This window comes from Stegostoma tigrinum, chromosome 31, assembly GCF_030684315.1.
Source record: "Stegostoma tigrinum isolate sSteTig4 chromosome 31, sSteTig4.hap1, whole genome shotgun sequence".
In the NCBI taxonomy this organism is placed as follows: Eukaryota; Metazoa; Chordata; class Chondrichthyes; order Orectolobiformes; family Stegostomatidae; genus Stegostoma; species Stegostoma tigrinum.
In genome coordinates, this window is record NC_081384.1 from 34,393,256 (window position 1) to 34,465,344 (window position 72,089).

The window sequence follows — 72,089 nt, forward strand, 5'->3', positions numbered from 1 at the left end:
GTGCATATTTACATGTGGAATATTCTTAAGTCTTACTTTCTGCTCTAATTCTGGCCTCTTGACAATCCCTGACTTCCTTCATCTCACAATTATTGGCCATGCATTTCATTGTCAAGGTTGTCTCTGTGCTGCCTGCATATTAATTTTGTTTAATTATATGCAGGCAATGGGTAATAACTAGAGGTTCACTTTTGCGCCATCATACTGAACAAGCTAAAACTGTGCCTTTTTGGTTAGGAGGTGCTTGCTTATCATGTGTAATGCTGTAAATAAACGTTTGTAAAATTGTGTAAAGTTTGGCTCAACTGTATCCTTCACTGCACTGCTTTCTGAAATATAATACAACATTCTGGAATTCCCCAACTAGACCTTTTGTGTCTTATATGAGAACTTTCCTAAAATCAACCACTTTGACTAAGCTTCTGGTCATTTGTCGTAATAGCCTAGATTTTGCACTAAAAAGTGTTGGTGAGGCTAAACAGTCAGCTGTCTGTGATTTGGACCTATTCTAGCTTCATTTGAATCAGTCCCTGTTTCTGATCCAGATCTCCTCCTGTAACAGATTCACATCTTCTCCTGTTTCTGATTCTGATGTGCTCCTTTTTCTAATCCAGATATTGTTGGCTCTGGATCTGATCCTGTGTCTGATCCCGGTCTACTCTTATGCCTGATCTGGATTTGCTACTATCTCTGATCCTGACCTGTTCCTGTTACTGGTTCACTCCTTTTACCTATCCTGATCTACTCCTAGATCTGATTTGAATTGGTTTGAGCTATGATCAAGAGCCGCTCCACTTATTGATCCAGTTATAGTTGGATCTACCCCAAATTTGATATGATTTTGATCTATTTCAGTTTCTGTTCTGAATCAAGATCTCCTCCAGTTTCCAATCCAGGGGGTTGGATCTGAATCTACTCCAGTTTCTGATGTGGATCCAGATTTGCAGCAGTTTCCAATCTGAATCTGCTCCGGCTTCCAGTGTGGTTCTTAATCTGCTCTGGATTCTGACCTTTATCCAGATCCACTCTGGTTTCTAATCTGCACCTAGATCCACTCCAATTTCTGACTGAGATGCACACTGTTTCGGATCTAGATCCACTCCGGTTTCTGATCTAGATCTGAATTCACACTAGCATCTGATTGGTTTCCACTCCAGTATCTGATCGGGATCTGTTCCTGTGTCTGATCGGGATCCACCCCGGTTTCCCTCTGCCCGGCTCCTCCTCACACGGTATTTGTGGGGGGGTTCCTGAAGCTGTTGTCAGTGTCGGCCCGGCCTCGGGGAACCGGAACCGGCGGTTGAAACATTCGAGAACGGGGCCTCGGGGGGCGGGGAGTAGAGTGTGGGATTGGGCCTAGGCCTGAGCCTGAGGCAGCGGCTGCTGACGTGTCCCTGAGAGAGGCAGAGGGAGGCGGAAGCACAGCGCGCGAGAGGCGGCCACACCGGCCTCCGCGACAGCGACAGGCTCCAGCTCGGGCCCAGGCCTCGGCCCCGACTCCCTGCCGGGATGGAGACGCTCTATCACCAGACCAACAAGTAAGTGGCGGCCGCTGGGGGAGCGGGGACCGGTTTGTGGGGCAGGAGGTCTCTCAGGATTGCCGCTGGGCTCCAGGGTGGGAGCTAGAAGCTGATCCCAGAGTAAATTCCAAATGGGAAACTGGAATTAAAATAAAAATAATAGAAATGAGAGCAACAATGAGATTAACTGGACTTGATCAAGGAGCCAGCATAAACCTGATGGATGGAATGGCCTCTAGAGCTGTCAGATTCTCTGGTGCCTGGTATAATAGTGATGTTAGTTTTAAAAGAGATTTATAGGTAAACTTTCCCTTTCTGTGTTGGTTGACAGTAAGGCTATTATTGCTTTTCCCTGGGCTAACATTCATTGCTCCCCATTGCCCATGTCCTAGGTGATGCTAGGGTATAACTGCAGTCCTGTGTAGTCCCATTTTCCTGTACCCTCCCATTGGAAACAACAAGCACTTAACAAAGATTGCTTGTCTGAATTAATGCATGCGTTCACATTGAACCAGAAATTTGCAGTCACAGTGAGAATTAATTTATTCTTGATGAAAGTACATTTTGGTTTTGAAATTTTGTATCTTTGGGGGAGGTGATGGCCGAGTGGTATAATCACTTGACTGTTAATCCAGACACCCAGATAATGTTCTAAGAACCTGGGTATGAATCCTGCCATAGCAGATGGTGGATTTGAATTTATTTTAAAACATCTGGTATTAAGAGTCGTCTGTTGACCATTATCTCCATTGTCGATTGTTAGGAAAAGCCCATCTGGTTCACTAATGACCTTAGGGAAGGAAACTGACATCCTTGCCTGGTCTGGTCTACATGTGATTCCAGACTCCACTGCAATTATGTTGACTCTTAACTGCCTTCAGAGTAACTAGGAATGGGCAATAAATGTTAGCCATCAACGTCCTCATCCCATGAATGAAGTTAAAAAAAAATTGAAGAATGGTCATGCTGAGAAATGGAATACTTTCGATTTTGGGTATCTGGTTTCAAAATCTGACTCAGATGTATAATATTAAAAGTGAAGATCTAGTCTATCCAAGCTTCAGACATGCCTCATTGTTAACAATATTTTCCCTTTTTAACACATATATCTTGTTGCCTCTTGGAGTAGGACTGCTAATTTTTGGTGCAATTTTGTGTATTTGACTTAAAGAAACTGAAATTGAAACTGCCCAATCCCCTTTCATATCTCATAGCCAGCAGACTGGAGAACTTATTTGAGATAATGGGAACTGCAGATGCTGGAGATTCCAAGATAATAAAATGTGAGGCTGGATGAACACAGCAGGCCAAGCAGCATCTCAGGAGCACAAAAGCTGACGTTTCGGGCCTAGACCCTTCATCAGAGAGGGGGGATGGGGGGAGGGAACTGGAATAAATAGGGAGAGAGGGGGAGGCGGACCGAAGATGGAGAGTAAAGAAGATAGGTGGAGAGGGTGTAGGTGGGGAGGTAGGGAGGGGATAGGTCAGTCCAGGGAAGACGGACAGGTCAAGGAGGTGGGATGAGGTTAGTAGGTAGATGGGGGTGCGGCTTGGGGTGGGAGGAAGGGATGGGTGAGAGGAAGAACCGGTTAGGGAGGCAGAGACAGGTTGGACTGGTTTTGGGATGCAGTGGGTGGGGGGGAAGAGCTGGGCTGGTTGTGTGGTGCAGTGGGGGGAGGGGATGAACTGGGCTGGTTTAGGGATGCAGTGGGGGAAGGGGAGATTTTATTTCATTGGTCTGCTGTATGTAACCCCAGATGCCAGATCCTGGTGCCATGTTGAAACCAGACCTGAATTTCTACAGCCTCTGCATCACCAAGGCTGTATATATCCACTTCCACAACATTTTATACTTCCATTCATTTGCTAACTGAAACATGCTTTTCCCACCTCTGGAGTTGATTTCCATTCTTCATAAGCTCAGTTGCAGCAACCTGTCTCCCATCCTACGCTAATCTCCTTTACAAATTCCTTCCCCTCCTCATGAGCCTTATGTTGACTTTCTCTGATCCAATGCATTTTATATAAAATTCCCCTTTTTTTCAGATTTCTTCTCACCTTTGCTCCACCTACTTCTGCAACTTCCTGTCCGCTTGTAAATCTTTACTGCTCTATATCTGGTATTCAGTACGGTTCTGTCCTTTGCCCCTTCATAAGGAATAGAGCTGCTTTCAAAGTCATATTCAAAACTGAACTGTCTCATTTTAGTTTTGAAACAGCCTTTAACTCTATATCAGTTCACCTGTAATTGTTTCTGGCCTTAGATTATAGTTGAAAAATAAAATGTTCTAAGTTATCAAACACACTACGTTATAGTATGCATTGACATTTGTATGAATTCTCTGACCACACTCCATCCTCCCCAAAGGAAAAAAATGGGTTTTCTCGGTATTAAAATCTTCTCAGCAGTAAATTTGTGCTTTACAAAGGTATTCTGTTCTCTGGAAGAGCAGCTTTACGAAATGCAGTTGTACATTTGTTTGTGGAGCTTTAGTAGCCCTGTTATCCATCTGTGTTGCCTTCAGCTGTACTTTGCACCAATATCTCTCAGGATTTGGTCTCTTGTTTGTATGCATCAAGCTTGCGCTTGCCCCAAAAGCCTGAAAAGTAGTTGATGAATGAGTTGCAGCTGCACTGGAACCAGTGTTAGTTTTGGATCATCCACAGACTGTCGACTGATCCAGACAATTTGGAATATTACACACCTGTAATTCAGCCATCAGCAGCTATTCTGTCATTGTCTGTAATGCATTGTGTTAGTAGCAATGGGCTACAGTAATTTGCTTATTTCTAGAGTGGACCACCAGTGAAATCCATTGCATCATAACTTGAGATCACAGCAAGGCTTCTGTTAGACTATTGAAATGAATCAAGCTGTTTAAAGGAGTAGCAGGCTTTACTTTACACCCATCTACTTTTGCCTTCCTTCAGCTGGAGAGAATGGATGTGCTTTCTGTTTTGTGCTCAGGATGTGGCCACAACAGATAATAGGGCGGCACGCTGGTTGGCATTGCAGCCTTACTGTGCCAGGGCCTGGGTTCGATTCCACCCTTGGGCGACTGTCTGTGTGGAGTTTGCATTGTTCTCCCCGTGTCTGTGTGGGTTTCCTCTGGATGCTCCGGTTTCCTCCCACAGTCCAAAGATGTGCAGGGTAGGTGGATTGGCCATGCTAAATTGTCTGTAGTGTTCAGGGATGTGTAGATTAGGTGGCTCACAGGAGAATGGGTCTGGCTGGGACGTTCTGAGGGTTGGTGTGGACTTGTCGGGCTGAAGGGCCTGTTTCCACATTTTAGGGATTCTATGAAATTGGGATTCAACCAATCTGCCCATTGGAATCCGTGAATTTATACAACATAGGAGGAGATCCATTTTGGCCCATCATGTTGAACCAGTGCTCTGAATGAGTCCTTCATCACGTAGTGCCATTCTTTTGCCTTCTGCCAAAACTCTGGGCATTGTTTCTTTTCAAATAACCGTCGAATTCACCATTTAAATGCATCCGTTGAACCTACCTCCACCAAGCTCACTGGCACTGCATTCTAGAACCACTAGCTGTGTGAAAAGGTTCTATCTCATAGAACTTTCTTGCTTCTTTTATTAATTCTCGAACTATTCACAAGATGGATATTTTCTTCCTATTTACTCTATCCAGCTGTCTCATGATTTTGAATACTTCAGACCTTGTCTCACCTGAACCTTTTTCAAGAAATGCAGTCCCAACTTCTGTAACCTGTCTTCATAACCTCATAACTGAAGCTTCTCATCCCTGGAACCATCCCTTTTTGTGAAGCTGGAATTGCAATATTGATCTGTTGTGCCAGGAAGCAAACTTTGGCAGCAATGCTTTATTTTCTAATGACAACACTGCATGGAGAGAGTACCAATGGCAAACCTTTTTGTGTCTCAGAACTTTAGTGATATATTTCATACCTATTTATATTTCAGTAGCCTGCATCTGTCACACTTGCACAATGTAGTACCATTGTTGCTACTCTGTGAAAATGGCCTGCGCAGTATTTGCCGTATTGTTTGTTGCAAGGGATGAGCTTTGTTTGGGGCAATGGTTGGCATAGACTGGTTGGACTAAAGAGCCTGTTTCTGTGCTGTATGACTATGACTTGGTGCTGCTAGTTTAAAAAATGTATTTGAAAACCAGTATTTTGGGCGTTAGAAAAATATTTTTGTCTCATAGATGATTGCAAGGACATGTTTCAAGGGAATACTTTGGCTTTATTTTCTCAACAGGTCAGTGGCATTTGTCACTGGCTAGACTTTATTGTTAATTCCTAGTAGCCATTATATTGGTGGATTTGTTCTCCGTGCTGTTGGATTCAGTGATTTTGACCGGGATGATGCAAGAGTGGAGGTGTATTTATGAATTTGATAGTCACAGTGCCGTTGTCATGAACCTGATGCTCTGGTCCTAGGTGTTTGTGTTTGATGGTTTTGGAGATGCTTCTGAAGATGGCACAGTGACCTGCCGCAGTGTGGATGGTGCATACTGCAGTCCAAGATATGTCAATGGTGTTAAGGCTAAATGTGATGAGCCTGGATGGTGTGCTGACGAAGGGGACTGCTTTATCCTGGGTGTTGTGGAGCTACTTCAGTGTTGTTGCAGCTGCATACATCCAGGCAATTGGACTGTATTCCATTCTTCTGCCAAGTGTTGTTGATGGTGGAGAAGCTTTCAGGAAATTAGCCATCTGTCCCAAAATACTAAGCCTTGGATCTACCTTAGCTTTTACATTGCTGCCTCAGTTGAGTTTGACAGTGGTAAAGAAAGCAAAGTTGTTGTCTTTTTCATTCAAAGATAGGTCTATAAACAGGGAAGAGAGCTCCCATAACTAATGATTTCCTCAGAGAAGGTTTTCTGTCCATCACTTGGATTTTATGAAAATTTAAATGCTTTTGAGCACACGTTCTTGTGGTGTTGCTGCTGGTCGTCTGGCTCGCAACTTTTGACGACAGGCAACCATTCTGTAAGGGCCGTCAAACCTGATTAACAAGCGACTATCGACAAAATTAAGGCCAAGTCCTGCTGGCCAGCCATGTGTGTTGATGACACACGTTTCCTTGTTGTCTCCGGGTCTTTGATTATGTTGGCGGCTTTCCTGAGGCAGTGGGACGTTTAGACTGGAGTCATTGGAAGGAAGGCTGGTTTTCGTGATGGATTCACAGCTCTCTGTAACTTTTCATGGTCTTGGGCAGAGCAGGTGCCATGCCAAGCTGTGATGCATCTGGATAGAATGCTTTCTATGGCGCATCTATAAACGTTGGCAAGAGTCATTGTGGAAGCGCTGAATTTCCTTAGTCTCCTGAGGAAGTAAAGGCATTGGTGTGCTTTCTTGATGAAAGCATTGTTGTGAATGGGCCAGCATAGATTGTTGGTGATAATTTACTGCTAGAAACTTGAAGCTCCACCTCAGTCCCATTGACACAGACAGGGACCAGTCCTCCACTCTGTTTATTGACATTGATGACCAGCTCCTTTGTTTTGCTGACATTGAGGGAGAGTTTGCTGTCTTTACAACACGCCATTAAGGTGTCCATCTCTATCCCGTACTCTGTCTCGTCATTGTTTGAGATCCGACCCACTATGGCTGTGTCATCATCAGCAAATTTGTAAATGGGAGTTAGAGCTGAATTTGACCACACGGTGTGAATTTATGAGGAGTAAGATAATTGCCACCCTGCAAGGCTGCGTAGTCAGCCAATGTTGAGGATAATCGTCGAGAAAGTGTTAGCACCTATCCTTACTGATTGTGGCCTGTGGGTCAGGAAGTCGTGGATTCAGTTGCAGAAGGGAAGCAGAGTCCTAGGTCATCTGACATTTTTTTAACGTCCAGAATACTGGTTTCTAATTATTTGTAAGGTTCAAGGACTTCTGCATGTAGATTTATATTGTGAACCTCCCAATGAGTGCTGGCCGAGCCTTTGACACCCATGTCCTGTGAATGAATAAATAAAAACAAAAGCTACCTTGAAAATAACTCAAGCATGTCTGAACAGGGCTTTTTGAAAGGACTGCCCCAAGGAATTGGATCATGTTGTTAACTCTTTTTGAGGTTAATTTCTGTCCAATTTCTCCCATTCCTTTAAGATGAGCACTGTTTGGCCTAGCTGGCCACCTTAACATTATTTCACTGTGGATGACCTCATTGTCACCCATTGTCCCACAAGTGAACTCTGCTGGTACATCTGCTATGGAGATGGCATATAACAATTACTTTACTTTTCATTTCAAAAAGAAAAATCTCCCCGTTTCTGCTGAAAGCAGTAACTTTTTGCTGGGTTGGCTCACCAGCACAGTCATTCCTTCTAAGGCACTTTCTGTTTGTGCGCCAAGGTACGGAATGTTGGCAAACTGTTTGACCCTGCACGATGTTACTGCTGAGATCAGCCCTGTTTTCACTCTGAGCACACAAACTCTTCTGCAGTGGGTCCCTGATCACCACTGGGAGACAGTGCCTGATTTATATTTTTCTTGCCACTTCTACTGTAAGACTGAAAGTACTTGCAGCAAACAAACTGCTGACTTGGCACAAACCAGCGGTGGATCCCTCCGATCTGTAGGATTCGGTACTGCACCGGTGTGCTTTTTCTTAAAGATGTTGCAGGCTTCCATTATGTCTCTTCCAAAACAATTTAGTCAATTGTGACTCAAAGATTTAAGCTAAATGTTTGTGCTATAATTCCAGATAGAACAGTATTTTGTTAACCAGAAAATGATGAGATCACTTGTACTATCAATACAAGAGCCGGTCACAAGCTGGGATCCCTGATGCGCGTAACTCACCACCTCCCTCCCCAGCACCTGTCCATCAACACACAGTACAAGTTGGAAGTGTGATGGAATACTCTGTACTTATTTGGGTGAGTACAGCTTTAAGAGCAGGACACAACAGTCCTCTTGATCATTACCGTATCCACTTACTTAAACTTTAACTCTCTCTACCACTTATGCACAGTGGCTGCAATGTGTACTGTATACAGGCTTTGTTGGAGTTACTTACCAAGCCTGTTTAAACATACTAACAATTTATACCACCTGGATGAACAGGAATATGGGGAAGGGCGCCCCTTACAAGGTGCTCTCCTAGCCACATGCAAAACTGACTGGGACCTATATCGCCATTAGTTAACTATTGCTGGGTTAAAATCTCGCAAGGGTCTCCACAGCAGCGCTGTGGGTATACCTGCATCAGGTGAACTGCAGTGATTCATGAAAGTGGATAAGCCCTACCGTCTCTAGTTCAATTAGGAATCGGCAATAAATACTGGCCTTGCCAACATTACCACGTCCCGTGGAAGAATTTGAAAGAAAGCTGTTTCCATGTAGAAAAACCTAGAAATTCCGAATCTTAAAGCCAGTTAACAAGAAGGATGGTGTCAACATTTAGGGAGAAGCCATTCTTGGATGAAGAACTTATTAAAGTTCACTGATCTATTTGGCAGAGTTTTTTCCTCCTTATACAACTATTCAATATTCCTGAAGGCACCGACTCCTGCTGGGTCATTGTTCAATGCATATTTTCTAATAATTGGTTGATTAAGTAGACGGTGACAATTATAAAGTTCTTTGACAAAGGGTAGCTTCTTAGCGTTGTACGATCCAGGCTTCTGGCTCAGGCTCCTCCAATGGGATCACTGGATAGAAATCAGTATTGGGTGTGTCTTTTTATTAAGTCTTTCTCCAATGTTGCCCAAATTAGTGGTCACAAGGTGATTTGCAACAGCTTTATTGGTGTCACAGGTGAAATCAGGCAAGCTCACAAACCAAGGATTAAACATGGAGAAACTTTGGTCAGTTTGCCTTAGTGCTATTAGTTATCCTAATGAATATTATCAGTTAACCTGGAATTTATTTGTTTTAATGTGACACCATGTCTTGTTTAACTTGTTCATCAGCAGAGATTGACTTTAATATTGAGTCAAATATAGTGTAAAGGGGAGTAGCACCAATGGGAATCAGACTATTATGATTCAGGTTTCTTTTTACCTTATTTATGGTCTACAGCTATATTTTAATGTTTAAGTTGCATGGTGATCTCATCAAGAGAATTTCCTGGGATGTGAAAGTGAATGCTGATTTTTTTTTTAATGAGGATCCCTTACCCAGACCGTGAGCTGGTTATTCTCACGTGAGGGTAATGTATGTTTGTTGAACTTAGTTCCTCGACCAGATCTTTCTCGTCAACAGATAATAGAAAATACATAAGAAAGCAACCCAAAACCAATTCGAGATAGCAACAGGAGGTTGCTTCAGGTTTTTTTGAAGTTTAGTTCAGGTCTTCCAACAGCAGTTGAGGTGAAAGCTTAGAGACACACGCACACGCACACTATTTACCTAGGAATCGTAACCTTCTGACAGGTAGAAGTACACGTCCTGGCCCCTTCTGAGAATGTTTTCAACACTGACCTTAACATTGAAGTCTTGAGCTTGATGCCGTATACTTATGTAGAAATTAACCCCAGGGTATTTCCACTGTTAATCACAGGCATGGGACTTGGATTGACAGTGATTGACAGCAGGAACTGTATCAGGAAGGCTTATGCATTCACTTAAAATAAACCTGAACAGTTAATACCCACCCATGCCATCTCCGTAGGAAGCCGCAGCCACGATGGTGATTAAAAAGTATCAGTGTACGTGTCATCACTGTCAGCAGTGACCTGTGTGGCATTACCTCTGGCTCGAAGATTTTGACCAAATTGCATTCCAGCAAATGGCACGAATTTTGAAATTCACAAGAAATTAACTAAATTTCTTATTAAATATTACTTAGATTCAAATCAACATGACCGCTTTTACTTAAGTGTGACTTATAGCCTGAAAAGGATGTATCTTTTATCTGGCAATAAATAACCATTTGGGACATGTCTAATATCTCGTTTGAAATCTGTATACCATCTGATGTAATGATTTTGATAAAATCTCCACACCTGAATGTTGTTCAGAGAGTAGCTGGACTTGGAATTCTGTTTGATCTGCATTTCCAGTAACAGATATGGATAGAAGCAGAACGGGGGGGATTACCTGTTCAGCATTGGCAGATCCAAAAAAGAAGCTCCGAGAGCATCCAGGTTTAATTCACTTGCTAAATGTGATGCATATAACACTTGAGAGAAAAAAGACGCGCTATCCCAGCTTATAAGAGTAATATTCTCTCGTTGTGAAACTAAGTACCACCAGCAAAAGCCAGTATTGTTTTTCAGGACAGAGGGAACAAAGCTAAGTTTGAAGTCAGTGTTTGATATATAAAGCTAAAGCATGAAACCCCTGACTCTCACATAATTGTCTGGAAATCTGAGGCACAGCTTGTATCTCCTCACAAACCGTGTCAGTTTTTCTCAACAAAATTACCCATGCTTTCAGAAATTTAAAAATTTAGGAGTTGTACAAATGGGATAATTTGAGGTGAATGGATAGCAACAATAACTGCTACTTGTATTTGTACAGAACCTGTAACATGATAAAATGGTTGAAGACACGCCATAATTATAAAGAAAATATAAGACTGAACCACATTGAACATAATAGGACAGACAACCAAAGGAAAAAGTTTTGGGAGCATCTTAAAGTGGGAAAAGTGCTGCAAATTTTCTAGTGAATTCCAGATCTTAGGGCTGCGGTGACTAAAGGGGAGCTAGCAATGATGGACCGATTAAAATTGGGGATGCACCAGAGTCTGGAACTGGAGGGATTCACTGCTTATTGTGATTTATGGGGAATTGAAAGACTAACTTACGTCACGTGAAATGCTACTGTTGTCACATAATTTTCCTAATTTTTCCATGTCCAAGTGTATTAGCTGTAATGGTAGCGGTTCACTAGTCATACAAGACTACCTGCTTTCTCAGTGCTCCTAATCTGCCTTGCCTGTTTACATAGGAACACAGGATATAGGAGTAGGCCATTTGGCCCGTCAAGTCTGAACCAGTATTCAGCCTGATCGTGGTTGATCTTCTATCTCAACATTATTTCTTCTTTATTCTGTTTACCTTGATAGCTATAACTGCTGTTCGAAAGTAACAAATAATATTTTTTTGAAAAATTTACAGGAGAAAAGAATTAGCAGCAGTCAGAAATTCACTCTTACGGCTTTGGTATTTGTAGATCCACAAGTTTAGTTTGCATCGCTTATGTCAGGAGGGCTATTTGATTGAATTGTATTAAGCTGTAACTCATTATCACATCTGTAGTCCTCTATGTTGATGTAGATAGATTTAACTTCTAGTTTGTCCTTGAGGCTACATATCCCTTTGGAGTTTAGTTATTCAAAGCAGGTATTTTTATTGCTGGCCTGAGGCTGAAACATCTCTGTTTACCAAGATTTAATTGTTCTCATTTCATCCCAATTGTAAATTGAGCCAGTAAATGAGACAAGTTTTGCAATGACTGTTAAGGAATATAAAGAATCCTAGAAAATACATCTGCTCATAAGCCAGATGCTGGAAACTTATCACAGATCTGACTGGAGAGAAGATACTAGGAGAATTGCAGCATTGACCTCTGTCACAGGAACATTGAGACCACCTACTCTGAATGACATTACTGCTGTACGAATTTGACACAGGTGAGGTGGAAGGGAAAGTGACCTTTAAATGATCCGCTGTAAACCTCCCCCAAGTTTTACTTTTCTGGTTTAGGGAGCTTTAAGGGTCACTATTTTAGGGATTTTCGGAAAAATTACTTTGTTTTTATTTCAATGGCTATTATTTCACTAAGGTCCAGATCTGCAATTGTGTTCGTGCTGTGACATTACTTGGGAATTTTATACAATATTTAAAATTTGGCTGTCCTTAGTAATAAATACCCTGCACTATAAGTGGTACTCATGATGGAGATTCAGCAATGGTAAGACCATTGTTAAAATTCTCTTGTTGGAGATGGTCATTTCCCGGCTCCTGAGACATGTGAAAGTTTTTTGATTTTGTAAGGAAAAAAAATCAGAACATCCCAAAACAATGAAGTATTTTGAATGTCTCTCTATGATGATGTCATCATTGTTGTAATGTTGGAAACGTAGTTTGCACACAGGAAGCTGCCAAAAATTTTACAACAGGTGAAGCAAGCCATTTTATGCTGATTGTCTGGGCAGTCTTCGAGAGTGGCATTTTCCACAATAGCTTAAACTTAATTATGTAAATGATATTAAACACGTAGAATGGACTACACTGGGAGGTCATGGAGGCAGCTGGAGTGAGAAGCGAAAGAAATTGGATAGATAATTCAGGGAGTGGGTGATTGAAAAGTGATGATCTGGACTGTGGTATTCTTTGCTCCCAGTGTTCCTATGGTATATAGAAAAAGGGAAACCTGTTTATGTGGAATCTTTTAATACACCAGGTTATCTGCGGCACTGTTCAGTCAGTGAAATAAATTTCATGTTACGTGGGAAACGTGTCAAGCAATTTTGAACACTGAAGAGGTAATGATTAGATAATCTGTTTTACTGATTTGATTGAAGAATATGTATTGGCCAAGGCAATGAGAGAACTCCCCCAGCTCTTCTTTGAGGTTACGAGCTAGGATCTTTTCCATCTCCCTGAGACAGCAGAAAGTACCTTGGTGTAAAGTCCAATTTTTAAAGGCAACATCTGTGAAAGTACAGAGCCCCCTAAGCACAGCACTGGAGTGTGAAGCCAAGTTACATAATCATGGGGTGGGACTTGAACCTTTGTTCTTCTGATTCAAGTGCTAAGCAGTAATTTGAAATGTGTGGCTATTAAGACTTCTGTTTTAAATATGTTGATGCATTGTTGATACGTCATGAGCGTTGGTAGCAGTAAACTATGGGGATAAAATAATCTTTACAGTGCAAAATACATGATATTCTCTTTCACCTCAAATTGCTCCCAGCTCTGCCATCGCCCCTGAAAAGCCAGTAACACCCAGAACTTCACCCTTGTGTTATACAGCTAAAGTATATTTTGGAGAAGTGATCCAAGTTCAGAACAACTGAACCTATCATTGCACTGCTGGATGTCTTTCACAGTTCAAGTAAACATAATTTGAGTATTTTTATTACTCTTTAATGAACATTGTTATTCTGTCATTGAATTGTAATCCTTTCTTTCCAAAAACACAAGCTATGAAGCACGTGACCTACAACTCTCGTTGTTCTGAGCATTTGACTTTTGATTTCCACTTGATTCAGAACAATTAATTTATTTCAGTGATATGTCTCACAAATAGAAAAAGACAAATAAAGAACTAATGTATTGGAGTTTAAAACTAATTGAATAGCGTTTCCAGAGCATTGGCACAGACACAAGGCTCTTCCTGTGTGATATGACTTTGAAAATTAATCTGATTTGTTTGGACTCTGTTATGTTTCATGAAACGTAAATCTCATGATCATCATTTGTAATATATATGCTGTTAATTATATAAAAATACCTTTGACGCGGAGGTAGCTTGTTTGAATATATTTAAAACCCTGCAATTGGTTGGTAATCTGTCTGTCTGATATTTTCAGCAAATCGTGGAAATACGTACAACAGCTGCTATAGAATACGAAACAAAAACAGAAGTGGCTGGAAGAGCTCAGCAGATCTGGCAGCATTTGTGCAGAGAAATCAGAGTTAACATTTCAGGACTGGTGACCCTTCCACAGACCTGCTGAGCTTTTCCAGCGAATTATTATGTTTTTGTTTCTGATTTACAGCATCTGCAGTTTTTTTTTGCTGTGGAATAATGTCTTGCCAAATGCTGAAGGACATACCAGGAATCTTTAAACGTTTGAACCATGTGGATTAACCACAAGGCCTCAATTATTTTAGCTGGTCATTTTATAAGAAGCCCTAAAATGCTAATTTAAACAAAAAAACCCACCTCTTCTGAATGCAAGCGAGAAGAAGGTGTAGAGCTGGATGAACACAGCAGGCCCAACAGCATCAAAAGAGCAGGAAAGCTGACATTTCGGGTTGGCACCCATTTCTGAAGAAGGGACCAGACCCGTAACATCAGCTTTCCTGCTCCTCTGAAGCTGCCTGGCCTGTTGTGTTCATCCAGCTCCACACCTTGTTATCTTAGACTCCAGCATTAGCAGTTCCTGCTATCACTGGTCTTATAGTGCTGTCCTGCTCCAAGATTCCTACCCCTGCCATGGCAATCGATTCATACAAAAGTATTAAATTGTTATCACAGGAGGCAGAATTTTGACTGTTGTGAAAACAAAACATGCTGGAAATCACAGCGGGTCAGGCGACATTTGTGGAGAGGGAGCAAGCTAAGTCTAGATGAGTTTCAGTGCAGACTGTTGTGTCTGTGTTGTCATTGGTTTTCTGCAGCGAACTGGCAGTTGTCCTATATCCATCTCCATTACACCAATGTGTTCACTTCCATAATCATCCGTAAAGCACCTTACAAATATTTTGTTTCTTTGCCAGACTATGATGTATGGCTAGTCTTGGTAAGCTGATTCTTTTTTGTATTTGAATGCATAATATCCCATTTCTCCATCTGTGGTCAGACCCAATGATAGTCTGCCCAGTGGAAATACAGTTATTATCGCATTGTGATTGAGGTAGGAAAGCTCAGCACATTCAGGAGGTAAGGTACCACTGAAGGTGATGGGGAACATGTCTTACTGAAGGCTTTTAAAGGGAAAAGTTAAATTTCTCTTGAGTCTTTATCATGTGCTGAGTTTAACTTCCCACATTGTTCATTTTCACTCAGGTTTTTTTATGCTAACGTTGATTTCTGTAGACTAACTTCTTCTTAGCTCTTTAATCCACACATATGTCACTCACTTGATTCTGAACTTACTTGTAAGCTGTGATTTTTAACAGAAGTATTTATTGGAACTGTAAATGCCTGTAGTATTCCAGCATTTGATCAGGGATAACTTGCTGAATGCTGCACAAAGAGGAGGTAAAGTAAACAGCAGTTCCTCTGGTCCACCCTCTGTTTTCAGCATATTAACACATTTGTTTCAATGTTTGGCTTCTCATGCACCCACTCTGCCATCATCTGGCTGATTTGTCAATAATAGGAGTCAGTATTTGCTTTGGATCCATCACAAATGACCTAAACTAGTATTTCTGCCTTCGGCTTGTGACACAAAAGCCTGCTGAAATACTCAGGCTGAGATCAGGTTAATGGGGTACTATTAGAATTTAATCTAATTTTCCAATCTAATCTAAGTTCTGAGGTCTTTATAGCCTAGCAGCTCATTCCACAACACTCTTCTGTTGAATTACTTTGACTAGATTCTATGCTGTATGTTCTTCACCCCAACTGATCCATGCCGGTGTTAATGCCCACATGAGTTTCCTTTTGGCTGCAGTGACTTCTGTGTGACATTCAAATGTATAAGTATAAAGTTAGGGTACGTTGGAAATAAGCATTTGGTTTTTTTTTGTAACTAAGATTCTCCTTCCAAGTGGTTTGGAACGCAGTCTAGTTCTAGAAAAAAGCAATGATGTATTCAAGAGAAAGCTGGGTAAGTACAAGGAGATTTATATCTTGAAGAATTTGGATTAAACCGGGTGGGAGATGCTTGTGTTGACTTAAACACCAGCACGATTTCTAGAACTTATCCTGTTTCTGTGATGGGAATACTTTTTAATAATAATTTAAGTAAGTAGGTTCATTTACATGGTGTTTTACCCTGAAAGGATACTGACTATAACCTCTGTCTTGTGACTGCCAGTAGTGCCTACTTGTGATAATGCTTTTTTTCCCCCAGTCTTGTTCTACAGTGACTTGGGATGTGTAGTTACTGATTGATTGTGTACAGGGATATTCCAGCATGTCATCACTGTGCCTCAGATTGTATGCTTGCGTCATTCCAGTTCATGCTTCCAATCTTATTCTATCTTTACCGTCATCTGTGCTGTGAAAATGGAACCACTCCTTGTGCTTTTGTCTTGTTTTCCAAGGCCTGATAGGGAGTCCTCACACAGAATACAGGGGGTGAAAAGTCCTCTTTCCTCTGATGGGCCCTGCCCATGTTTGCAGATAGATGCTAATCCACCCATTTCCTCCTGTCTCTCCTCGCAGGCAGATTCATGAGGTGCAAACTCACATGGGGCAGCTGGAGAAGGCAGACGCACAGTCTGTTCACTGTAAGTATTCATAATTAAGAGATGTAAACAGACCCAGCCTGGTGCCAAGGCAGGGGAGGAACAAATGTGGGCACAAAGCTCTGCCAAAGGAAATAATGACATTGTTTTTATTCCTGGAGGGGTATCTTAGTACATCACCATTGTATTAGGGAATAGATCAAACCTTCTGGATGGACATTATAGCTTTTTATGAAATCATTCAGTACAAAAGTTTATCAATTTCTTCAGATCTCTTCCAGAACTAATCTTTTCTAGCTTTGATCTTATCCCTTCAAATGTATAACTTAAAGTCTATGACTTTCGACATGAAAAGAGGTAGATTTATTCATTTGGAACTCCTACGATTATTTCTGTTATTAATCACTTGATGTGACTGTCTTCAAGTTTTGATGCTGCAACCCAGTTAGATGGGGAGTACGGGTGAGGTGTTAAGAAAGTCAGTAAATTTCACTTAGAATTTATAGTTTAGCGGTAGTATTAATGGATAATAGGAAGCACGTGGGGTGGGGTGTGGTGTATGGTTCTAGTTAGCCTTTAGCAGCCGCCCTTAATTATTTTCCCTTTGTGATCTGATCCAGGCCATGCAGTGCTGGACATGGAGCCAGATCTAATGCTAATCCAATATCAGAAATTTACTGAATCATTGTAGCAGCAGTGGCCCTGGTATTTTAGCACCATATGCTGCAACATTATTTTAGCAGTTGTTGCAGAGTATTGAGCAGGAGTGCGGCTGAATGTTCTTTTCCCCTGTTGTTCACACAGGACATTGAGGCCTATTGGTAGCACTGCCACCCCAGGTTAAGTCAGTCTAACTCAGCAGACTGGAATGGAGCCTCGTGAGCTTTGCATCTCAGCTCTTAGTTACCAACTGAGCCGTCAACGAGGCATCCTGATATTATCTTAATTGGAGTTTGTGCAATTTGGGATTTAAAGTTCATAGAATGCCTGTCTAAGCATTTTTTTTGTGGTTTGAAGAGTCAATCCAGTGTTGCCTCACGACGCTATAGCCGTAGCTCCCAAGGGTGTTAACGGAAAGTAAAGAAATAGTGATGTATTTACACAGCCCCTTTTAGTATCTCGGTACGTCCCAATTGGCTGCAAAGTGTTTTTCAGTACTTTTCTCCCTACTTTTTTGTAATCTAGGAATCGGGACAGCTAGTTTGCACACAGCAACCTCCAAAACAATGTGGTCATGACCAGACCATCTGCTTTTTGAAGTGCTGAGTGAGAGATAAATATTAGCTACAGCCCCACGTTAAGACCCCTGTGCTTCTTTGGAATAGTACTGTGGGACTTGTTGGAGGGGTCTCGTGCACTCTCTGCTGTACGTTATTTTTGTGCTTACGAGTTGCATATTCTATTCTCCCAACTGCAGTGTATAGAATAAGGTACCTTGCCCATAATCCTTCCCCTTTAATACAGAGGCTGGTGGACAGGTACCAAAATTGGTAGCCAAGTTACTATGTGTAAATTTATCATTAGGTGTATTATTCTATAAATTTGTAATTTATAATTGAGTTTAAATGAAAACATTTGTAAGCTCAGTCTTTTGACCCCAATATAACCCTGCCCATGGAACAATGCGTTTGGTGTGTGCCATTGGGAGAGGTAGGCTGTCTGTTTTTTGTCACATTTTTAAAACAGCAGGAATGAAGCTGCACTGTCTTTGGAAGATACCCTTCCTTCATCGGGGGTACTTAGCAGGAGAATAAGAACTTCCATTCTTCATACCTGTATACACAGACACCCTCTCTCTCGCTTACTCTCGCTCACTCGCAAATGCACCCACCTCTCTCTCACATGTGTGCCCCCCTACGTTGTGTTCCCACTCCTGCCCCCAGTCGTCTCGGTACCACTTTTCTCTCTCTCTCTGTCTCTCGCACGCATGCACCCACCCATCTTCTGACTGTGATGCAAGGTGTTACTACTGACCCGTTACTAAAATGTGAATGTGCCGTTTTGGCGTACAGATGAGTTGATGTATAATATGGTTTGACTTGAACAACCTGCATAGTTCATCCATTTTAAACTTTTATTGTTTTAATGATTTGATCATTCTGTTGCTGCTGTAGTGGTGGAAAATGAAATCCAAGCCCGAATAGATCAGATTTTCAGCAATCTGGAGCGCCTCGAAATACTGACCAGCAAAGAGCCTCCAAATAGACGGCAAAATGCTAAACTGTAAGTGTGATTCCCATTTCAATACACATCATTCCATTCCTTTGCAAGCTTATATATTGTGATAAATGTTGAATATTGTACAAAATAGTCCTAGGCTTAAACAAACTGGGTGAAGCAATGAGTTTTATGCAGCTTTATTGTTCAGGAAATTCCAAAGCAGTATCCTGAATCCAGTGTAACAGGATAGCTTTTGCATACTTAAAAATATATACTTTTAATACATAAATCTTAATATGGAACACATTGAGGTTCAAAACAGATGTCTCCATAAGCATTTTAACCTTGTGTTTCTGATTGCTGTCTTGAATTAGAGTTATAAATCACTGGTGATTTTCTTTACATTAAATTATTCACCTTTTGTTAAGTTCTAATCAGTTGGTTATGGTTGGAAGAACCTGTCTGTATCTGCTAACTGCCTTAGAAATTGGCACTGTGTAGTTTTTGTGCCAAGGTTTCTGATCAAAATCTGGGGTTTCGGTGCTTCAGTTGTGTTAGTGTTAGGAGTCGGTCTGTTTCCAAATTCGAATCGATTCCCTAATCCGCGATCATAAGAGTCCCAAAGTGATTGTCAACAGAATAAATTGAACCAACACCTCTCTTGGCTTCAATAAACTGAAAAGTGAAATCTCCTAAGTTTCATGATTCAAAAGGTAGATTAGATTAGATTCCCTACAGTGTGGAAACAGGCCCTTTGGCCCCACAAGTCCACACCGCCCCTTGAAGCATCCCACCCAGACCCATCCCCCTATAACCCACACACCCCTGAACACTATGGGCAATTTAGCACGGCCGATCCACCTAGCCTGCACACCTTCGGACTGTGGGAGGAAACCGGAGCACCCGGAGGAAACCCATGCAGACGGGGAGAATGTGCAAACTCCACACAGACAGTCACCTGAGGCTAGAATCGAACCCGGGTCCCTGGCGCTGTGAGGCTGCAGTGCTAACCACTGAGCCACCGTGCCGCCCGAAGTATGGTGCCTTGACTTTCTTTGTCTGATTGTGCAGCACATTCTGGGTTGGTGTAATTCTGTACCCAACACTTCATCTTCCACCCTCATTCCCCACTGACTGTAGTACTGGTGCAATATAACTCCATGTGAAACAGGAAATCCTCCTGGTGCACCTGGAGATATATCAGATTTATGCCACCAAATTGTTGTATAACTAAGTTGTTTTGCCTCTTTTCCCTGAGCTGCAGTGATGCATGTTTTAAATGGAGCGAGGAATGGGCATTATGCACTTGTAATGACATTTCTCCTCATTGAAAATAAACACTGTCATCAGTAATCTGATCATCATAATGAAATTCTTGTGTTGTGTTTGAAATAAAGACAGAAAGAAAAATGGTTGTGCCAGAAAGTAAAATTCAACCCGTAAATCTAAAGAAGGGATGGTCAAGTGAAGAAGTTAATTTATCTCAGGCCTTGAAGGTTTTCATAAGATATAGTTAAGTGAAGAGTCTTCTAAAAGTATGATTGAGCTGTATTTAAGTTTGCTGTTGGACTGCTGTTGCGTTGCAATGTTTACATCAATGCACAGTAATTTCTAGTGTACCTTATCACAAAAGAGCCTCGAGGTGAATCCAGAGCAGGCCACCGGCCACGTCTGGAGACAAGGCCCAGAGTGGTCTGGAGGCTTGGTGCCAGCACAGACTGGGTTAGAAGGACTTATTCTGAACTTCTTATTTCTTTACTTTTCTAACTTATTGCTATGATTTTGTACTTTTATACCTAATGTGCTGTGAAGGTCTGTAACGCTGGACTATTTATTCCTTTATTTTTCCAAAGAATTTGTACTTAAGAATCTAGGTACAATTTGTGCCTAAGATGGCACTGTAAGTGGTGGTTTGTAGACATTTCACTGTACTCAGGTAAGTACGTGTGACAATAATGTTAATTTTAATTGGACAAAATTCTTGTGGATGGCCTAAGCACATGAAAGGGACAATGTAGCTACATGTTGTTACTTTTCTTATTAGTTTCTTCTTTTTATCCTGCCCATCCTCTACTAATGATGGTAAGGCTGAATGGAACATTGTGCACCTGTATAAGCAAATTTGTATCGAGCACTCGCCTTGCAGGCATGTGCATCAATACACCTATTAGGCTGCATACATTTCAAAAAAATGCTGCAGGTGGCAGCAAGTTTTTTTTACTTGGAAAAGGTTGCTGTATTTGGTTATGGATTGCTATAGGCAAATTGGCTCCTGTGTTTGCTGACAAAGCAGCAGTAATTAATCAAAGTACTTAATTGACTTTTGAAGTGTCTTAGTTGATCCGCAAATTGTGAAAGATGTTATATAAAACAAGTACTTTATCTCAACACCTTCGTGTTTCTTCCTGTGTGCTAAATGGATTCCAAGATCTTTACCATCAACACTCTCCTTAGGCCATGGCCTACTGCATTTAGGCTTTGCACTAAAATATTTTTGATAGTTACTAATTTGCTTATTTTTAAATTTGGTATTTTCCTCCTCCAGCAAAGTGGATCAACTAAAGTATGACTGCCAGCACCTGCAGACAGCTCTGAAGAACTTCCAACACCGTCGATACGCCCGTGAACAACAGGATCGAGAGAGAGAAGAACTGTTGTCACGCACGTTTACAACCAACGTAAGGCATTAGTAACACCGTTTAACCCTACAACTTTATTCTAATTTTGTGAAACCCATTGTCAATGCGTAGTTCAAATAAAGGTGGTGCAGTAGAAGGGAAGTATGTGGTGTAGTGGTAATGTCACTGGATTACTAACCTGGAGGTAATCCTCTGGGAATCTGGGTTCAAATCCCACCATGGCAGCTAGTGGAATTTAAATTCAACGACTAATCTGGAAGGAGAAAAAAAAATCTAATCTTGTTAATAGTTACCATGAAGCTATCATTTAATTTTGAAAAAAACCAATCTGATTATATTATATACATTAGGGACGGAAAACTGGCCTACATATCACTCCAGATCACTCAGTGGGGTTGACTTTTGACTGCAATGGTCTAACAAGTTTCTCCCAGCAACAGCGATTGGGAGAGGGCAACGATAGCTGGTGTTTTGGGGCGATACCCACATCCCATCAAATTATGAAGAGAAAACAATATTGGAGCACCAGCAAAGATGGGATTTAGGACAGTGCCTGTTATGTCTCCATATACTGACATGCAATGAAGTGCGGTGGAGAAGGAGTCCATCCCAAGAGCAAAATATTGCAGATGCTCTAAAGCTGAATTAAATCAGAAAATGCTGGCCACACTCAGAATTCAGGCAATATTTATGGAAAGGAGGTAAAAATTCACGTTTCAGGTCTATGACCTTTCATCAGAACTCAAAAGTTAGAAGCTTATGGAGTTTTGAGCAATCGAAAGCAAGGCAGGTTGGAACAAAAAAAAATCAAATTTGTGATAGGTGAAGGGGAGAGAGATTAAATGACAGTGTTATCAAGTAACATCCAAAGGGAATCATGAATAAAGAAACCACACGAATACCTAGATGAGGTATGAATGACAAGATAGTGACCATCTGAATGCAAAGTAAACAGATTAAGAAAGAAACAAAAGAAGAACAAGCTAGCAAAAAAAACTAAACCAAGTGGAAGTTATGATCTAAAACTGTTGAACTCATTTTTGAGCTCAAGGCTGTAAAGTGTCCAGTCAAGAGATGAGGTGTTGTTCCTCAAGCTTGCATTGAGCTTTATTGGAGCACCAGAGCAGTCCAAGGGCAGAAAAGTCAGAGGAGGGTGAGAATTGATGTAACAGTGACAGGAAACTGCTTTAATTTGGAAGGAATATTTGATGCTAATGACAATAACAAAAGAATGGAAATAGGGAGGGAGGGAGGGGTCTTCCATTTCTTGCTATTATCAGGAAGAGTACCAGATTTGATGCCACCCGAAGGTTGTGGGAACAGCAACTCATATTCCGCCTGGGAACCCTGCAGCCTAATGGTATCAATGTGGACTTCACCAGTTTCAAAATCTCCCCTTCCCCTACTGCATCCCTAAACCAGCCCAGCTCTTCCCCCCCCCACCCACTGCATCCCAAAACCAGTCCAACCTGTCTCTGCCTCCCTAACCGGTTCTTCCTCTCACCCATCCCTTCCTCCCACCCCAAGCCACACCCCCATCTACCTACTAACCTCATCCCACCTCCTTGACCTGTCCGTCTTCCCTGGACTGACCTATCCCCTCCCTACCTCCCCACCTATACTCTCTCCACCTATCTTCTTTACTCTCCATCTTCGGTCCGCCTCCCCCTCTCTCCCTATTTATTCCAGTTCCCTCCCCCCATCCCCCTCTCTGATGAAGGGTCTAGGCCCGAAATGTCAGCTTTTGTGCTCCTGAGATGCTGCTTGGCCTGCTATGTTCATCCAGCCTTACATTTTATTATCTTGGAATTCTCCAGCATCTGCAGTTCCCATTATCTCAGATTTGAGGGACTGTTTGGGGGCGACTAAGCTATAGTCAGTGCTGTTGCAGAGGAAATATTCCCTTCAGAATGATTAAAAAGTGGGACAACTGGGGAAGAGGGCTGAATATTGTACTTCTGCACCACAACAATTCTGCAGTTTGGGAATGTGTTTGGTGATGGCAGAAATGTTGAAGAAGAAATCTCTCATTTCTCTAATGGCTGGTTTCTCCACTAGTGATGGCTTGGAGGCAAATCATTATCTGTCTAGCTGCATTAGGTAATGGTAGGAATTGAGAAGGGGTGAAAGAGAAAGGTAAAGGGTATTTTGCTTTCAATGCAAGGAAAAGAAAACTTCATATCCGCCTTTTGGGTAATTCTGCTTTTCAGCTTAAGAAGGAAAATGCCAACGTTAGCAGATAATTGTTAGTTCTGGTGCTCAAGTTCTGAAATCATTAGAATGTATACATGGTGTAAATCTTTGTATCCCCTATGGCAAGGGATTCAGCTCAGGGTGAGGAGGGGAACAATGGAAGAGGATGATTATATGTTGAATGTTTGCCTTCAGGTAGTAAGTTTTAGTTTACTGTAATGCTGCAGTGATGGTAATAACATACATACTTTCATTTCTACATTATTCTGTAAGGAAGCTAAAAAGTCCTTGTTAAAGTATTTTAGTTCTGGCATATTTCATTTGTGAAGTTATTTCTGTTCAGTGGAGGCTAATGTATGGAATTCACAAATTTTCTGATCCTGTTGCCCTCTGCTTTAGTCCTTCATTCATATTGATCAAAAGCCCAACAGAATTGATGTTAAAATAAAACTGATGTCTGGTTATCCCTCCTATTCAATGACTTTCAGATGATAATGGTCTCAGGGTTGGTGTGGATTGGTTGGGCTGAGGGCCTGTTTCCACACTAGGAATTCTATAGATTCTACAGAAAAATCTATTATAATGTGACACATTGAAAAATTACATTACATTCCCAGGCTGCAAGTTTTTACCCCTTCAAAGATCACTCTACACATTGTAAGTTAAATATTTGGCTAAAAAATTAAATCATAATCCTAAATAATGACCATTTTAGTGTGTATTTAAGATCTGGTCTCCTCTTGGTCTGCTGACTTGGACTGAAGTAAATACAACAGCTGCGTGGATGCTGCCTGACATGCCATGATTTCGAGAATGGGGAGGTAGTTGCATTTAAGATACAAAGGTTTCGATGATAGCTCCAAAGGCTGGCATCTTTTTGCTCCAGTCTTCAGCTGATGGGGATACTGGCACATTGTAACTAGTGAGCAGATAATTGCCAAAGTCTGTGCAGTTGAGAGCACATGCTATGGGAAATAATGCTGAATATCAGCAGTGAGGCTATAAATGGTGGTGCCAGAGTCAGCATTTTGAACTTCGAAGAATATCATTACTGAGTCAGTTTCTGTCATAAAAATCAAAACTTTTCTGAGTCTTTTGGTTGATAAAACACTGAGTACTGCAGCTTTGAGGCGTTTCATGACTTAAAGTTTTAGGTCTTATCGAGAGAGTTTGGTCAATCCTCAGCAGAAAATGTCATGCAGTAGTCAACAGTGTCTGGAGTAAATTTGGAAAGACTTTGTTCCCCTGAATCGCTGCCCCTTGCTGCAAAGTTGTGATGTAGCACTAATGCTTCTGAACAAAGAATGATCCAGAAAATTGCATTTGTGCCGGGTACATGAAAAGGAATGCTTCACTTGTAGAAGCAGGAGAATGGTCGAGGCCAGTCTTAAAATTGCAATTGTTTCTCCTAACTGCACGGGAAATATTCTATACAAGTTATATTTGGTTTGTTTGACCAATACCTCACCTTTTGCTGTGACATCTGTTGTGTTTGTTATAGATGACCTGCAGCTATTTTCTCAAATGGTTCTAGGTGCTTCCTAAGTTTCTGTTTACATATTTTGAAAGAATGAACTGGGCAAAGAGCATGTGCAACTGGGAAGAATGGTGACTGCGGGCTATGTCAGAGGGTGAGATTAAAGAATGTTCTTGTAGGAAGGCAGAATTCTACACAACTGTGAGATTAATGTGGAAACAAAATCTTGAAAAGTTGACTTAGCACTGGAAATTGTTGAACTTGGAGGTGTTGATGTGGATCAAATTTTGGTGGTAGTGGTACTGAAGTAATGGAGAAGGGAGCTAATATTTGCAGAGATTGAAGCAGATGCTCCAAGATACACTTGGATGTCTGGCCACATTGACTACATCACTGAGACTACTTCCATCTTCATAATATTACATGTCTGTACTTCTAGGTTTGATCACCTGCATTGAAAGTCTCATGTCTTTTGTGCCTTTGTTACTTCAGTGCTCACCTGATGGACCTGTCATTTCCTACTTTTCCATAAACCCGATTCATTAGAATCATAACTCATAGCAAGTTCTCTTCACACAATGTTCCAATGCTCACTAATCTACACTAACTTCTAATATGACAATACCTCAATTTTAAAAAAATTACCTGTTTCAAATTCTCTCTGTGAATTAGAATTCTCTGACCTCTGCCATCTTCCAGTTCTGAACTTCTGAGAATTTGTGACTTTTGTAATCTCGTCACTGATAACTGTGCCTTCAGCTGATGAAAACTTAAGCTTGTATTCTCTGGAATTCCCTCCTGAAATCTCTTGCCTCTTTGTCTCTTTGCTACAGGATGGCCTCTTTAACCTCTTTCTCCTTTGACCAAACTTTTAGTCACCTTTTTTCTCTCTCCTATGTGTCTTAATGTTTAATAATACTCCTGAAATGCCTTAGGTTATTTTCCACCATTAAAGATGTTGCATACAATCATGTTGTTGATGGTGTGGGAGTTGAAACTTTGCATCATTAGAGTTCAGGCTAAATGAACAGCTGCGCGTAGGGATGTAGGAGCAAATTACTGCACATGGTGGAATCTGTATTGAAAACAAAAAATGCTGGAAATTGTAGTGGGTCAGGCAGCTCATGCTCTGATGAGTCACCTAGACTCAATGTTAGCTTGCTCACTCTCCATGGATGCCACCTGACCCGTTGTGATTTCGAGAAGGGGGATCTAGTTGTATTTAAGATACAAAGATTTCAATGATAACTCCAAAGGCTGGCATCTTTTGTTCCATTCTTCAGTTGAGGGAGATTCTTGCTTCATTATAACTAGTGAGCAGGTAATAGTCAAAGTCTGTGCAGTTGAGAGAACATGCCATGGGAAATAATGCTGAATATCAGCAGTGAGGTTATAAATGGTGGTGCCGGATTCAACATTTTGAACTTTGAAGAATATACCATTGCATTTGGTTTGATTGCTTGTCTGGACCTATGGAAATAAAACAATAGCAGGACATCCTATTAGAGAAGGTACATGGTCAACCATCAAACAGAATATGCAGTTGCTCATTATCATAATTACAAAGGGTGTCCTTGACTTCTTGGACAATATTGTTCTTCATGGATGGAAATTCCATGACAACAGTACTTGCCAGATGAGGCAGCTTTGACCAGAATTGAGGAATCCAGAATGTTCTTTTTCGGAAGAGGAGAATAATGACATTTGTTTTGAAAGATCTATGAACAGTAGTAGTTCAAGAAGAATTAACTGGATCATTAGCAGCTGAGGACAGGTACAGTTAGGAGAGTGAGTAGCCCCTCTACAGGAAGAGGGAGTTTGGCAACTGGTGGTTTGAGGCTGGGATGCCTTGGACTAGGAGCTGTGGCAAGTGACTGGTCAGGAGCAAAGGAAATGGTCAGAAAGATGGACAACTACTTTAATGGCCTGTCTGAAGACAAGAATTAGTAAGTTCCTCCCCCTCCATCAAAGGTAAGGGTGGAGATGCAAAGAAGGGAGCATAGTGGAGCATAGAAGGATTTAACACCTCAGTGCTGTTGGCACAAATTATGCAATTACTAGCATCTAGTTGTAAAATGGATAGTAGTTTCTGCTTACCTCCAAATTAGCTCTGTTGGATAATCCGGTGTGTATCTGTTTACTGGTTGTCACTAATGAGCAAATATTTAGAGTGAGTGACTAGTGTTTCTCCTTATGTGGTGATGGTTTGAGTCCTGCCTTTCCAGGCACGAGTTCAAACCTGGTAAAATGGAGTGCAATCGATAAGGATGGTTATTTTGACAATCTAGTATATATGCTGTTCTTTGAACATCTCTAACTCATTGGTTTTTGATTTACTTTTGGAACAAAACCAAAGCAGTGAGGAGCACAGACAGGCTGAAGGTTCCACCACACAAGCAGCAGGAGCTTGAATTTCTTGCTATTGAGCCAGTTGTTGAACCTCAATTATTTAACAGCAGATTATCGTTTGTAAGTTTTTTTTCTTAAAATTGATAATTAGAAAATTCAGATCCCTGCTTATTTGCTTAGAATAGAATGCTGTTGGTTGTCCATGTTGGTGGAGGGGTTGCAGCATTAGAAAGGAGACCTCTGAGCAAGTTCTGTGTGGTTACAGTGTAGCAGTTATATCTCTTTACCCCAGTAGTCAGTTTCTGAGATGCAAGGAGTTTATGTGAAAATATAGAACATTGAGAATCTTACATGTGAAATACAGGTCGTCCTGCTAGTTTTCCCAGTGCTGTAGCTTAAGAAAATTTTGTATATCTGTTCTTCTGAATTTAACATGTAGTGATCTGGTAGGAAAATAACTGTACAATTCTGCACTTTTCAAGTTAATGTTGTGTAAATGAGTTAATGAACCTTTTAGATGGGAGGCATCTGAGACACTTCAAGTTTGTATCTTTTCCAATTATCAAAGCTGTAGAGATAATTTACAAAGATGCGGTGTTGAGTTGCACAATATGGTTGCTAAATACGGGGAACTAAAATCCCCAATAGATTTGGATGCAGAAGGTCTTTTAACCTGTAGATTAGCTACTTGACTACATTAACAGGCTGAAGCATACTCACGACACAGTAGACTCAGTGTCATTGTTTGTACTTCAGACTGGTGTGAAGTCACGATCTAAGTCCAGAGTCAGGATTTAACTTGAGAGAAGCAGACAATCTCAATCAAAACAAACACAGGTTCACACAATACTTTAGTTGTTCTGCAAATATAGCCTTAAACATTTATCTCCAGTTTCATATGAACTAATTCATTGAATGATTAGAGATGCATTGTTTGGTCCTGGACAGTACCACGTTGATAGAAGACATTTACTTAAGTTTACAAATGCACTGCAGTTCTCATGTGTTTTCACATTGTTTGACAATTCATTTACATTTCTATTAGTTTATTATTTTCACAGCCTGCCTTACTATTTTAAAAAAGTGATACTTTGACAAAGATTGAGGAATAGCCTGTAATCAAATTTGCCCAAATAATTGAATATTTGTAAATACATACTGAGATGAAACATATAAACATTGTTATTATTTGGTACTAAAAGGAATCTGAGCAGGTAATGAGGACCTCCCATTTTTTATGCAGGATGCTGACACCTCAATAGCAATAGACGAGTCCTTGCAGTTTAACACTTCTTTACACAATGCTCACAAAGGAATGGATGATCTCCTGGGGAGCGGGTCCTCTATTCTGACTGGACTGCGGGATCAGCGGATGACTCTCAAGGTGGGACAAAACAGAACTTGCAGGATCTCTAAAAGGACCCTGTTATGTATAACCTTTATATATTGAATTATCTGTCTTGTACTTTTGACGCATTATTTCATATGACATATCCTTTTTTTAAATTGCCAGATTCTCACCTCCTCCCATTGCTTACTGGTGCCATTAATCTACTAGATCTTAATTTTTATACTGACCTCCCCTTTCCGTTCAATGTTTTCAGTCTAAGGAACAAGGGTAGCTGCATCTAGTGATTCCCAATTATGTAGTGAGGGAATACTGAATGCTAAGTTAATTCTTAGAGCAGCAATATTAGAGCCCTGTTGATTTTGCAGTGTGGCAGTGTATACAGGGCTGTATACAGAGGCTTTACCGGCTGTGTAAGCAAAATGTTAAGATGTCCTCATTGTCATACTCGCAGCTACAAATATTTTTGAGAAAAAGTAATTCAGGACCATTATCATCAAACATCCATGTGGAATCCAACAATTTTTGACTGCAAGGTCCAAATAAGTGTCATATATGTTGCCTCAATAAGGTGAAGTAATTTTTCTTCTGTGGTCATCGAGAAGTCAACATTGTATAAACATGAGGAATAATTTGTAATTTTCACAAATGTGGTTACAAACTGACATAAATGATTTGTTCTTTGAGGAATATTTCCAGATATTTCCTTCCCAAACTGCTGCAGAGAATGAAATAGCAAAATCGAAGCTTACATTCATTTAATGTTGTAACATTGGCAATATGTTTAGTGCCGTTTTTTCCTTGTTAGTTTCAAACTGATACTTTTGTTTCATTTTGTTCTTAAACCTCTAACACTACTTTTGATTATTTTAAACAATTAGTTCATGTTAAGTTTTTGTTTTTGCAACTATATTTATATGTCTGTTCTGTGTCTCGAATTATATAATAGTACCTGAGAAGGGCACTACCTATTGTATTTTTACTTTGTATCCTGTCTGTGTAAAGCCAGTCATTAGCCCTGCTCCATTTGTCTTGGATACCTTTTACTGTTTATACACAAGGAAATCAAGCCATGGAACTTCAGATAAAAAATGCTCAGTAGGCATTTGTTCCTACATTTAACTTGTTTCTGTACAAGCTAGTACTGACATTTCATCTTCTTAATGGAGAGAGTTCTCAGAACGGGTTTTTCACAAAGAAATATTGATCAGCTCAGCAGTTCTTCTTTTGCCATTGGTTGAGTGCATCAAACACCAAAACTATTTTCAGGAAGGAACCGGAGTGACAGATTGAGTGGTTGATTTATTTGTTCCTCAGCTGAACTCAAATCATGGTCCCATTGTTGGCTCATAGAAGAGTTATGAAGAAATCCTCGCAGCTTTGTAGAATCTAATTTTTGAGATTTAATCGATGCCTTTGGCTGATTGGACTGACAACTCTTATGCCTTATCTTGAGAGTTCCCGCCTTCTGAACTTGATGCCACTTTAATTGTGCTTCATTTTGTGTGGAGAATGTAGTTTGAAATAGATGGATTGTCTGCCCATTAGGATAATGTCAAAATGTTATTCATCCTTCACCCGTTTCCATGTAAATAAATGTAACAGAGGAACAGTTTTATTATTGTGGAACTCATTAGTGTTTAATTAGTTTCAGTTTAGTTTCAATCAAAGTTAACTTTCTAAGATGCTGGAGGTGAAGAAGCGATAGATGATATGTGCTTGCTGTATGCATAATAAACATGTATAACCTGTCAGTGGGACTTGGTTCCTACTGTGTGTGGGGAATGTTTATTATTTGACAGAAACTATACACAGCAGGTAATTTATTGTTTCAATTGTTCATACCTCGGTCGTGTTTCTAATTATTTTTCTACCAAATAATTGGTGATCCATCCAAGTTACAGACTGGTCTGTGATGTTTTGCTACCCATTTTTAAATTCTCAATATAGCATCCAGATAGAGGAGAATTTGAATACACATCTTTGCCCCAAAGTGTCTCATGTCTGAAAGCTGGAGAGGGAATGCTCCTGTTTTATTTGCCACTTTTCGAGGTCAACTGCTAGATTTGGCTGTTGGTCTCCTTCATGTCTATTGAGCTGTGGGACATGGTTAGACTTGCGATTTAGTCTTTTCTCTTTTACCTGGTCCTCTCTTTTGGTGGAAACCAGACGACACCAGTCTATACAACACAGATGGAGTTCATAGAACATAGAACAATACAGCGTAGAACAGGCCCTTTGGCCCTCGATGTTGTGCTGGCCTGTGAACTAATCTAAGCCCATCCCCCTACACTATTCCTCTAGTAAGTTACCATTTTAATAGAACTCTACCTTCAAACTTCTGATGCTGCAATTTTTACTATATTCATTCATGGGATGTGGATGTCACCGGTTTGTTGAGCATTTACAGTCCACCCCTAGTTGCCCTTATGGTGGTAGTGAGCTTCCTTCTTGAACCATCGCAGTCTATTTGTTGTAGGTGGACCCACAATGTCAGCTGATGGTTGGGAGGGGGTGCGTGGTGGGCAGCGACACTGAATAAACAGCAATATGTTTTCAAGTTGGGGTGTTGTCTTTTGTGAGAGGAGGTGGAGAAAGTTTTAAAAACTGAATTTGGATCAGGAGAGCTATTTGCATGAAAAGTAGGGGGAAGCAAAGAACTAATGAGTAGAAAACAATTAGTCAAAGAGGATCGAAGAAGAAGCTTTTTATGTATATGTTCAAAGAAGGAAAAGGAAATCAAAAATAAGGATATCTGATCTGATGATAAGTCATCTAGACTTGAACGTTAGCTTGCTCTCTCCATGGATGCTGTCTGACCTGCTGTGATTTCTAGTATTGTTTGTTTTAGTACAGATTCCAGCAACTGCAGTAATATGCTCCTAAAGAAGGAAAAGAGCTCAGTTAGTGTTTCTTCCTCATGTAACTTTTTATACTTGAATTTGTTGAGGAAAGTTGCCTGGCCTCCTGCCATATGCCCTTTTGAGTGCCATTTCTTGCAGCATGCTACAAAGGGTGCACATGACTGGCTCAAGGTGATTGCACACCGCCTTCCTTCCTGTTTGAAGTGCCTTTGATTTGAATGCATAAGCAGGAGGAAGATGATATCTCAAAGTTTCATGATGGCCTGCTCAATATCGTTTCCAGAATTAATGATTGGATTTACACAGTTGAAAGGATTAGATCAACTCTAGTAATTAAATGAAAACTGATTGCAATTTTAGAGAAAGACTACTCCTTGGACCCAGATTTGTTTCTTTTTTCCTTAGTTGTTAAACTTAGAATTTTCAAATGCTGCTTTCTTGTTTGAAACCACATGTCAAGCTTTCTGCCTTTTGAATCTGAGAGGTCTCTTTCACTTTCTAATCCCTCGGGAGTTGATACAGGTCGTTTAGTAATTTTGAAAGGATTCACACTATCTTTAAGTTCTACAAAAAGAAGAAAACAAAATAATTTACTAAATCACCACGAAAACATACTGATGTTTAAATAATTTGCAGTAAAAACAGTGGGCAATTATTATGAACTCAACTGTAAACTATCCAGAAGCAGTCCACTGGGGTAAATTTTCTATTTTATCTAGTTCAGCATGCCTTAGACAATCACTTGGTTTCTTTTTGAGGCTCAGAAGTGTTAGTCCTTGGAAATATTACAGCCTTTATCAGGCAAAATATATTGGATGCCGAAAGGATTTCTGTACCTAAGCAAACACCAAAACACAAGTGGAACTGCAAACCCAAAAAGATCCTGTAGTTTTATGCCCCAATTCCTTTGCAAGTATGCCTGTTACTTTGATTCCTATTAATTACAAGGACTCTTTTGATAAATCATGTTTTCTTTTATGCTTATTTTGTTTTAAAAGTCTGCCCTCAGAAGATTCGATGGAATGTCCCACATTCTGGAACTAAAGTTTATTCTTCATTGTCTTCAGGACACAGTTTCTGGTATTCTGTGGTTGTAACTGACTAAATGGTTCCTCAGCAGTCACCTTAAACTTAAACAGTGAGTGGAATTCACCTTAGATCTCAGATGCCACAGGCTAGAGATTTGACAGTGAATAGTTTAAGTACATTGGTACAATGAGCTCTTTATGTGAGATAACATAAGCTATAACCTCACCATAACACTGGGAAGATTTGGATAGCATGCTGTTGTTAGTTCTTTTGTAGTAAATCAACAAAGATTGTACAGTTTGAAAGCATTGATTAAAGTTTATATTAATGTGACATATCAGTTCCTTTCAAATTTAAAAAGTTGCTCTTTATGTGAGAATCTAGTTTTTCAATAATTAACCAACAATTTAATCATTTCTCCACATATATGATATGACTCCGTCCTGTAGTTGTAATGGAATAAGTCGGGGCTGTCTAGAGTGAATCTTCTATTGAGTGATGTTCCACCTCCTCTGTCTGAAGTTTTCAGAATACAGCTTTCTCACTTACATAAACTTATAATTCTAATGCTGTTTACTCCTCTTCAGTTTACTCTCCTCTTGTGACTGACGTTATAGTTGTTTGGTTCCATAGTTACTGGCACCTCTGCTGTCTTGCTACAAAGGCAGCTGTTCAGACAGGAGTCAAACCACTTGGTGTTCATGAACACTTTTCATTTGAGTCATTGGACAAAATGTGAATCCAGCTCATGCTACCCAAAATCCAGTTATTCCTTCTTTGAAATCAGGTAACTCTACCCAGAGATAGTAGGAACTGCAGATGCTGGAAGATCTGAGATAACAAAGTGTAGAGCTGGATGAACACAGCAAGCAGCATCAGAGGAGCAGGAAAACCGATGTTTCATGTCTAGATCCTCCTTCAGAACAGTCTAGGCCTGAAACGTCGGCTTTCCAGCCCCTCTGATGCTGCTTGACCTGTTGTGTTCGTCCAGCTCTACACCTTGTTAACTCTACACTGACCACTGACTCATCCCTTTCCCCGAGATTCAGTGAGACTGTTTGTAGAATTGGCTTTTATTTGACAGTGATTTTGGATTCTGTTATCCTTGAACACTTAGTACGCCAAGAGGAGGAGGAATACCTCTTGCAAGTGTTCAAGGATAATGGATATCCAAAGAACTGGGTCAGGGTATGCCTACAGGAACAGCATCAGAAAGATTCTACATGCCCCGATACACTCACCACACTACCCTACATCAGGAACATGTCAGAACTCACTACAAGACTTCTACGACCGCTGGGCATCAGAGTGGCACACAAGCCCACATCAACCCTACAACAAGTGCTCACCCGAACTGAAGACCCACTCCCTGCCATGGACAGGACGAATGTCATCTACAAGATCCCCTGCACAGACTGCAAGAAACACTACATCGGACAAACAGGAAGGAAACTAACAACAAGAGTGCATGAACACCAACTGGCTACAAAAAGACATAACCAGTACTCGCTCATCTCAATCCACATGGACAAGGAGAGCCACAGCTTCGACTAGCTCAACACCAAGGTCCTGGGACAGGCTAGGCAGAGACAAGCACGAGAATTCCTGGAAGCATGGCACTCCACAAAGCAGGCTATTAGTAAACACATTGAACGCGATCCCATATACATTCCACTACAGAGGAAACCTGGAAGTGAGGCAATCCATCGCAACGGACCCCAGAGTTTAAAAACCAGGCAGGAAAACACACCGATGCTTCGTCAGAGGCTGCACTGAGGATGTTACCAAGCACGGTAACGAAACGTCTGTGGAACAACAAACCAGCTCGGTGAGCCAACCAACCTTAACACCCACAACTCCGAGCTACAGATCTACTCCAAAACCTTAGAAACAGTAACCCCTCATTCTAGATTCTCTCATTAGCAGCCTGTCAAGACAACCCAGGGTCTTATCTTATGTTTCAAATCAAGTTGCCTGTCTAAACTCCATAATATTTACTTCATTCCCCTTTATTCACAACCTTTTGATTTCCTCAGCAGTTATCTCTTCCTCTGACTTATCCCAAGTTGATTTATTATTGAATTCCATGATTTAGGTCCATCTGTGATTACAGATATCTCCATAATACTCAGTGTTCCTGCAACTACTGCGGTTGCTGTGACCATAAATCTACACTGACGCCATGCTTTATAACACGGGTGCTTGATATCTCTGTTCAGTGTTCAGACTTGTTATTTCAGAGGTGCCCTGCAATTTATTTATTTTCTTCGTTCATCTCATCAAACTCAACAAGATGTTAATACCTGCATACCCAGTTTTTTTTTTGGCCAGAAGTCTTCCCTGCAAAGTGAACACTCTTTCCTGTATTGAGAATTCTTGTTATACCTACTTCCCTCCCCTCCCTCTTACTTCGTTTGGTCCTTTTATTGAGAACTGTCAAGGAATTTGGTCATCTCAGTTGGCTGCACTCAATCATTCTGCTTTACCACCTTCTGAACCTCTCTTGTATCTGATCCTCACATTGCTATCTGCTAACCAAACCACGTTGTTTGGCAATCCACCCTTTACGTTGAAGGCTGATTGGCAGTTCTCGACAGTTCCTCCTTTTCACCTTTGGACCACAGTCCTATTTCGGAGCATCAAATCATCATCTTTCAGACCGTCTGAACATATCCCTCTTCTGACAGGCTTGTTTACACTTCTTCCCACCAAATTCCTGTAAAGGCTTGACAGCGTTCTCCTTTTTTTCTGGCTGTGACAATATTTGCTGTTTGCACCTTCTACACCAGTACATTTGATGTGTCTTTTCCTTTCTTCTGAAACAAAGTGCACCTCTGTGGTGGATGGTAAGGTACCCAACTGAATCCATTGCATTCCCAGGCTTCTGTCTACCACTACCACAACTACGATGCAATTCCTGTTATCCTCAGCTTCCAGCCCATCATGTTCAACAGATCATTTTACAACATAATGCGACTACCAATTTTTCTATTCCTCCTCTAAATTTAGAATGTTCTGAAAGGACTTCTTTCGTGGCAGTATCCTGGTTCATGCTTATTTTTTTTTCCCTTGGCAGCGTTCCATGCAAACATAGGAGAAGCATAAACTGCCTTTTTGGTTCTTCCCTTCAGGACGTCCAGGACCCTGAACCCTCCTTCGAACGAATTAAGAATTACATATTTTGTTTTTAATTGCACTTGGTTGTCATGTTACAGCTTCCTACATGAGGGAAACCAAATGCAATTTGAGTGATTGTTTTGCTAGGAACAGCATCTGGCCTATCAAGTAGGCACTTTACAATATTTTGGTATCAACATTGAAATCAGACTTTTCAAAAAATAACTTCCCTGACAGTGTTGGTGATGTTTCTGTTCTTGCCAATTAAACTTCTGTTAGAGCTGTCTTTAATTTTATCTGACCGATTACCGGCTATGCTTTTGTCTTCCATCATCATTCATTTTTCATTTAATCAATTTTGCATTTGACTCCATAAGCCTTCCGTTTTGTTCTTTTGTCCTCCTTTCTCCTTTTCTTCATCTTTGTAATTGTGCAAAATCTGTTACAGAATTTTCCAGTTCTGCTATGATCCCAGTAGGGAAACCATCAACCAAAATATGCAAGGTTACATCCAAATGAAAAAATTGCCAACCAGGTTTTACTTTCTGTAACTTTGACTTCAGCACAAATCAGAATCAACTCAAATTAAGCATAAACTATTAGCCAAATTATACATGGGATTGTAGATATAACAGATTATCTTTTGAGTTAGTGCAGAGTCCGTATAGCTTAGTTTTAGTCTTTCAGTTTAAACGTTATTCCAATTCTTTTTGGTAACTTGTAAATTGTTTTTCCAGAGCTTCTGGACATCTACTTTTTTTTTTCTTGCTGTCAAACAGAAAATTGACCTATGCGCAGAGTGCTTTGCTTCTTTCTCGTTAACACAAATTTCATGTTCCTTTTGTTGTCTCTGTCAGCTGATCATCTTCCGTCTATAGCCCTCCTATCTTCAGCAGTAGCTTTTACTTCTGCCTCCCCTGTGTCTGGCAACATGGCTTTCATAACTTCCTTCCTTTTGTGCTGCTTCCAGGTTAAGTGCCGACTAGGGCACATGGACTTTTTTTTAATTAACCAAGGAAAAGGTATTGCTTGACAACTTATACAAACTCTTAAAAATCCTTTTCAGACACTTGGAAGATATTTACAGGTATCCCAAAGATATTTTAGTAATTCCAAACTTTTCACACTACCAGCATCTTGTTCAAAGATTGTCACAATTCTGACTAATGGTTTTAAAAACTGAAATGTCAACCCTATTTTTCTGCTACAGTTACTGCCTTACCTGCTGGGTATTCTCAATATTTTCTATGCCTCTGTCCTAACCTGCACCTGACACTACTTATTCACAATCTGTGCTCATTGATCTATACTGATTTTCAGTCCAGCAACACTGATTTAAAAGTTCTCATTCAACCCCAACCCTAACCCTAATCAATTTGCAATGTCTCAGACCCTCCCTATCTCTTACCTTCTTCAGTCCAACAGATTCTACAATACAAGTGCCTTTTGTAATTTACACAATCTCGATTTTCATCACCTGTACTATGACGTTTCCAAGGTGTAGTGGAATGAGACTTAAATGTAGATCTTGGATATTGCTTTTTCAGGAATCGTTCAGCTCAGCTAAAAATGAATCAGCCAAAATTCTGTATTCCACATTGACTTCGAAGTGTAGGACATACTGGCTTCCATCAGTTTCCCCACATTTGTTCTACCCAATAGACAACCAGCTCAGTATAACACATTGTCAACACTACTCTCAACATTCTTGCCCAGATATCTATACATTATCAGGGAAAAAAAACTATTGATGTACATTTCTTTCCAGCTTAAATAAAACATATGGCAATATCAGCAGCAAGCTCAATAATCTGGAAGATTTCAAGCTGTGACTAATGTGAAATTAATCTTAGTTAAATCATGGTTCACAAGTCTGAAACCGTTGGATAAGTTGATTCCAAATAAGAAAATAAATAGAACAAGTATTGTTTTCAGTGATTGCACCTGAAAGCTCTTGAGACAGTGATTGATATCCCTCGACTTAGCTAAAAGCCAGGTAAATTGTCAAATCCATTGAAATCTCTTAACCCTAAATGCCTTGCTGTGCTCTTATTGCAGTTGTCAGTGATCTGTACAGTGTAACTACTGATAAACAATGTCTCCAAATTTATTGTGAAAATGTATGAGCAAATCATATAGTGCATTTGGTTTCATTGAATCATGGACTTCCTACAGTGTGGAAGCAGACCGTTTGGCCTGTCAAAGCCACATTGTCCCTCTGAAGAGCATCCCAACCAGACCCACCCCCCCACCCTATTCCTATAACCTGCATTTCCCGTGGCTAATCCAACTAGCCAACATATCCCTGGATGTTGTGGGCAATTTTGCATGGCCAGTCCTCTGCATCTGCACATTTTTGGACTGTGGGAGAGAACTGGAGCAATGTGACGTCATAAAGCCATCTTTTTAAAACCCGTGCAGACACAAAAAGAATACGCAAATTGCACACAGTTGCTCGAGGCTGGAATTGAATCTAGGTCCCTGGCGCTGTGAGGCAGCAGTACTAACCAGTTTGTGTCAGCTCCTATGAAAAAGCAACTAGCTACTTCTACTCTATGATCTTCTCTACAGCCCTGCAAACGTTTTTTTGCATCTAATTATCTAACTCCCTTTTGATTGTTACTGTTGAATCTGTTTCAGTTCCCCTTCATATGGAGCATTCAATATAACAATCCAACTGTACAAAATAAATGAAACCTTTCCTCCTGGCTTTTTTCCAAATTACTTTAAATTTTCCCTTCAGTCTGGTTACCATCCCACTTCTCCCTGTTCCACTTATGGTCACAGATCTGAAATGTCATCAGTTTTTCTATCAACAGATACTGTGAGACACACTGATTATCTCCAGCATTTTCCATTTTTACCTTTGCAAGTGGAAACTATCTTCCTTACTTAGTTAAAATCATTTATGAGTTTAAATGTCTCTATTAAATCCTCCCTTCTCTGTTTTGAGGAGAACATTGTCAGCTTTTTTCGGTTTATCAATGTAACACCCCTTGTATCACCTTTATAAAATGTATGTGTATTTTTTCCTGAATCAAGTTTAAAAAACCTAGGGCGCTCAGTAGTTGTTCTCCAAATGGTTCAAATTAGTCAACTGCATGTGGAAGTGTATATTTTTTTCAGATTTGAGCTGTGATTATAATACAAATGGAATACCTATTATACTATTGTGAAAGTGAAAGGTGAAGTCGCCGTTTTTATCAGTTTATTTCCACCAACTTCCTTTCTCTCCCCCCCCCCCCCCCCCCCCAAGATGATTCTGAAATGCTCCCAATCCTGAGGCTCCTTACCTTTTTAGGCAACTTCATAAGTCTTTTTCTTTGATCTAATACAATCTTTTTTTCTTGTAAGCAAGAGGTGGATCACATTTCCTGTTTAATTTGTGTTTCAAATGATTGTAGATTTGTTGTATTGATGTATTCACTCAATGTTTATTATGCCTGTCTACTATTATACCTTGTAATTTAGTTTCCTAATCTGCCACAGCAAACTCACCCATCAGACCTTCCTAGCCCCCTTGATTTCAAGTGGTGCCCAACATTGGATGCCAACATTCTTGATATACCCTGTTTCTTCACTACAACCAATTACATAAATATAGGTAAATCTGTCATTGATTGCTTCCTCATCTCACTGCTTGTTCCACTAACTATCCCTTAGTCCTTGTAATTTTCCAGGAGAGGTGCTTTCCCTAAACATGCGTGCAGATTCACTTACATGCTGAATTCCCTTGTCTTTGGGCTTCTGTGCAACTGATTAAAATGCCATTGTGATCTGTTTTATTAGTGCAACATCGCTCCTTCAGCCATTTTTGGAGCAACAGACAGGGCTCAAAACGCTTAACTATCAGTTTGCAGATCAAGCCTCAATTAAGTCCTTTTCCAGTTCAGAGGATACCGATCTCAGGCCATACAGCAGGTCAGTTTCCTGTTCTGTGACGTAGTAAAACTATCTTTTTCAACCCCGGTCATTAATTTTGCTTTCTTTCCACTTTCCATTTCCCAATATTCCTCTTTCAAGCTGAACCAGACCACTTATGTTTATGATATTCTGTTCAACAATGAGTTTAATTTTGTTTCCATGCCTGTCTTCAAAGTGCCTCAACCTTTCTAAAACTGAAATCCTTTTCATGTTTTGTTATCTCCAGGCCTAACCACTGTAAAGGTAGCTTGGATGGATTCTCATTCTTCATTTTTTATGAAAACAATTTGTTCAAATCCCTGCCATCCATATTCAGTCTTGCATTAAGCCCTGTTAGACAAACAGATCTAGCCACCTCATCCAATCCACGCTACTGCTCACTAATCAATGCCACGAAATAGTCAGCAATAAATTTGATGTAAAATCCTATTCTCTTCTATAATTTTGTAACTAACTTTGCATCATTCATCGCTGCAGTTTTAGCCATCCCATATTCTGTCGCGATTTTTCTGACTGGAGTTGCTGGTATCTTATCTCTGTCCATTGTTCTTTCTCATTCTCTCTAACTCACTGATAATGGGAACTGCAGATGCTGGAGATTCCAAGATAATAAAATGTGAGGCTGGATGAACACAGCAGGCCAAGCAGCATCTCAGGAGCACAAAAGCTGACGTTTCGGGCCTAGACCCTTCATCAGAGAGGGGGATGGGGGGAGGGAACTGGAATAAATAGGGAGAGAGGGGGAGGCGGACCGAAGATGGAGAGTAAAGAAGATAGGTGGAGAGGGTGTAGGTGGGGAGGTAGGGAGGGGATAGGTCAGTCCAGGGAAGACGGACAGGTCAAGGAGGTGGGATGAGGTTAGTAGGTAGCTGGGGGTGTGGCTTGGGGTGGGAGGAAGGGATGGGTGAGAGGAAGAACCGGTTAGGGAGGCAGAGACAGGTTGGACTGGTTTTGGGATGCAGTGGGTGGGGGGGAAGAGCTGGGCTGGTTGTGTGGTGCAGTGGGGGGAGGGGATGAACTGGGCTGGTTTAGGGATGCAGTGGGGGAAGGGGAGATTTTGAAACTGGTGAAGTCCACATTGATACCATATGGCTGCAGGGTTCCCAGGCGGAATATGAGTTGCTGTTCCTGCAACCTTCGGGTGGCATCATTGTGGCAGTGCAGGAGGCCCATGATGGACATGTCATCAAGAGAATGGGAGGGGGAGTGGAAATGGTTTGCGACTGGGAGGTGCAGTTGTTTGTTGCGAACTGAGCGGAGGTGTTCTGCAAAGCGGTCCCCAAGCCTCCGCTTGGTTTCCCCAATGTAGAGAAAGCCGCACCGGGTACAGTGGATGCAGTCAGCCACAATGATGCCACCCGAAGGTTGCAGGAACAGCAACTCATATTCCGCCTGGGAACCCTGCAGCCATATGGTATCAATGTGGACTTCACCAGTTTCAAAATCTCCCCTTCCCCCACTGCATCCCTCAACCAGCCCAGTTCATCCCCTCCCCCCACTGCACCACACAACCAGCCCAGCTCTTCCCCCCCACCCACTGCATCCCAAAACCAGTCCAACCTGTCTCTGCCTCCCTAACCGGTTCTTCCTCTCACCCATCCCTTCCTCCCACCCCAAGCCGCACCCCCAGCTACCTACTAACCTCATCCCACCTCCTTGACCTGTCCGTCTTCCCTGGACTGACCTATCCCCTCCCTACCTCCCCACCTACACCCTCTCCACCTATCTTCTTTACTCTCCATCTTCGGTCCGCCTCCCCCTCTCTCCCTATTTATTCCAGTTCCCTCCCCCCATCCCCCTCTCTGATGAAGGGTCTAGGCCCGAAACGTCAGCTTTTGCTCTCTCTAACTCACTCATTTGTTCCTGCTCTTGGACTCTCTCTATGGATCTCAATCCTGCACACCCCCTGTCTCTTTCACTGTCTCTGACTTTTACTTGCACTATGCTCAGTGGCTGTCTAGCTGTCTGCCCTCCCTGGGCCCTGTCACCCGCCAACGGCCCTGTTGTTACCCAGTCTGCTCAGTCTCACTCCACTCTGTTTACTGTTGCACAGCTCTTAAAATACACCCCCGCCCCCTCCGCTCACCCTTGCCCTCTCCACTCGTCCTTGCTGTCCCTGTCACCCTCCCGCCTCTGGTGGCCAAATCGATGGCTACCCACAATGCACCTTTCCCTTCCTTTTTTGTTGAAGGGAGCTTGTTGGAATCTATCTTTACATTAAAGGTGCTGAATGTGATGCTGAGATCAGGAGGGAAAGAGAAGGGAGAGAGAAATGCCTCACTTTTATCTTTGATGAAATCTGTTAGCTGAATTCTGCTCTGTAGTCAATCACACTTGTCTTTTTAGAAGGTAAAACCTTTGAGTAGATGCTGTTAGCTAAAATTATGGAGAGGTATATATTTGTGAATGAGTTAATGGTCTGGTCATATTGCAGGAATGAAGCCTAATTTGCTTGGTTCTGGAGAAACTGTGTTCAGTGTGCGCAGTGTTTCATTGCAGATGGTTGACCTTATACTGCAAATTTCTGAATCGGGTAATGTCCTAGGAACTGAACCACAGTGGCTGCTGAGTTTACACAGCAACCATGGCCGTGTTCACTATTCTGTCTATCTGATGGGTCATTTGGGACAAGGTTTTCATTGTGTTCACAGGAAAACATTTGGTTAGGTACTATAATAGAACTGGCCAGTGTGTGTTTTCTTTAGGCCTGGTCTGATAACTATGACTTCTTAGTAAAAACAGTTATTAATTGGGCATTTATTTGAATAAAGTTAAGGAAAATAAAACTTTGTTGGCTAATGTGTTACAAGAATTCAAACTGTGCAGGCTCCAGGTTACATACCAAAAATCATTGACGGAGCTTCAGTTCTTCAGTTAACCTCTTGTAAGTGGCATGTACAATATATTGGCCTTTATTGAGACAAGGCAAGTGGCTCCATAATTAACACAACACTGTGGCAAACTACATCCAAACATCCCAGCAGTCCTGGAGGATGTGCTCTTAAAGGCAGTATATAAACATTTAAATCATAGTGCAATCTAGTCTTTTAGCTTGGTTCTAAACTTCTGATTATTTCTCAATTGCTCCTAATCCTCAAATGCTACTCGTACAGAAAAAGTTAGTGCAATATTGTCACTTTAGTGGTGAATACTTTGGAACTTGTTTTGATAGGCTTGATAGAAGTCATAAGCATCAAACCTTGCAATGACTACTCCGTCCAGTCTGTCAAACTTGGTGATAAGTGTTCTTTTATGCATATTTAAAAATGATTGCAAGAACACTTATCAAACTGTGTAACTTTCCCATTGATTGAACAGTAACATTTCCAACAATGACAGTACTTGTTATGTCACAGGCATTTTGCAGATTATAAACGCTTAATGGATTACTTGAAGTTTGAATTGTTTTTAAACTTGTGTGGCGTGTGGAAAAAGGGTGTGAGAATGTGACTTGGCTTTTTTTTTTGGTGTTAGTTTGCTGTTCAGTTCAATTTTGCCCTCCCTCCACTTCTGTCATTGAGCCTTCCTCTATCTGCTTTGGCGGCCAGTTTGGAAGCATGTCACTGTCTTTATCTAAGGTGTGGTCCCTGGGAACTGAGGAGCAGACAGCAGAGCTGTGAGAAATACAAGTCCTGTCTGCTTCCATCAGGGAGCAGAGGAGTAAGTGAAGTCAGGATCAGTTGTAGTGTAAAATGCGCAGCAGGCTGGAAAATTCTTGCCAATATATGTTCTAGTTTTAAAATTTAACAGTCTGAGAACAAGAATGTATGTGTTACACTTTTTGAAAAACCTTGGAACAAGAAAGTTCAAATGATCCAGCTGTTGGTTTGGATGTGGTTCCAACCTGCAATTAAAGGTTGGGATCCAGGCTATCTATTGATCAGTCGCTATTCGTTCCCACGCTGTAGGTTTAATCATAAATTCCAAAGCGGCTGCCTCCCAATAGAAAATATGCGTCCTTGGGTTGGTTTCCCAACTTCAGAAATGATCTGAGCTGTAAACGTTGTAAACAACAGATAGCTTGTAATCACAGTTAGGTGGCCACAACAGCAATTGCTGAATCCATGTAGAGAGTTCATTTCATATTCTGTTTGGTCAGCAAGTTCCTGCACTGAAGGTGTTTCTAATCCTTGTTCCCATTTTCCTAAATGCAAGGATATTCTTGCTTTCTTCATTGTAGTGCTTCCTCACAAGGTAACTGTAAAGCTGGGCTTCTGGGAAAAAAATGTGCTGAGCAGGCTCACGAGTGGTATTATGGTCAGGCAGTTGTCTCCTTTATATCAGTTATAGGATTGTTTACTGAATGTCAATTCTGGTGTGTTCATTAAGATGCCGTGCAGATTTTTACGAATAACACTTTTACTGTATTATAATCAAATCCTTGGAGTCTACCTTCTGTATTTTCAATTTTCTGTATCCAAACAGAATTCACTCTATTGAATTGTCACTACTTTACATCATTGATGCAGAGAAAAGTAACTTGTTCCACTGCTCCCCTCCACACCATCCTAGCTGTGTAGAACGTTATTATTCCCATAAAACTGTGTTCAGATTGACCTGTATACCTTGTGGCTTTTGCACTGATACAGGATTGTATTTAATGTTAGGGATCGAACTGTGATATACCATACACCTTTAGTGTAATTTATGGTGCTCCTTTTATAATTTTTAGTTTTTGTAATAATGTAACATTGTGGGGTTGACTTTATTTTAATCCATCTTTTCCATGTTGAGTTCTGTATCTGTTACTCCTTGTATTTGTGAAACCTTTACGCGCGGGGACTTGCAGTCAGCACCTGTACAAATTTGCTTATAGAAAAAATGGTTCAAACATCATACATAATCACATTGCTCCTTCTGTGTTCAGTAGTTGTGTTTCTAATGTTACTGGTGCTTTATACCATGTAGCATTATATTGATTAGCGACAACATGGGAGAATGTTTTCCATACAGTGCTGTTCTGTTTGTGACATAAGTAGGATCTCTGTCCCTTGAACTTGCTCATATTCCTGGGACATTAGGAAATTTTGGACAGAGTGTCACTTTGTTGACTTTAGTCAATGGTGAAATTAAATAATTCTACATATGATCAGGATTGCTGATTATACCTGCCTGTAAGGGTGGTGAAAGCAGAGTTGAAAGTAACTAGGAAAAAGAGAACTGGAAAGCTTCTGAAAAAGAGATTTGCAGAACCATGGGAAATAAACCTACAGGTGTGAGACTCGTGGATAATTTTCTCGAAGAGCTGGCACAGATAACAGTGGGCTGAATGGTCTCTTTTTGCCCTGCATACTTACATGATGATTAGTGACCAGTCCAGACAAAAGTTTATTATAGTCATTTATTCTCATTACCTCTGCTGCTGTGCTGTACTAATCAGAGTGCTGAATAGAATCTAATCAGTTCCCTGTCACTTTATCAGTACAACCACAGCTGTAGAATCTTGCTATGAATATCCAGAAGGAACTTAGGAATGGGGGGATGTCATTTAGACCCTCAAGACTGTATACCATTTGCTGAGATTGTGGATGATTTGTGACTGAACTCAAATACTTGTTTTTGTTCTTAGATTTTCATTAACCAATTGCATGAAAATTAATCTGCTTTAAAATTAACAATTGATCTGACATCAGTTGCCATTTGCAAAAGAGAGTTTCAAACTTCTGGTATCCATTATGCACTGAAGTGTTTATTAACTTCAGTGCAAAAGACATGGCTCTAATTTTTAACCTGATTCTGAAGACAAAACTCCCCAATCCATCAAACATATCTTTCTCCCTTCTCCTTAATATCCTGAATATTTTAATTAACTAACCCCATCATTTTCCAAATTCCTATAATACAAATCAAGTTTGTATAATCATGCCTTGTAATTTACTTCCTGGAGTCCAGATACCATTCTGGCTAACCCATACTGCGCTCCCAAGGTTCTGATATGAAGAGTTGTATAGGGTACTCCATGTATAATCTATTCAGGGTTCTGCATAGCTGCAGATGATTCCTATCCCCATGTATTCTAGTTCTCCAGATATACAACCAGCGTTCTATTATTAATAATCTTTACAACATCGAGGGCCGAAGGGCCTGTACTGTGCTCTAATGTTCTATGTTCTACGTTCTGTCTGGACTTACTATTTTCTTAGGGCCTCCACAGTTTCTGGCTTTTCGCCAATTAGAAAGTATCCTGTTCTAACATTGTTAGGTCTAAAATAGATAACTTCATGTTTGCCTGAATAGAAATCCTTTGGCTTAATTTTTTAATGTCTCATAATGTTACTCTTCCATCCCCATCACTTCAGTGCCAGCTATCTTTATGTAACTGGCAAACATTGATACATGTGTTTCTATCTCATAATTAGAAGTAATTAATAAATATGCCAAACAGACTGTTGTGGGACATCATTAGTCTCTTCTGCTTTTCTCGCTGCACTTTAACTTGAGGTAACCGATTTTCTAATGCCTTCTGGAATTCCAGGTAAATAAAATCCATGGACATTCATTTATTTCACTCATTAGTCACCTCTTCAAAAAAATTCAATCAACTTCACCAGGCATAACCTAGAAGTACAAGGTATGAATCAGATGAAACTTTTCAGTGGATTGATGTTTTTCAGTTTTGGGATCACAGTCTGAGTTAAATGACTGGTTTCCATCTCCATTGTCCATGTTGAGGTCGTGTCTTCTTTTAATCTTTTTTCATTAAAAACAAGCTCTGCATTGTTTGTTTACTTTTTACACCAGATTTCCCCAACATTTTCAGTGACATGGCACACTTAACAAGACTACCAATTTAACAGCGAACTCACTCATATTTTCTTTTCAGCTGAATTGTTTGCTCTCGGACATCACATTCACTTGCTTTTTCTATACCATGGTGGCTTAGTGGTTAGCACAGCTGCCTCACAGCACAGGGACCCTGGTTTGATTCCACCCTTGGGTGACTGTCTGTGGAGTTTGGCACATTCTCCCCGTGTTTGTGTGGGTTTCCTCTGGGTGCTCCCATTTCTACCCATAGTTGAAAGTCGCAGGTTTGGTGGATTAGCTGTGCTAAATTGTTCATAGTATCCAGGGATGTGTAGGTTAGGTGGATTATCCATGCGAAATGCAGGGTGATAGTGTGGGGAGGGGAGAGGGTTCTGGAAGGGAGATGCTGTTCAGAGGGTCACTGTGGACTCGATGAACCGAATGGCCTGCTTCCATACTGTGGGGATTCCAAAAATGGAGACATTGAGTGATTGGTGAACACCCCCCCCCCCCCCCCCCAACGCTCCCTCACTCTGCATGCTCCCGTCTGTCCAGCCATCTTCTTGCAGAGGTTGTGGTGTGGCCTGGTCACCAGGGGCAGTCGCTGCCTCTGACTTGGTGAGGTGGTCAGCCGACCTCTCCCTTGGACTCACCTCCAGCAAAGAGCCAGCATGCCGCAGCTCCCGTACTCTCCATGTTCCTGTCTCCGCTCTGGCACAGCCCTGACAACCCATAGCAGCAGCGGTGCATAATCCCACTGGCTCAGTCCAGTGAAGGGCAAAGACCAAAAGTAACAGTCACCAGACCCATGCACTGAGTGCCAGCATCATTCACCAATCAAGAGCTGGGAGCTGTTCCCCTTGCCCCCATAATAGGGGCGTTAGGTGTTAGCGGGTAATGCAGGTAATGAAAATGTCAAGGCTTACTTCTCACCTTGTCATGGCACACTGGTTGAAAATCATTACTGTAAAGTACTTCTCTTAACGAGTTAAACCATCTCTTTCCTGAGCCCCTTCAATGTAACCATGTAATTTTACAAGTCTGATGCTCATATATATATATATATGTCCATTGTACACATGGGCTCTCACAGCTGGAAAAATAAGTTTCAACTTTAAATCAAATGCCTTTGCAGCATATTGCTAACACCACTGGATACTTTCAGTCAAACAAGTTATTTGTCAGACAATTTGTAAAGCTACTTGCTTCTTGTGTATAATCCTGTTCAAACGCCTTTTAATTTCAGAGTGCTATATCACTAGCCATGGTGACCAACAATTAAACTTCAGAAGTATTACTATTCAACCCCTTTCATCATGTGAACTTGGTTCCTTTTCCAATATTTACAACTTTGTGGTTATCTACATCTGGATATTTGAGTGTTACAGATTATAATTTATGCCAACACACGATTGTACACTGCTGCTGTGGGAAGAATTGGCAGTATTGTTTGCTTTAAATCTATGCAGATTTGAAGATAATTTTATGTTGATGGGTATGGAGTTCTATAATTGAACCTCAGCAGGAGTGAATGAAGATTTGCCAAAATTAGTTTTAACAGCAGGAAGTTTGCAAATTGATTTACTTAATGACCTTATAATAAAATGTGATTCTGTTGATAACTAAAACAATCTAATATATGTGAATTGCTGAAGCATTTCATATAGTTGTATGCTAAATTAAATCTTGACTCTCAAGCTAATGGAAGCAAATTGAGGGCAGTTTTGCTAGCATGAGGAAAATGGACTTTGTCACATATAAAGTGCTTAATGTATGAAACCTTTAGCTTCAATTTATTGATGTCCATTCCAAAAAAAGTTCACAAAATGTATTTTAAAAATTGTATGTTTAGCATAGCGGAAGTCCATTTTGCCAGTGAAATCACCAAAGGCAGAAAGGTCATTTCTTCAAACACTCACTCACACCCCAAAACTGAGTGGATCCCAGAAACTGCTTTCTTTTCAGTGATATACCTGAATCTTCTCTGTAGCATCCCAAATGCTAACTTGCATTTTCCCCAAATGCTAACTTGCATTTTGCAAAGCATAACATTGTCATTCAGCCACTACTGTATTATTCTGCGGACTATTGCAATATATTGTAAAAGGCAATGTCAATCCAATTGAGGATGTAGGTAGTGAAAAGTACAAGCTGAGCTTCTGTGCTACTCAGCAGCATTCCCTTGTGAGGTCTAATGGGCCTCTCAAAATCTCCCACACAGTGGATTTCACTTACTTTGCATTTGGTGGAGTGTAGGAGTTTGAGGCATGATCTTACAGAGGCTGATATAAGCATAAGGGGCATAGAAAAGGTGAATGGTCAAGGTATTTTCCCCAGAGTAGAGGAGTCCAAAACTAAAGGGCATAGGTTTAAGGTGAGAGAAGAAAGATTTAAAGGGGACCTGAGGGGCAATTTTTTCACGCAGAGGGTGGTGCGAACGTGGAATGAACTGCCAGAGGAAGTGGTAGATGCAGGTGCAGTTATAAAGTTTAAAAGACATTTTGGACAGGTGCATGAATGGGAAGGGTTTAGAGGGTTATGTGCCAAATACAGGCAAATGGGAACTGGTTTAGTATGGGAAACTTATTCAGTGTGGACGAGTTGGATCAAAGGGTCTGTTTCTGTGCTGTACATCTGAGTGCTTGTTTGGCTTTTTGAATTATGGTGCTATAGAGCAGGTTATTCACGTGTTGGTCTTTCGTGATGTTCTGCTCAGAGTTGAGACCATGTGTAATTTTTGGATGAAATGGGATTGTGTGGTAAAGTATAATCAGACCTGAACATGCTGACATATTCAGTTCTCATTCTAAAGTCATATATTCAGTTCTCATTCTAAAGTCATACATTCTGTTCTCATTTATTTTCTCTGATTTTATTACAAAACACACCATATTAACTTTTATAATGGGTTTTGTAATATGTAAACTTGTACTGCAGTTACAGTGCCATAGTGCCTCCTCTAATGAGAAATTCATAAATTCTTTGGTAATTACTGTAATCCTATTCATATTGTGATTTATCAAAAACATCACGAGGCACTTTGTGCAATCACTAAATGTAAAGTGCTGTGTTATGTAAGCAAGTGTTCAGCTATTGTTGGCCAGCATTGCAGCTCAAATAACAGTAGAATCAATTCTAATTTAATTTACTAGTAGTTGTTGATGGTATTAAATGTCATCTCATGGTTTTGAATGGTATGGGCAATTTTTTTACCTTCCTGTTCAAAAGCCACTTCACTAACCAAGGAACCTTCTGTACTTCAATTATCGATATTACATTAAGATGAGGAAGAAATTTCATTTATAGACTACCTTTCAGAACCTCTGAACATTTCTTAATCTTCTGATCATCATATTGCTCATGGTTAATTGTTCTTGAAATTTGGTGGTGAAGTGGTGTGTTGAACCACTGCAGTTCACTTTGTCTGTCTACACTGCTGTCAGAGAGGCTATTCCAGAATGTTAACTCCATGACAAATGAAGAACAGTGATATATTTCTGAAATAGGATGGCATGCGATGAGGGATAGTGGGGGTGATGGGAAGGTGCAGTCTTTACCAGTTTCTACGCATCTAATGCTCTTTTCTTTCAGGTGATTGAGGTCAAGATACAAGTTAAGGTAGTCATGGTTCTTAGAGTAAGAAATGAGACAGCTGGTTTATATTTAGTGAAGTCCTACAAAAAGCCATGTGATAGTGAGGAACTAAGCATGCTTTATTGTCATGACATTGGTTAAAGGTTACAATTGGGCAGGACGTTGTACGACTCACCTACTGTTCCTCTCAACAGTGCCTTGCGGTTTTTTTTAAATCTATCTGATAGAGCATTCAGTCATTAATCTGTTGATCTGTGTATTTAAAATGATGTCAGAATCAAAAAAAATCTTATCCAGTTGTTTTGAATATTTTGGAGCTGTCTGTTGCTTTGTTCTTATGCTGTCTTTTTCGGACTGTTGCACATTGTCTAATAGTATACCTATTGTTGCAGGGAGCACAGAAGAAGATCTTGGATGTGGCAAATATGTTGGGAATGTCAAATACTGTGATGCGTCTAATTGAGAAGCGAGCATTCCAGGACAAATTCATTATGATTGGTGGAATGGTGGTCACCTGTATCATCATGGTGTTGGCGGTTAAGTATTTGACATGACTCAATGTTGTCTTACAGACTGTGCTTCAGGGAAAATAAAGAATCAGTATTTCCATGAAAAGACTGCCCAAGTGATTGGCTTGTTGCTTTCAGACTCCACACCCTCTTTCCCCCTCATCTTCCCATTGCCCTGAAACTGTTTCAGGTAAATGACTACCAGTCTGGACGAAAAGCCCTTTCGTATTTTATAACCATGCTGCCAATTCTTTTGGCCAGCACTATTGATCAGAGATTTGGAAAAAGCCCAATAATTCCAATTCTAATAGGTAAAAGTGCTGGATTATAATCATTTTAATTTTGTGGTACCTGGAGGAGGAAAAATAAACCATTGTTTAATAAAAAGAAACCTGTGATAAAGCTGAATTTGATGACATTGCCAGGAAGCCTCTCTGTACTAATTGCTCCTATCCTCCCTCCAGGCGTTTTCCTGCAGAATAAACACAATTAATTTCAGGTGGGTGAGCTGACCTTTTCAGAAATGGCATTTTTTAACAAAACGCCTTCTCTTGATGCATTCAAATGAGGCATTCCATATTTCCCCTGACAAATATTGCAACCTGGTGCTTCAGCTAATGGCCAGATGCACTGTCCTCATCTGCCACCTGCTGAGCTCTCAATCCCTGAGAGAGCAAGTTCCTGATCTCAAAGCTTCAGAGGCAGCTGTTGACTTGAAGGTGTGATTGCTGCATAGTTAATGAGAAACTCTTGTAGACAAACAAACTCAGGCCATCTGCATGGATCATCTAGTGGTGGGCTCCAAAAAGAATCATGGAGACATTGTGCAAGATGTCCTACTCCTGCCCTGAAATTCATCCACTGGTAGGTTTTTAAAAAGAAGTCACATACGGGAGAGAAACTGGAGTTGAACTTAAAAGAAAATGTACTGCTATGATAATTGAAGGATTTTTCTGTTGCTGTTGGAGGCTGTATTTATTATAAAGCAGCGAACTACTTTTTACTTATTCAGTCAAGATGGTGCCCGGGTGTCAACGCTATTCACTGTGATGCTGAGAAATGGTACCCTTAGTGTCTTTGCACTAGTGAGAAATGGATGCCGTGTGAATTGTTCTTCATTGAATTAACCTGTCTGCCTATTGTGCATCAAATTATCTGGTAATTGTTCCACAATATTGACTTTCAGCCTGCAGGATGCTTTGGAATAGTTGAAAGGTAGCTGTTGTACTCAATAAAAAAAAAATGCATTGCTTCAGCCTTACTGCTATTTTGTCTTTAATTCAAATGTTCTTTTTTCTGTGGTTGATACTTATAGCAAGTGTACTTGCCAGTCTCATTGTAGACTGGCCCAAACTATATTTTAAAATTAACAAACCAAGCTCTGTTCAGTAGATGGCCAACAACTTCTGTTAAAGATGCTTCTACCTTCTGATGATTAAGGTGCAACATGTGCTTTCATGCACGTCTGTGTTGTGGAATGTGTCTAGAAATGGTTTGATTTGCAACTGTGTATACACTTAATGGCTTAATGCTACTGATGCACGAGATATGGTTTGTAATTTGTTTTACATTCTGCCTATCAGACTGTGAATCCTGTCTTTTCACCTCAGTAGGTTTGAATAAATAATATAAATTTCAATCCAAATCTTATGAGGCAGGCTTTCCTCTTCCTGTGCTTGGGACTATTGGATTGCTTGGGCTGTGAGAAATGAGAATACACAGGAAGTCAGTCTGGGAGGAGTGCACAGTCATAAGAGAGCTTGTCTGAACTTTTGTCTATTTAAAGTAGTTTTGGAAATTAAGCTGACTCCAGTAGGGTGTGCATACTTCCCACCCAATTTTCCTGTATTCGCTACGCCCAGGTGATCTAGTAGCCCAAAGCACGGGAATGTTTGCCCTACAAATAGCTTGCTTGCCATATTTTTGACTAATTTTGCAAATGAGTGTGCTTTGAACTGTTTCATATGATGTGTTTGTATAACTGTTCCCTTTGGTAAGTGATTGTCAAGTTTTGGTGATGGTTAAAGTATCCATTTGCTTTCCACTGATCACTGCTGGTTAGAGTTGTTAAAGAACTTAGTGTGAATGCAAACATTCTGTACTTTAAAACAGTTTCATTGCAATTCTTGAAGAACATTTCACCGTTAGATCCTGGACCTTTTTCTTTTTCTTTTCCAACTCCTGTCATAGCCAAGTGAGCTAGAAATTGTGCAGCATTTAAAGCGTTGAACTGAAATCGATGAGATTTAATGTCATGATATTCTCTGTCACTCATTACAGATTGCAAATGAATGGTTGTGAAACTTCTGGTTCTGGTGGGGGGCCATGTGTTTTACTGGTTTCTTTTAATTCCGAGTAAGGTTCCAACATATTTCCAAATAACCTATTTCAAAATCTTCTCCAACCACTGTTCTGAAAAAGTTTCTCTCACCATTTTAATGGACATTCCCAAGATTGTAACCTCTTGTAGGACTGAATAAAATCAAAAACATGAATTAACTGTGTGTGTGTCAGAGCGAGAGAAAACAGCTGGATACAACATTGCTGATCCTGCAGCTTGTGACCTTGTATAAAATCACTATTCAATTCTATAGCAAACTCACTTGGAAGATACCCACTCCTGCTTTGGCGAATCAATCAAGCAAGGTGACTATGACTGTTCACAAACAACATGCGTCTAAAATTCCTGGACACACTGTGTGACTTGTTACTGCAATGCTTAGAAGTTTGTGTACAGCAGACAACACTGTTTCTAATGTGCTGTCAAAGGACAGAGCTCCATGGTGTGATCTTCTAGCTACCTTGTCACATAAGCAATTGTAGTAACATGTCTGTCCTGGGAAGTACTGACAACTAAAACTTTATATCAGTTAAACTGAAAAGGTACCCATAAAAACATTGCTTCAAATTATTCCAGAAGGTAATGCAAACATGATAACAGATTATGCAGGTTTCACTAAGTTAATAGTTCCAAATTCAGTGCAGTGTAGTTTTTTTCCTGCGATTACTTTGTTGACAGTGCTGTTTCGGATTTCTGTAGAGGATAACTGTGTAAAGGTACAGTCCATGCAGAATTCTTAAAATGCAGTCAGGAAATCTTCCACAAGACCATAAGAGAAGAAACAGTTCCAGGCAAAATTTCATAGAATGAGTTTGGGCAGGTGACAATGGTCAATGGGCAAGCATTTTAAAGGTAATGATGTGCTTCATGTAGATTTAGAATAGTTATGGAAAAGGCAAAAAATAAAAGAATTAAAGTTTTAACTTGTTGCGGGGAAAGGCCAGTTTACAAAGCAGAGATGAGATTTGGCAAAGTGGACTAGAAGTACCTACTGGGAGACATGTCAGTGTCAGAGCAGTGAGAAGTATTCATGGAGGAAGTTGAGGGCTCAGAGTAAATTTAAACCCAGAATGAAAACGTGGCTGTCTCGTATCTAAATCCATGGATCTTTAGCTGGCATCTAGCTTGGATAAGACAAAGTAAGAAAATGCCCCAAGCTCAATATTGCAGAAACCCTGGTGGCATATAGAAAGTGAAAATAAAAAAGAAATTAGTAAAACAAAGAGGAACAGTTTAAAATAAAAGCAGGTTAAATCAAGGAAAACCTAATATGTTTTATAAATACAAGAAGAACAAGAGACAATTAAGATTAAACCAAATCGAAATCACAAACGTAACTTGTTTGCAGAGGTAGAAGATGTGAGCCAGAGTGAGAGGTAATCTCATTGAAACTTACAACATACTGAAGGTTATAGATGGGGTGGATGTGGATAAGATGTTTCAGCTGATTGTAGTGTCTAAAACAAAATGGAAAAATTTAAAAGGCGGGCTCCACTTAGGTCCGAGACAAGGCAATTTTTTTTTCTAAGGGTTGTGAACCTTTGGAATTCTCTGTCACAGAGAACTGTAAAAGCTCTAAAGGCATGTTTTTAAGGGAATGCGCAAGTAGTTTAGAAGAGAAGTGAGGAAAAAAGAAACCATCTAGAAGGTAATGGAATCTGGAACTCACTGCCTGTAAGGATAGTAGAGGCAGAAACCTTCATAACATTTATGAAATATTTAGATGTGCACTTGGGATGCCAAGTTATATATGGCTATGGGCCAAGTGCTGGAAAATGGGATCAGGATAGTTAGCTGATTGCTTTTGTACACTGCAGGTTTGAGTCAATTGCCTTTCCCTGTGCTATTGACATCCGTGGCTCAGTCTTTGAGAATGTTTAAGGTAGAGATTGATAGATTTCTGATTGCCAGTACCATACAGGATTATGTGTATAGTGTGGGTATAAGGCATTGAACAGTTGATCAGCCATGATTGTATTGAAGGGTGGAACTGGTTTAATGGGACTCAATGGCCAACACCTGTTCCTAGGTTCACTGATGTCAGGGATGGGCACATTCAGTGCCAGCTTTGTCGTAGTGATAGCAGTCTTGATCTTGAGCCAATAGGTTACATATTCAAGCTCCATTTCAGTGATTCAAACATAGAATTTTGGCTGACATGTCAGCGCTATATTTTGCAAATGCTGTATTGTCGTTCAGGTAAGATGTTACATAAAGAGACAGCATGACCTTTTTACTTTCCACCAAGTGTGACCCATTCATCTATAGAATTGTTACAACATAGAAGTAGGCCATTTGGTCCATTGTGTCTACTCTCTGAGCACTTTAATGCAATGCCAATCCCCTCCCTTTCCCTGCATCTCTACATAGAGCTTCTATTTAAATAATTATCTCATGCTCTTGTGGGTGCTTAAATTGAGCTTGACAGTACCGTACTTCCAGGCATTGCTCAGTGTGTTTAAAAAAAAATCCTCACCTTGCATTTGCTTCTTTTGCAAAAGATTTGAAAACTATGATTTCTTAATCTCAATCCTTTTAAAATCAGTTTGTCCCTGTTACCTCTGTACAGAGGCATCATGATTTTGAAAATTTCCTCTTATTCTTCTCCTTTGCAAAGAAAACAGTCCCAGTCAGCTTCTCCAGTCTTCTCTCATACTGATGTTTCATTTTATTTATTCATTTGAATGTGAGCATCACGGGCTGGACCAACATTTATTGCCCACCCCTAATTGCTGCAGAGGGCCATTAAGAATCAGCCACATTGCTGTGGATATGGAGTCACAAGCAGCCCAGACTAGGTAAGGACAGCAGATTTCCTTTCCTAAAGGATGTTGGTGAACCAGATAGTCTTTCCACAACAATCAGCAACGGTTTCATGGTCATTATTAGTTTGTTAATTCCAGATTTTTATTCGAATCAAACTCTGCTGTGGCAGGATTTGGACACAGTGCCCCAGAACATTGCCCAGGTCTTTAGTTTAATAGTCTCGTGATAATAGCACGAGGCCATTGCCTCCCTCTCTCATGCTCGGAACTACTTTCGTAACCTTTTCTACACTCTCTAATGTGTTCACGTGCTTATAATGTGGCTCCCAGGGCTGTGCACGTTACTCCAGCTGAGTGTCTTCTATGAGTTCATAATGTCCTTGCTCTTGTACTCAATGACCCTATTAGTGAAGAATACTGTAAGCTACATTAACAGTTCTCACCACCTGTCCTGCTACATTTAATATCTGTATATTTACACCCTGCTCCTGCTCACTGTTTAAAATAGAATCTCTAATATTGTCTGTCAGTGTTCCATTGTACCAAAGTGTATCACTTCGCAATTATCCACATTGGACTTCATCAGACATTTATCTCCTCAACTTGTCAATGTCTTTTTGAAGTTCTGTAGTGTCTTCTGCAGTGTTCTCGCAAGTTTTGTGCCATCTGTAAACTTTGAAATTGTCCCCTGCACATAAAGATTTAGATCATCGATATGTATCAGGAATAGCTAGGGTCCTTTTCCTGTCCCTGGGGAAATCGACTGCAAACCAGTTTCTGGTCTGGAAAATTCCCATTAATCATTCCTCTTTCTCCTTTCCCTTAGCCGGTTTTGTATCGATCTTACCTTCATTTCATGACCTTTAACTTCTATTCCAAGTGTTTTGTGTGACAGTGTGCTGAGAGCCTTTTGAAAGTCCATGCAAACCATATTTAACATCCTTTGACACATCAACCCTCCCTGGTACTGCTTCAAAAAAATCCTCAAAAGGACATTGACAAGTTGGTGGAGAGGGGAGATAGGTGGCAGATGAAATTCAGTGTGGATAATTGTGAAGTGGTACACTTTGGTACAAGGAAAATAGTGAGCCAATAAAAAGCGTACTATTCCAGATGGGGTCAAACAGAATGACCAGGGTGTAAAAATACAGAAGATGTTCAAGGTGACATTATTTACTACTTGTTTGGGAATAATGGTGCCCTCTCAAAATCAAATAAGTGTTCAAATTGATCAGTAAAATACAAAGATGCTGAGAAACAGTGAGGGACATTTAAAGAGAGAGATGAAGGTGTAGTTGAAGGAAGTAACAGTCACATGCCTTGTGTTTAATATCAGTGTGTTTATTTAGTTTTGACAAGTCAGCTTGTGTTTTAGGTATTGCTTTCTACAATATTTAATTGCTTTTGATCCTATCTTGAAATTCATTGCTCTTACTATCTCTTTTTAAGTGCTTGTTTTAAATATTTAGTTTGTGATAAATTGCGAGGGATTATATTGAACTGTATAAGGTAAATATATTTCTTAAACCCATTGACGTCTTTGAGCTTGCTGCCACAGCTACGAAATGGAAATCAAATGAGAGTTAAAGTAGCAGTCAATTTGACTGCCCACCTCTCAGAGGTGGGCAATCTTGACTTTTGCTCAAAACAGGTGTGAGGTTGAGATGATCAGAATGTCTTTTGCAAACATATAAAGGTAATAGACAGGACACAAACTAGTGATCCATCAATTCTGCCCACAATCATGATGCAGTATTGTGACTGGGTACTACCTTGGGATCCAGGCTACAAATGAATGAAAGCAGTAATCTATTGGTGTATGTTGCGGCCTGTGGGAAGGCTGGAAGTTAACCTTGTCTCAGAATAAACTGGATGGTACGGCCTGAAGGGGAAACTAGTCCCAGAGGCTATCTTGTATGGTCTAGCAGTAGCCCAGAATATTGCTGTAAGATCAATTGTAGCATCCCTGATCTTGCAAACTTTCTCCCAGTGAAACTCCTGTGACTTTTCTACAGCAAGTCCTATTGATCCTCAAGTTTATACTACTAATGTGTTACCGTAATGAGACACTGATTGGAAAACGGTCAGACACCTCTAACAGACAAGAACTTGGTGGCGTACATGTGCAATTGTTATCTAGCAGTTAACTTTGATCTGGAGAGGCTTGACCGGTGACTCCTAAAATCATTTTATAAAATTACCAGACGAGGAGAGAACCATAGATTGATACCTTATTGGGTCCTTGCAATAGATTATTCTGAATATCATATGCTGTGCAGCATCCATGTTTCCAGGGTGAGGTAATGGCCTCATGGGATTATGAGTAAAATATTAATCTAGAAACTGAGCTAATGTTCTGAGAGCCTGTGTTTAAATCTCACCATGGCAGGTGCAGAATTGGAGTTCAGTGGGGGGAAAAAAGACTCAGGAATAAAGGATCTAATGATTAAGGATTCAATGAAATCATTGTTGATCATCAGAAAAACAGATCTGGTTCACTCATGTCCTTTAGGGAAGGAAACTGCCATCTTTACCTAGTCTGGCCTACATGTGACTCCAGACCCACAGGAATTGGAGGGTTTGAGCTAAAGGGACAGACTGAGTAGGCTGGAGTTTTTATTCCTTGGAGCATTGGAGGCTGAGGGGTGATGTTATAGAGATTTATAAAATCATGAGGAGCATGGATAAGGTGAATAGCCAAATGTTTTTTTTCCCAGGGTAGTGAAGCCCACACCTAGAGGGCAAAGGTTTATGGGAGAGAGGAAAAATTTAAAGGGGACACCGGGGGACAGCTTTTTCATGCCGAGGGTGATGCATGTATGGAATGAGTTGCTAGAGGTGGTGGTAGGGGTGGGTACAGTTACAACATTTAAAAGACATTTGGACAGTTACATTAATAGGAATTAGGGGGATATGGGCCAACTGCCAGTAAATGGGACTAGATCAGTTTTAGGATATCTGGTTGGCACGGATGCGTTGGAAGCGTCTGTTTCCATGCTGTCTAACAGTATGACTGTGACTGTTAATTGCCCTCTGACCAGTTGGGGATAGACAAAAAAAAATGCTGGCCTAGTAGAGACTGCCACATCCTGGGAATGAATTAAAAAGTTGTCCAGATAATCCCCAAATTTGCTTATCTTCTTTCAGATTTAGCATCTGCATCAGAACCCTTTCTGTCAACTTTCTTTTCTTCCATTTTCTAAATAATGATATCACTACTGATGGAATCCTTTTGTTGACATGAGTAGGGTAAAACCACGGCTAATTCTCATGCCTGAGTCAGAAGCTCACTGTTCAGGTCTCTTTCCAGGCTACCATTCAGTGCAGTACTGAGCAAGTGCTCCACTTTTAGAGGAACTGTCTTTCTGATGAGATACAAAATGATAGCCCAGTTACCCTTTTCGGGTAGGAGTAAACAAGAGAAGCAGATGAAGGGTCTAGGCCCGAAACGTCAGCTTTTGTGCTCCTGAGATGCTGCTTGGCCTGCTGTGTTCATCCAGCTTCACACTTTATTATCTCAGTACTGGATTATCTGTTCATTACCATACTACTTTTCAGTGGACTTAACACAATTTTTATTCTGTCTCCATTATAGCAGCAACTACAGTCTTAAAGATATTTCATTGACCATAAAATCATCAAATGCACAGTGTAAATGTAGGTCTGTTTGCTTTCTACCCTACCAGCATTTTAATTTTACTTAAATTCAGCCCTGCCTTTCCTTTTGTCCTTTTTTTTGGAAAGATCTTTAGTGCAATAACATTTGGCCTTTTGACATTATTCTGACATGATGCTATGAGCCTTGTTCCTCTGGGATCTCCTTACTTTCCATTGTTTTTCCTTTATTGTCCAATAACACTATCCTTTTGTGTGTAATAAAATATTCATTGGTTGAAGTAATTAGAAGGTTATTAGCCATGAGGTCGTATTACATATTAAGGAGCTGAAATCTATGCTCTTAATATGCAGTTTACTTCCTCAAACTGCTCTTTTACCTCAAGTACAGCAATTGGAACCAATGGGGAGTGTTAAAGTATTCGTAAGAAACCAGAGCAGGAGTAGTTCATTTGATCCAGCTAGGCTGAGCCACCATTCACTATGATCATACCTGAATTGATTGAAGCCTTAATTCCACTTTCCTCCTTAGCCACCCTTAATAACTGTAATTTCCTTGTTAGTCAAAAATCTGCCCAACTCAGTCTTTGATATATTCAGTGAACCAGTTTCCATTGCCTGCTGGGGAAGAGAATTCTAAGTTTATTGGGTCTCTGAGTGGAGTTCCTTTTCATGACCATCTTAAATGGGAGGCCACTTATTTTACAACTGCCTCCGGTTTTAAATTCTGCTATGAGTTCAATCCACCCAGCATCAAACTCATCAAGATCCCTCAGCACCTAATGTCTCAATAAAGATTATTTTAAACTCAGTGATCACAGGTCCAACTTGCTTCATCTTTCCTCGGAAAACAACCCCTACATTCCAGGAATCGACCTAGTGAACCCAGTGAAATTGTCACTGTCATAATTAACTGGTACTTTTCACATCAAACTTGCAAATCGATTGGTGCAACGTAGTATAAAACCCACAGCTTATTTTATAATATTCTGCATCACTGTGCCTTTCCAGTGAGAGTAACAACCGTCTTTGAGGTCCTTATCAATGCAACAATACATGAATTGGCTGCTTTATAATATTGATCCTGTTTGGATTTCACAGGAATCGTGCAAAATTGCTTCACTTCATGCTTTACTACATGTTTTCCACTTAGAACTTGTAATAGCATATCTCAAGAGCTACTTGAGAGTTGTTCTAATTGCGTTAGACTGACCTCTGCCTTTATATCCTGCAATAAATCTGATGTCCACTTGTCTTTTCCAAATGGTCAATTCCCTACCCATTGCCTTTCTGGCTTGGTGGGCCACTATGGCTACAAGTACCTCAGCTATACTCAAAGAACAAGTTGATAAATTTGCCTTTTTAATAACCTACGTCCAAGTATTTTAGGAATAGTTCTGACAAGTTTCCCCCATTCATCTCATCTAGTGGTTCAAATGAATCAGAATGTCTTTACTTTGCCATTTCAAATATGTTTGATCCTCAATTGTTTGTGAATATTTGATAAATTTCAGTGATGAATCGAAACGCAGCAAGTTTAAACAAGATTGAGAGTTATTAATAACCTGAACAAACAACACAATCAGCATTAGTGGCTTTTCAATTGAGAACAGGCTTATCAATCAATACTTTGCATTGCAACACTAAAACTATCGAGTTCAGGATGTCTGTGCTTGTTGGTTCTCATCACGTGATGAGCTATTCAACATTCCTAAAAGTAGCACAACGAGCACGGGGATGGTGAGTGAAAATGTGGTGTAAGTTCAGGGTAATGGAGACTTAAGGTTTATGAAGACTACAATGTCAAAGCCAGCAGGGTTGCATTGAGTTTGACAAGTCTTGAGGTAACAGAGGCATGGATGAGAGTTTCATAATCAAATAAGCTGAGGCACGGTAAGGTTGTGCATTTATAAGAGATAGAAATAAAAATGCTCAGTGATGGCAGAGATATGTGGATGGAAAATCACCTTAGGGTTGCAGACAGTCTGGCTCAGCCGCCATTGGTTGCTAGGAGAGGGGTGTAGTCAGAGGCTCGGGATGAAAGTTTGAATCAGGAACTGAAAGTAATGACTTCAGTCTGCTCATACTTAATGGGCAGAAATTTCAGTATGGATGTCTGACAAGCACTTTAATGATTTTAACTTTACCCGACGAAGGAGCAGTGCTCATAAAGCTTGTGATTTTAAATAAATCTGTTGGACTATAACCTGGCGTAGTGTATCTTCTGACTTTGTCCACCCCAGTCCAACACCGACACCTCCACATCATAATTTAATGGAGGAGTTGAGAGCTGGGTACATGTCAATGTACGTGTATCGCATTTTCAGATAGTATTGCTGACAGGCAGCACGCAGATGAGAAACAGCAAGAGATCAAGGATAATTGCACTAGGGATACCAGACCTGAAGATGAGACGGCAGGCAGAGAAGCCATTGCAGATAATTCTCTGACTATGATGACTTAAATAATAATGGAACTTAGGCAGCTGGACAATAACGGAGAAGGCAATAGAGGAAGATGGTGTAGTCCACCATGTTAAAGGCTGCAAACATGGGCATGGCTTTGAGAGGTACATCATCCCCAAGGACTAAGGAAAGGGCAGTTGGGAATGGGATAATATTTTACAAGGATGATAAGTCTCAATATTCCATTGGGGAATGAGGGTCATGTTGTTGGATATGAAGACTATGGAAATAGTTCCTGAGGAAGGAGGAGTATTCAACATATTGGCTGACACAGGAGCCAGGAAAGAGGTTTTGTGATTGGTAGTTTAATAGAAATTGGATCAAATCAGTATGAGGTGGGTCTCATGAGCAACATGAGCTCAAAGAAAATATCAAGACAGTTTCAAGATCGCAGATTGGGCAAGGGCAGGAAGCTTGGCCCAGGGGCTAGAACAAGGATTGAAAGGCAATGAACTTTGGATAGAGAATGTGATGTGTTGAGAAAGAGTGTGGAATCAAGGCTGAGAATTAGATGGGGCAGAAACTGATGAGGGCAAGCAATGAAGATAACTCAATGTGCAATTTGGTGTCATATCTGGTGGATATTGGAGAATGAGGGTTTTAATGAGATATGAAAAGTGAAGGTTGGAACAAAGTGAGATGCTCAAAGGAGCAGAAAATATCAGAATTTGGAGGTAGATCAAGGTGTGAGTTGATGGTAAGATCGATTGCAGCACTGCGAGACTCTGGGCAAGTCAAGTGATGAACAGGGTAGTCAAGAAGGAAAGCTTCAGTTAATGGGGGAGAATCATCACTCTTCAGCCCTGTCTTCACCAAGGCCATGATGTTAATGCAGTCATCTGTAATTAGCTGCTGGATTCAAGAGTTTCATTCATGACTGAATGGATATTCTGAGGGGAGCTACAGAAAAGGAGTATTGGGGATGATCTGCTGACCTCGAGCAATGAGTTGGATTGGCCAGTTTTTTTTTATTCATGCTGGCTAGGCAGCATTTATTGCCCATAGGGCAGTTACGAGTCACATATTGGCAAGACCAGTTAAGAATGGCAGTTTCCTTCCCTAAAGGATATTAGTGAACCAGATGGTTTTTTTCCCCCCCCATTAACAATGGATTCACAGTCATCATTAGATTCTTAATTCCAGATTTTTATTGGATTCAAATTCCACCACCTGTCATACCAGGATTTGAACCCAGGTCCCCAGAACATTATCCGTATCCTCTGGATTAACAGTCTAGGGATAATACTACCAGACCATCACCTCTTGATTATTCTCCACGTTGTGAGTTCAACAAGAAGTTAGGATGTGTCAGTTGTTGATTGTAATTTTTTGGAGACAGCACTCCTAAGGCACTTTGGAGGGTACTAAGAGAGACCCAGAGAAGCATAGGTTTATCCAAGAGGATAACAAGCCTGGGATGCTAGCATTTTTTTAAAGTTGTGAAGCTTGTAATTGTCAACCTGAGTGTGCTTTTAAAAGGAATACAGATAGTATGCAAAAACAGCAAACAGGAAGGCAAATTGTACATTGGGCTTTGTTACAAAGGATTGAAATACAGGAATAAAGATGATTGATACAGTTTTCTAGGGCTTTGCTATGACCACATTTGCAATAGTATGTGTAGTTTTGGTCTTCAGATTTTAAAAAGGATATACTTACAATGGACAAAAGTTCACACAAAATTGACCTAGGGCTAATTGGTTGTCCTTTGATGAGAGACTGAGTAGTTTATGCTTGTTTTCTCTGGAGTTTAGAAGATGGACAGGCAATCTCATTGTGACGTAGAAGATTCTGTAGATGCTGGAGAAGGTAGACTTTGAGGGGCTCTTTCTTCTGGTTGAGAAATCTCCAACAACAGGACACCATCTGACAGTAATGAGCAGATCCTTCAGCACTGAGATCAGGAGAAATTGCTTCACTCAAAGAGGTGTGAATGTTTGGAATTCTCTACCCAAGAAGTTTGAGGATGATTCATTGCTGAACGCTATGGAATCTGGGATAGTGAGTTTTTTGGTTTAACATGGAATCAGCAAGGAGCATGTGAGAAAGTGACATTGAAGCCAAATTCAGCCTTGATTTTCTTCGATGTCAGAGTGGATTGACTGGCTGGATGGTCTAACCTTGCTTTTATTTCTTGTGCCCTTGTGAAGTTCTAAAAGGTTAGGACTTGGGAGGATTGAGTAACTAAGTGGGAAAAACGAAAGGAGGCGTGACACCTGGTAAAAAAGGTATTAAAAATACACTTTGCAAGATCACTGGGAAGAAGTAGGTGAACCGTTATTTGCAATAATTTTGGTTTCACTTTTTTTTTAGGTAGTTCCAACTGATAAATCAATACTCCAGGGAAAGGAATGTATAACCCTTGATTCCAGGCTTCTTGGAAAACGCCCTATGACATTTGGTTGTTAGGAAAATTAAAATAATTGCAGGGAAAAGAAAGAGCCTTTCAGATCAGATCTTAATAGGAGATCAAAGTAATGCAGAATCTGTGGAGCTGTGTGTGAGGACAGCTAAACAACAATGGAAATTGAAGAGATAATGGGAACTGCAGATGCTGGAGATTCCAAGATAATAAAATGTGAGGCTGGACGAACACAGCAGAATATATGAATATATATCAACTTATGAATATATCAACTTTCATAAGTTGATGCAAAGAAGATAGATTTCATGGATTTACTGGCAGCCCCCTTAGCACATGTGACGCCGTGCATAGCTCCAAAGTCCTTCATAGCTCTTTTCTCAACTGGTACTTTTTTTGTTACACAAGATTTGATCCTGCCAACGACAGTATTCTATCCAAATTTCACATATATAGTCATCACCAAAAAAAGTGCAAAATCTCCTTCACTCATTCATAACTGTCCTGATGATTTGAATTTCCCAGAGAAAACTTATGGAAATTGAAGACTAGGTTTAGGAGCAGAAATAGTGAAACATAGTTACTGCTACTACTACAGTTTTTAACCAGAGACAGCCATGCAGTGTACTGGGATGGTGCTAGGTAGTCAAATGACTGTGACTCTGGGAAATTCAAATCATCAGGACAGTTATGAATGAGTGAAGGAGATTTTGCACTTTTTTTGGTGATGACTATATATGTGAAATTTGGATAGAATACTGTCGTTGGCAGGATCAAATCTTGTGTAACAAAAAAAGTACCAGTTGAGAAAAGAGCTATGAAGGACTTTGGAGCTATGCACGGCGTCACATGTGCTAAGGGGGCTGCCAGTAAATCCATGAAATCTATCTTCTTTGCATCAACTTATGAAAGTATTGTTTATAACAACATAGCAATTGATGAAGAGCTGTGTGATTATATTGGCAATTTTGCTTGTGACTTGCCCATGCATTGTGCTACTTCCAACTGTTCAGATGATGAGCACTACAATTGTTAAATGTCATCACTAGACTATTATCTGCTGGACACATGCACCTACCCTACACTAAGACAGTTGGATTACACAGAATAGCTCATGGAAGAAGCATTTGTATCTAAAACTGATCGTCATAATCACTTATGTGAGGAAATGGTGTCCAGTATCTCAATTACTCACTGCTGTGACCCAACTGCAGATATAAATGCTGAAGTTGTAAAAGCCTCACTGCTTGGGGTTTTTTGATCTGTGTCATGTGAAAAACTGAATCCTCAAGCATATTGAAACAGAATCCCTTAACACTGTGACACTCTGAATTAATTTTGAATATCAGCATTAGAGTGTCATAGAGAAGTGCAGCATGGGAACAGACCCTTTGGTTCAACTTGTCCACGCTGACCAGATATCCTAAATAAATAAGCCCCATTTGCCAGCATTTTGCCCGCATCCCTCTAAACCCTCCCTATTCGTGTAGTCCCCCCAATGTTGTAATTGTACCAGCTTTCATCACTTCCTCTGGTGTAGAATGTGTTTTATTTTCTCAAGTCAGCTTTATGTTTACCTGTTAAACATAGAAACGTAGAAGATAGGAGCAGGAAGAGGCCATTCAGCCCTTCATGCCTGCTCTGCCATTCTTCACAATCATTGCTGATTGTGCAACTTTTGAGGCTTTATAAAGCTCTAGTTAGTCCTCATTTAGAATACTATGACCAGTTTTGGGCCCCATGGCTCAGGAAGGACATACTGGCACTAGAGCGTGTTCACCGGAGATTCACACAGATGATCCCTGGATGATCCCTTTTAAGACAGAGATTGAAAAATTACTGATCTCGCAAGGAATTAAGGGCTACAGGAAAGGTGCAGGGAAGTGGAGTTGAAATGCCCATCAACCATGATTAAATGGCGGAGTGGACTCGATGGGCTGAATGACCTTACTTCCACTCCTATGTCTTATGGTCTTAACTCAATAGCCTAATCCTGCTTTAATCCCATTCACCTGAAATGCTATATCTAGTTGCCTCAAGTATATTCAATGTTTTGAATATTATTTGTACTTTGGTTTTCATCTTCTCATTTCTTGTATTAATTTCCACCCCTTTCCCTGCTTAACAGCTTCATGTTTGGTCTGTCCTGGCTAGTTTACAGGTATGTCTGCTCTACAGCAACACTACTGGTCACTTAAACAACTGCAACAGTGAGAACATGCTCAACTTGTTGCTGTAGTACTTTAGCCTAACAGTAGTGTTGCTGTTCAACGCGTCGACTTGTTTCATGGAAAAGGTAACCCGTTTAATTTCCGTAGAAATGGAACAAACTGCAAGCTACTATGATTTCACAGCAACAGCAGAATACAAAGGAAGCTGATATTATGCCTTAGAAATCACTATCCACCAACACATAACTTTGCGCACTTTACCTTTTAGATTTTTTTCCCTGACTGCTCAAAATGGAGCAACGATTGACGTTTAAGATCAGAAGCATTTCAGACTCACTAAAAAATAAACACTGCAGCATTAGTGGTTCACTAATGTCCTTGGGGAAGGAATCTTATTTTGCTTATTCGATCTGCTATACATGTGATTCCAGTCTCACAGCAACATTGCTAGTCAACTGTCCTTTGAAGTCATCTGAAAAAAACCATTCAGTTACATCAAGTTTGAGGCACTAATGGATAGACAATAAATGCCAGATAATATATACCATGTATCGACAAACATGAAAACACATTGCCTTGTGTTATGTTCCCCACTGATGGTAATACTGGATACATCAGAACCCAGAGTAGAATCTGACTTGATAAACAATACGTTTTACTTTCCATTTTGTTCATTGTGGAGGCCAGTTAGTGTACATGTACACAAGAGGCTGCAAAGGTACTTTGAACAAAACATAAAAATTGATTGCACAGAAGTCAAAACATGAACAAGAACACAAGAGCTACTGAAACAATCTCATTACAAACATCAGAAGGAAAGATTAATTCCTTTTGCCAAGCAATGTCCTTAAGCCTCAGCAAAGAGCCATCTGTAGCTCCACACAAAAGCATCTTGTTCAGCTGAAATTAGTTTTGACAAATTTTTCTGCATTTACTAAATGCTATTTTCTTCAGTTAATGTCTCTTCCCTAGAGACAAGCTGCTAATCTTTCTCTGGCTCTCTCTCTCTCTCTCTCGCTCTCGCTCGCTCTCTCTCTCTCACTTTCTTTCCCACCCCCCCCCCTTCTCCCTTCCCCTATCTTCCTTCCTTTCCTCTTGGTCATGCTGGTCATTCCACTGACTTCACAGAGTCAGAGGTATACATCACAGAAACAGACCCTTTGGTTCTACTTATCCATGCCGACCAGATATCCTAAATAAATCCAGTCCCATTTGCTAGTATTTGGCCCATAATCCCTCATACACCCATCCAGACGCCTTTTAAATGTTGTAATTGTACCAGCTGCCACGACTTCCTCTGGCAGTTCGTTCTATACACGCACCACCTTCTGTGTGGAAAAAGTTGCCTCTCAGGTCCCTTTAAAATCTTTCCCCTTTCACCTTAAACCTATGCCCCTCTAGTTTTGGACTCCCCCACCCTGTGGAAACGACCTTGTCTATTTACCCTATTCATGTCCCTCACGATTTTATAACCCTCTGTAAAGTCACTTTTCAGCCTCCAATGCTCCAGGGAAAAAAGCCCCAGTCTATTCATCCTCTCCCTATAGCTCAAACCCTCCAACCCTGGCAACATCCTTGTGAATCTTTTCTAAGCCCATTTAAGTTTCACAACATCCTTCCTATAGCAGGGAGACAAGAATTGCAAACAGTTTTCCAAAAGTAGCCTAACTAATGTCCTGTACGTCTACAACATGACCTCCCAACTCCTATACTCACTGCACTGACCAATAAAGGCAAGCAGACCAAACACCTTCTTCACTACCCTATTTACTTGCAGCTCCACTTTCAAGGAACTATGAACCTGCACTCCAAGGTCTCTTTGTTTAGCCACACTCCCCAGGGCCTTACCATTAAGGGTATAAGTCCTGCCCTGATTTGCCTTTCCAAAATACAGCACCTCACATTTATCTATATTAAACTCCATTTGCTACTCCTCAGCCCATTGGCCCATCTGAGCAAGATTCCATTGTACATTCTTTGCCCCATTCCTGTCATCCTGCATTTCCCACGGCTAATCCACTACTAACTTGCACATCCCTGGACACTATAGGATAACTTAGCATGGCTAATCCATCTAACCTGCATATCTTTGGACTGTGGGAGGAAACCCATGCAGACGTGGGGAGAATGTGAGAACTTCACACACACAGTCAGCTGAGGCTGGACTTGAGCCTAGGCCCCTAGCGCTGGAGGCTAACCAATGAGCCACCATGCATGGAAAAAAGAACACAATCAATTTTAAAATATAAGTCACTCAATTCTTGTTCTGAAGAATGAGTTGAAAATTTATTCAATGGAAAGAAGATGAAGCATAACACTGACTGAATTGTCCAACAACCTATTACCTAGCTGAGACTGGATTCTAAAATATACATTCATATTGTCAATTGTTCCTTGATATCCTTGTGGAATCCCTCTCAAATTTATCTCTACTGTTTTCCATTCTGAAGGTGATACAATTAATTGGGATTGACATAATGTGTGTTCCATTGTGCAGCGATTTCCATTTCAGATCTCTGTTTTCTCCATATTGACTGCACTTTATTTTATTGTCTGTAGGATTTGTGCAATTTTGTAATATTTCACATCAATAGGAAATTCCTACAAGTGCACAATTGCTGTTTTCTGATTTGCACTTAAGACCTTACTCCAGTATAACTATTCTATATAATGGTCTTGTCTGTCTATCCTTACCTTTAGAACTTAGTCTGTTCAAGGTCCTATAAGAAACTCTACGGAACCCATTTAATCTCCTTAAGAAAATAGTCTTGCTGCTCTGCATGATCTATTTAACAGTGCATTAAAATGATTAGCTGCCGCTAACGTCCTACAAGACACATTATGGGCTATATTATATCATTGCATTTACCACTTTGCAATTTCCAAATGTTCCACAAGAGTTAATTTACCTCTACCACAAGCTGTGCTTCTGTGGATCATAGTGTTTCTAGAATTCAGATAGTTATCTGACTGTGATCTTAGGTGTAGAGAAACACATTGCTAAAATGCTTCAGAATTTCTTCTACAGTTCAATGGGAGTAAAAGAAAACCTTCAACTTTTCTGTGTGCTTTGTTGAGGCGATGGCCTAAATGTACTATTGCTGCGCTCTTCATCCAGAAACCCAGGTAATGTCCTGGGGACCTGGGTACAAATACTGCCACAGCAGATGGTGGAATTTGAATTCAATAAATATCTGGAATTAACAATCTAATGATGACCATGAATCCATTACTGATTGTCAGAAAAGCCCATCTGGTTCATTAATGTCCTTTAGGGAAGGAAACTGCCATCCTTACCTGTGACTCCAGAACCTCAGCAATGTGGTTAACCCTTAACTGCCCTCTGGGCAATTAGAGATGGGCAATAAATGCTGCCTAGCCAGTGACATGCTCATCCCATGAATGAATAAAGGTTAAAAAAACACTTCTGTCAATGACACCAAAGCAAAGTCACAACGCAACTCATTAACCTTAAGCTTTGAATTGAAATTTCCAAATGAAATCCATTTACATTATCTGTTCATTCTCTGTGTTTGACAATTTGCTGTCTCTCATTTTCCCAATGCAATCTCAGAGCCATGCTTTATTATCAGGAAGTCCTGTTTGAACCCAGTGTTACAGTATTTTATAAGGTTGCCTTGACAGGATGCCCAAAAATACATATAGTGGGGAATGGTTCACATGTCTGGAGTAATATTTCACATATAGAATTGTATATTGGGTAGTGGAGAATATTGGGGTGATAATTTGCAAAATCCATGTCAATATTTTACACGATATTTCACCAGTGGTTTACACAAGGTTAGAATAATTTGCTTCTACTTGGATTTGAATATCCTGCAGATATTCCTTATAGTAATCATGAATATATATTGATATAATACAATGCAACACAGGAGCAGGCCCTTCGGCCCACCAAGCCTGCATCCATTCCTAATTTAGACCCGTTACTTTTTGCACAAGCACAGTTTCTGTCCCTCTGTTTGCCTCCAATCCTTGTGTGTATCAAGATATGCCTTAAACATTGCTAACATGACTGCTTCCACCACCTCTACTGGCAGTGTGTTCCAGACACCCAACACCCTCTCAATGAAACATTTCCCTGCACTTCCCCCTGAACTTACCCCCTCTCACCTCGAACCTATGCCGTTTTGCAGTTGATTTTTCCACCCTGTCTATGCCTCTCATAATTTTGTACACCTCTGTCAAATTGCCCTGCAGCCTGTGTCTTTCCAGTGAAAACAGTCTGGGTTCATCCAACCTCTCCTTGTAACTAAAGCCTGCTAGATCAGGCAACATCCTGGTAAACCTTCTCTGTACCCTCTCCAAAGCACCCACGTCCTTCTGGTAGTGTGGCTTCCAGAACTGCATGCAAGATTCCAGAAGTGGCCTAACTAATGTAAAATACAGATGTTACAGAACTTGCCAATTTTTATATTCGCTGCCCTAGCTGATGAAGGCAAGTGTACTGTATACTTTCTTGACCATCTTCTCCACTTTCAGGGATCTGCGGACCTGTACACCCAGATCCCTCTGTATGTCAATGATTTTCAGTTAAAGGGCACAAGTAATAAAAGGTGACAATTTTCTATTTTTGTGCCAATTGGAAAGCAAGAAAGTACAATTTGGTGCATTTATTAATTTAGTTCATTATTTCACATTACCTTCAAATGGCAGAAACTTTATGTCTAATTTTCTTCCTCTTCTTCAATAGCTGAAGCTTTCAAAACCAAAGTTTGGTTTTGGCTAATGACAAATTCTCTTTTCTTTCTTTTAACCCAGTTTCTCCTTCACTATGGGCCTTGGACTCTCGTTACATTTCCTCAAAGAGTTTGCCTATCCCATATTTGGTCCAAAGCTCCACAACGTTTACAGATTTTTTTAAGCAATGCCAAAGAGTGAGTTTAGCCTGAGATTTTAGGTTCATGCATCTGCTTGACTGTGTTTTGGGAGTCATATGTTCAAGGTCTGCTGTAGGAACTGAATATATAACCTGAGGTGACAGTTCGGTGTGCAAGGAGGCAGTCCACCCTGTTGGATAAAATTGGTTTTGGTTAAAATAATTCCCAGTTTGAAGCAGGGATGCCTAAAAGATCCCAGGCAATACCTCAAGAACAGCAAAATATTTCCAATGTCATCTACCCCTTAAATAACACCACTGGAAGAAGCTGGCAGGTTAATTGCTTAATCACTTTTTCTGTTTGAGAGTCTGTGCTCTGTGCGTACTGACTGCTGCATTTCTGATATCACTAAAGGGATTCAAAAATCTTTTGCTGGGGTCTTGATGCAAGATCCTTTCAGAAACCTGGAGGACACGAGAAGCACTTTATTAATGAGCGTCATTGTGTAGATTTCCAAAAACAACAGCAGCTCTGCAGCACGTCATTATATCTGATAAACATAGCTCGGCACACAGCAAACAGAGAAAGAATTCCTGAAAACAACGCTGTCTGTTTTAATTGTTCTACCAGCCAGATTGTATGTTCTGAACTTACTTCAATAACAAAAAAACAAAAATATTTCACATCTTAAAAACGTCCCAAAGTGCTACACAGCCAATTTCAAAACAAACACAGCAGCCAACTTACACACAGTATGATCCCACAATAAGCATTAAAATGAGGAACAAATCCATCTGCCCTTGGTGATAGTGATTGAAGGATAAACCAGGTTTAGGACAGCATCCCATTTCAGCTTCAAATAGTGCCTCAAATCGCTCTCATATCCAGCTTGGAGTTCAGCTAGTACGAGCTCTACTCCTTCCTCAGAGCTGTGCTCCCTTGGCCTCACATTGAAGAGTTAGTATTGATGCTGGGGTACGTTTGGAACTGCAGTCTGACATAAGAGTGCTGCCACTGAGTATTCAGGTG

At 40.5% G+C, this 72,089-nt stretch overlaps 1 protein-coding gene across 3 annotated transcripts; it reads left to right on the forward strand.

Moving 5' to 3' along the window:
* Nucleotides 1-982: 982 nt before the first annotated feature.
* On the forward strand, nucleotides 983-51,755 carry gosr2 (golgi SNAP receptor complex member 2). Of its 3 annotated transcripts, XM_048560869.2 has the most exons (6): nucleotides 1,000-1,538; nucleotides 16,531-16,595; nucleotides 18,668-18,776; nucleotides 21,259-21,391; nucleotides 28,615-28,755; nucleotides 50,384-51,755. In XM_048560869.2, exons 1-6 carry the CDS (start codon nucleotides 1,510-1,512, stop codon nucleotides 50,543-50,545), a joined length of 639 nt encoding a protein of 212 aa, XP_048416826.1. In that variant the 5' UTR covers nucleotides 1,000-1,509; the 3' UTR covers nucleotides 50,546-51,755. The 3 variants fall into 3 exon arrangements, with proteins under 3 accessions (XP_048416828.1, XP_048416827.1, XP_048416826.1); XM_048560871.2 differs by lacking the exon at nucleotides 28,615-28,755 and having other exon boundaries at nucleotides 983-1,538; XM_048560870.2 differs by lacking the exon at nucleotides 16,531-16,595 and having other exon boundaries at nucleotides 996-1,538.
* Nucleotides 51,756-72,089: the final 20,334 nt, after the last annotated feature.

Coding starts and splice junctions, on each gene's coding strand:
- gosr2 (XM_048560869.2), top strand. CDS start 1,510: ATGGAGACGCTCTATCACCAGACCAACAA. Junction 1,539..16,530: donor CTCTATCACCAGACCAACAA/GTAAGTGGCGGC, acceptor CTCTCCTCGCAG/GCAGATTCATGAGGTGCAAA. Junction 16,596..18,667: donor AGACGCACAGTCTGTTCACT/GTAAGTATTCAT, acceptor TTGCTGCTGTAG/TGGTGGAAAATGAAATCCAA.